Source organism: Salmo salar, chromosome 15 (assembly GCF_965601325.2).
Source record: "Salmo salar chromosome 15, fSalSal1, whole genome shotgun sequence".
NCBI lineage: Eukaryota > Metazoa > Chordata > Actinopteri > Salmoniformes > Salmonidae > Salmo > Salmo salar.
The window spans coordinates 98901663-98973188 of NC_138305.1; the positions used below are offsets into that span (position 1 = coordinate 98901663).

The 71526-nt window shown below is 43.4% G+C and overlaps 3 protein-coding genes, 1 long non-coding RNA gene and 1 pseudogene across 10 annotated transcripts in view; 3 read left to right on the top strand and 2 right to left on the bottom strand.

The window, feature by feature from the left end:
* Positions 1–8711: 8711 nt before the first annotated feature.
* Positions 8712–13100, bottom strand: LOC145860826 (dnaJ homolog subfamily C member 22 pseudogene; annotated as a pseudogene).
* A 5559-nt stretch (positions 13101–18659) lies between these two features.
* LOC106572668 (uncharacterized) lies at positions 18660–22464 on the bottom strand. The gene is made up of 3 exons (XR_001321162.3): positions 20259–22464; positions 19818–19988; positions 18660–19380 (listed from the first exon to the last, which is right to left on the bottom strand). It is a non-coding gene; the product is annotated as an uncharacterized LOC106572668 (long non-coding RNA).
* Positions 22465–22970: 506 nt separating this feature from the next.
* On the top strand, positions 22971–45296 carry LOC106572667 (limb region 1 homolog-like protein). 5 transcript variants are annotated; one of them, XM_014147044.3, is made up of 14 exons: positions 30292–30570; positions 33420–33507; positions 33982–34040; positions 35327–35360; positions 35685–35824; positions 36608–36832; positions 36981–37049; positions 37309–37373; positions 37469–37541; positions 37656–37742; positions 38024–38178; positions 39623–39854; positions 40228–40389; positions 42853–45296. In XM_014147044.3, the coding sequence occupies exons 3-14, from the start codon at positions 34031–34033 to the stop codon at positions 42936–42938; spliced, it is 1338 nt and encodes a 445-aa protein (XP_014002519.1). In that variant the 5' UTR covers positions 30292–30570; positions 33420–33507; positions 33982–34030; the 3' UTR covers positions 42939–45296. The 5 variants fall into 5 exon arrangements, with proteins under 5 accessions (XP_014002517.1, XP_014002519.1, XP_045552274.1 ...); XM_045696318.2 differs by having other exon boundaries at positions 30292–30566; XM_014147042.3 differs by lacking the exons at positions 30292–30570; positions 33982–34040 and adding an exon at positions 22971–23337.
* Positions 45297–53121: 7825 nt separating this feature from the next.
* LOC106572671 (indian hedgehog protein) lies at positions 53122–58960 on the top strand. The gene is made up of 3 exons (XM_014147052.3): positions 53122–53766; positions 57106–57367; positions 57554–58960. The coding sequence occupies exons 1-3, from the start codon at positions 53344–53346 to the stop codon at positions 58396–58398; spliced, it is 1530 nt and encodes a 509-aa protein (XP_014002527.1). The 5' UTR covers positions 53122–53343; the 3' UTR covers positions 58399–58960.
* A 3476-nt stretch (positions 58961–62436) lies between these two features.
* LOC106572669 (histone-lysine N-methyltransferase 2D) overlaps positions 62437–71526 on the top strand; it is a 67143-nt gene continuing 58053 nt past the window's right edge. For 2 of the 3 annotated variants that reach the window (XM_082962194.1, XM_082962195.1), the window contains exons 1-11: positions 64625–65299; positions 65398–65474; positions 65659–65770; positions 66218–66429; positions 68544–68659; positions 68880–69042; positions 69194–69365; positions 69719–69833; positions 70130–70308; positions 70505–71184; positions 71419–71526. The exon at positions 71419–71526 is cut by the window's right edge and continues 884 nt beyond it. In XM_082962194.1, coding sequence (XP_082818320.1) covers positions 65295–65299; positions 65398–65474; positions 65659–65770; positions 66218–66429; positions 68544–68659; positions 68880–69042; positions 69194–69365; positions 69719–69833; positions 70130–70308; positions 70505–71184; positions 71419–71526 — 1939 coding nt within the window. In that variant the 5' untranslated portion in view covers positions 64625–65294. Of the gene's footprint in view, positions 63070–64624; positions 65300–65397; positions 65475–65658; positions 65771–66217; positions 66430–68543; positions 68660–68879; positions 69043–69193; positions 69366–69718; positions 69834–70129; positions 70309–70504; positions 71185–71418 lie in introns of those variants that run through there. The other variant, XM_082962196.1, reaches the window with a different exon arrangement.

The window sequence follows — 71526 nt, forward strand, 5'->3', positions numbered from 1 at the left end:
TGGTATAAGCTTAGCAGTGTGGTTGGGGTTTTGGTTAGGTTTCAAATCAGATTTTGTGTGTAGCTTGTGAGGTGTGTAAATACTGTTTTTTGTTGTGTTGCTTTTTGTGCTATTGCTCTGTCTGTCTGTCTGCATGCTACGGGTTGCTTGTCATATGTTGCTCTGCATGTGCTCACTGCTCATTGTTTGTTTGTATTTTTATTGTAATTATTTAAATAGCTTGCCGAGGGACATGGGGTTGAAAATTAGCCGGCTGGCTAAAACCGGCACTTTTACTGAAACGTTGATTAATGTGCACTGTCCTTGTAAAAATAAACTAAATAAAGTAAAGTATATATATATCGGGATTAAGACTTTGTGGCTGTGATTTAGTGACGAATGGGATACCGGCCGAAAATACAACAGATAACCTGATCATCATCCAGTGATTGCCGAAAAAATAGATGCGTAATAATGTGAGAAAAACCTGATTTATTCAGCCACCAAAAACTAGCCTAAATATTTGTGCATCAACCATGTATGATGTTGTTGCTAATAAAGCACTTTAGGCTACTACTAGTGCATTCATTGTCAATCATTAGGGTGATGCAATTGATTATTTTAAAAAAGGAGGCAGGTAATTGACAACATATTTGAATGAAAAGTAATTAACTGTGTGAATGTACTTAATAATTTATACTGTGAAGAGTGAAGCATTCCCAATCCATAGGTGTTCTACCAGAAGATGGCAGTAAACACCACCAAGACTACCCCCTACACAATGTATGTTCTGTGAGCTGCTCTGATGTTCAAAATGATGTATACTAGTCATGTTACAACTCCCTGTAAAGTATGTAAATTCATATATTTGGTATATTTCATGACTCGAATAACGAGCTGACTGTAGATTATTTTAGTGAAACCAGCTATGTGCCACGTCATTGGCATTTCAGGATTGACAAGAGTCTAGGAGGAAAATCACTTATTTCGATAGAAGCTTCTGTCATCTGAGCAGAATCTGATAGGCTTCCTGGATCTGTATAAACACATTCTGTGACTCTTCCATCTTGCTGCCAGGGTTACGTGTAGTTACGTGTTATCTCCTCCATAAAGCTGCCTCATTCACTGATAACAGCTGAAACACAACAAATTTACATCTTCTGGCCTTGTGGTCTCATACCTCCACGCTTGCCGTGTTCAAAATTTTTCCTGTTTCCGGTCACAACTTGCAGACTTGTTTACGCTGCTGTGCGTTTTGTTGCCGATCTTACTTTGCTACCTGACGGTTTTTTACTTTTTCATTACCGTATATTTTTACTTTTTCCCTCACTCAACTTTTTTCATTCAACTTTTTCACCCCGGAGGTTTTATCTGGACATGGTTCGTCAGGACTTCAAACAGCCGAAGCTAAGTAACATTAACATGATGCCTTCTAATTGCAGTCGTTGTACTTATAATATACAGGAGAACGATCGCCTTACGGCAAGGATAGCTGTGCTGCAAGCCCAGCTTCAGACGCGATCGTTAGGCAAGGGTAATTTCAGTGTAGGAAAGGATGAAACAGCGTCTGTGCCACCAGTAAGTACAGATAGTAACGTTAGTATAAACCCCCTCGCACGGTCCCCGCAGCCGGACATCTTTCTCATGGCTTCTGGAGGGAAACGCTGTAGGAATGCTCAACCGGAGTCGCTTATTCAGCCGACAGAAACTTTCAACCGGTTCTCCCCATTAAGCGAGTCGGAGTCGGAGGCCGAGACTTCTCTGGTCTCTACTCTTCCCGTTGTGGGGTCTGAGACGCCGACGGCTCCCACCATTAGCTCTGACAAATTGAAAACCCTAGTCATTGGCGACTCCATTACTCGCAGTATTAGACTTAAAACGAATCATCCAGCGATCATACAGTGTTTACCAGGGGGCAGGGCTACCGACGTTAAGGCTAATCTAAAGACGGTGCTGGCTAAAGCTAAAACTGGCGAGTGTAGAGAGTATAGAGATATTGTTATCCACGTCGGCACAAACGATGTTAGGATGAAACAGTCAGAGGTCACCAAGCGCAACATAGCTTCAGCGTGTAAATCAGCTAGAAAGATGTGTCGGCATCGATTAATTGTCTCTGGCCCCCTCCCAGTTAGGGGGAGTGATGAGCTCTACAGCAGAGTCTCACAACTCAATCGCTGGTTGAAAACTGTTTTCTGCCCCTCCCAAAATATAGAATTTGTAGATAATTGGCCCTCTTTCTGGGACTCACCCACAAACAGGACCAAGCCTGGCCTGTTGAGGAGTGACGGACTCCATCCTAGCTGGAGGGGTGCTCTCATCTTATCTACGAACATAGACAGGGCTCTAACTCCTCTAGCTCCACAATGAAATAGGGTGCAGGCCAGGCAGCAGCCTGTTAGCCAGCCTGCCAGCTTAGTGGAGTCTGCCACTAGCACAGTCAGCGTAGTCAGCTCAGCTTTCCCCATTGAGACCGTGTCTGTGCCTCGATCTAGGTTGGGCAAAATTAAAAATGGCGGTGTTCGCTTTAGCAATCTCACTAGTATAAAGACCTCCTCCATTCCTGCCATTATTGAAAGAGATTGTGATACCTCACATCTCAAAATTGGGTTACTTAATGTTAGATCCCTCACTTCCAAGGCAGTTATAGTCAATGAACTAATCACTGATAATAATCTTGATGTGATTGGCCTGACTGAAACATGGCTTAAGCCTGATGAATTTACTGTGTTAAATGAGGCCTCACCCCCTGGTTACACTAGTGACCATACCCCCCGTGCATCCGGCAAAGCCGGAGGTGTTGCTAACATCTACGATAGCAAATTTCAATTTACAAAAAAAAAAACAATGACGTTTTTGTCTTTTGAGCTTCTAGTCATGAAATCTATGCAGCCTACTCAATCACTTTTTATAGCTACTGTTTACAGGCCTCCTGGGCCATATTCAGTGTTCCTCACTGAGTTCCCTGAATTCCTATCGGATCTTGTAGTCATAGCAGATAATATTCTAATTTTTGGTGACTTTAACATTCACATGGAAAAGTCCACAGACCCACTCCGAAAGGCTTTCGGAGCCATCATCGACTCAGTGGGTTTTGTCCAACATGTCTCTGGACCTACTCACTGCCACAGTCATACTCTGGACCTAGTTTTGTCCCATGGAATAAATGTTGTGGATCTAAATGTTTTTCCTCATAATCCTGGACTATCGGACCACCATTTTATTACGTTTGCAATTGCAACAAATAATCTGCTCAGACCCCAACCAAGGAGCATTAAAAGTCGTGCTATAAATTCTCAGACAACCCAAAGATTCCTTGATGCCCTTCCAGACTGCCTCTGCCTACCCAAGGACGTCAGAGAACAAAAATCAGTTAACCACCTAACCGAGGAACTCAATTTAACCTTGCGCAATACCCTAGATGCAGTTGCACCCCTAAAAACTAAAAACATCTGTCATAAGAAACTAGCTCCCTGGTATACAGAAAATACACGAGCTCTGAAGCAAGCTTCCAGAAAATTGGAACGGAAATGGCGCCACACCAAACTGGAAGTCTTCCGACTAGCTTGGAAAGACAGTACCGTGCAGTATCGAAGAGCCCTCACTGCTGCTCGATCATCCTATTTTTCCAACTTAATTGAGGAAAATAAGAACAATCCGAAATTTCTTTTTGATACTGTCGCAAAGCTAACTAAAAAGCAGCCTTCGCAAATGGAGGATGGCTTTCACTTCAGCAGTAATAAATTTATGAACTTCTTTGAGGAAAAGATCATGATCATTAGAAAGCAAATTACAGACTCCTCTTTAAATCTGGGTATTCCTCCAAAGCTCCATTGTCCTGAGTCTATACAACTCTGCCAGGACCTAGGATCAAGGGAGATACTAAAGTGTTTTAGTACTATATCTCTTGACGCAATGATGAAAATAATCATGGCCTCCAAACCCTCAAGCTGCATACTGGACCCTATTCCAACTAAACTACTGAAAGAGCTGCTTCCTGTGCTTGGCCCTCCTATGTTGAACATAATAAACGGCTCTCTATCCACCGGATGTGTACCAAGCTCACTAAAAGTGGCAGTAATAAAGCCTCTCTTGAAAAAGCCGAATCTTGATCCAGAAATTATAAAAAACTATCGGCCTATATCGAATCTTCCATTCCTCTCAAAAATTTTAGAAAAAGCTGTTGCACAGCAACTCACTGCCTTCCTGAAGACAAACAATGTATACGAAACGCTTCAGTCTGGTTTTAGACCCCATCATAGCACTGAGACTGCACTTGTGAAGGTGGTAAATGACCTTTTAATGACGTCAGACCGAGGCTCTGCATCTGTCCTCGTGCTCCTAGATCTTAGTGCCGCTTTTGATACCATCGATCACCACATTCTTTTGGAGAGATTGGAAACCCAAATTGGTCTACATGGACAAGTTCTGGCCTGGTTTAGATCTTATCTGTCAGAAAGATATCAGTTTGTCTCTGTGAATGGTTTGTCCTCTGACAAATCAATTGTAAATTTCGGTGTTCCTCAAGGTTCCGTTTTAGGACCACTATTGTTTTCACTATATATTTTACCTCTTGGGGATGTCATTCGAAAACATAATGTTAAATTTCACTGCTATGCGGACGACACACAGCTGTACATTTCAATGAAACATGGTGAAGCCCCAAAATTGCCCTCGCTAGAAGCCTGTGTTTCAGACATAAAGAAGTGGATGGCTGCAAACTTTCTACTTTTAAACTCGGACAAAACAGAGATGCTTGTTCTAGGTCCCAAGAAACAAAGAGATCTTCTGTTGAATCTGACAATTAATCTGGATGGTTGTACAGTCGTCTCAAATAAAACTGTGAAGGACCTCGGCGTTACTCTGGACCCTGATCTCGAATTTGAAGAACATATCAAGACTGTTTCAAGGACAGCTTTTTTCCATCTACGTAACATTGCAAAAATCAGAAATTTTCTGTCCAAAAATGACGCAGAAAAATTAATCCATGCTTTTGTTACTTCTAGGCTGGACTACTGCAATGCTCTACTTTCCGGCTCCCCGGATAAAGCACTAAATAAACTTCAGTTAGTGCTAAATACGGCTGCTAGAATCCTGACTAGAACCAAAAAATGTGATCATATTACTCAAGTGCTAGCCTCCCTACACTGGCTTCCTGTTAAGGCAAGGGCTGATTTCAAGGTTTTACTGCTAACCTACAAAGCATTACATGGGCTTGCTCCTACCTATCTTTCCGATTTGGTCCTGCCGTACATACCTACACGTACGCTACGGTCACAAGATGCAGGCCTCCTAATTGTCCCTAGAATTTCTAAGCAAACGGCTGGAGGTAGGGCTTTCTCCTATAGAGCTCAATTTTTATGGAATGGTCTGCCTACCAATGTGAGAGACGCAGACTCAGTCTCAACCTTTAAGTCTTTACTGAAGACTTATCTCTTCAGTAGGTCCTATGATTAAGTATAGTCTGGCCCAGGAGTGTGAAGGTGAACGGAAAGGCTGGAGCAACGAACCGCCCTTGCTGTCTCTGCCTTGCCGGTTCCCCTCTTTCCACTGGGATTCTCTGCCTCTAACCCTTTTACAGGGGCTGAGTCACTGGCCTACTGGTGTTCTTCCATGCCGTCCATGGGAGGGGTGCATCACTTGAGTGGGTTGAGTCACTGACATGGTCTTCCTGTCTGGGTTGGCGCCCCCCCCCCCTTGGGTTGTGCCATGGCGGAGATCGTTGTGGGCTATACTCGGCCTTGTCTTAGGACGGTAAGTTGGTGGTTGGAGACATCCCTCTAGTGGTGTGGGGGCTGTGCTTTGGCAAAGTGGGTGGAGTTATATCCTGCCTGTTTGGCCCTGTCCGGGGGTATCATCGGATGGGGCCACAGTGTCTTCTGATCCCTCCTGTCTCAGCCTCCAGTATTTATGCTGCAGTAGTTTATGTGTCGGGGGGCTAGGGTCAGTCTGTTACATCTGGAGTATTTCTCTTGTCTTATCCGGTGTCCTGTGTGTATTTAAATATGCTCTCTCTAATTCTCTCTTTCTCTCTTTCTGTCTTTCTCTCGGAGGACCTGAGCCCTAGGACCATGCCTCAGGACTACCTGGTATGATGACTCCTTGCTGTCCCCAGTCCACCTGGCCGTGCTGCTGCTCCAGTTTCAACTGTTCTGCCTGCGGCTATGGAACCCTGACCTGTTCACCGGACGTGCTTGTTGCACCCTCGACAACTACTATGATTATTATTATTTGACCATGCTGGTCATTTATGAACATTTTAACATCTTGACCATGTTCTGTTATAATATCCACCCTGCACAGCCAGAAGAGGACTGGCCACCCCTCATAGCCTGGTTCCTCTCTAGGTTTCTTCCTAGGTTTTTGGCCTTTCTAGGGAGTTTTTCCTAGGGAGTTTTTCCTAGCCACCGTGCTTCTTTCACATGCTTTGCTTGCTGTTTGGGGTTTTAGGCTGGGTTTCTGTACAGCACTTTGAGAATATCAGCTGATGTACGAAGGGCTATATAAAAATAAATTTGACATAGTATGAGGTGGGCACAGAAGGGCATGCTCATTGATATATGAAAAATAGAGCCAACCAGCAGCATCAACAGTATATGACAGGAATGTATATATGCTATTGTAACACTATTGTAACTGCCCCAAAGGCAACCACATCAATAGTATCTTACAGTGGCTTGTGAAAGTATTCACCCCCTTGGCATTTTTCCTATTTTGTTGCCTAACAACCTGGAATTAAAATATATTTTTTTGTGGGTTTGTATCATTTGATTTACACAACATGCCTACCACTTTGAAGATGCATTTAAACAAATTGTGAAACAAGCAAGAAATTAGACAAAAAAACGGAAAACTTCAGCGTGCCTAACTATTCATCTCCCCAAAGTCAATACTTTGTAGATTCACCTTTTGCAGCAATTACAGCTGCAAGTTTCTTGGGGGTATGTCTCTATAAGCTTGGCACATCTAGCTACTGGGATTTTTGCCCAATCTTCAAGGCAAAACTGCTCCATCTCCTTCAAGTTGGATGGGTTCTGCTGGTATACAGCAATCTTTAAGTCATAGCACAAATTCTCAATTGGATTGAGGTCTGGGCTTTGACTAGGCCATTCCAAGACTTTTAAATGTTTCCCCATAAAGATCTTGAGTGTTGCTTTAGCAGTATGCTTAGGATCATTGTCCTGCTGGAAGGTGAACCTCTGTCCCAGTCTCAAATCTCTGGAAGACTGAAACAGGTTTCCCTCGAGAATTTCCCTGTATTTAGCACCATCCATCATTCCTTCAATTCTGACCAGTTTCCCAGTCCCTGCCAATGAAAAACATCTCCACAGCATGATGTTGTCACCACCATGCTTCACTGTGGGGATTGTGTTCTCGGGGTGATGAGAGGTGTTGGGTTTGCGCCAGACATAGCATTTATCTTGATGGCCAAAAAGCTCAATGTTAGTCTCATCTGACCAGAGTACCTTCTTCCATATGCTTGTGGAGTCTCCCACTTGCCTTTTGGTGAACACTTTAAGCAATGTCTTTTTTTATGGCCACTCTTCCGTAAACCCAGCTCTGTGGACTGTACAGCTTAAAGTGGTCCTATGGACAGATACTTCAATCTCCGCTGTGGAGCTTTGTAGCTCCTTCAGGGTTATCTTTGGTTTCTTTGTTGCCTCTCTGATTAATGCCCTCCTTGCCTGGTCCGTGAGTTTTGGTGGGCAGCTCTCTCTTGGTATGTTTGTTGTGGTGCCATATTCTTTCCATTTTTTAATAATGAATTTAATGGTGCTCCGTGGGATGCTCAAAGTTTCTTATATATTTTTTATAACCCAACCCTGATCTGTACTTCTCCACAACTTTGTCCCTGACCTGTTTGAAGTGCTCCTTGGTCTTCATGGTGCCGCTTACTTGGTGGTGCCCCTTGCTTAGTGGTGTTGCAGACTCTGGGGCCTTTCAGAACAGGTGTATATATATACTGAGATCATGTGACAGATCACGTGACACTTAGATTGCACACAGGTGGACTTTATTTACAGTTGAAGTCGGAAGTTTACATACCACTTAGCCAAATACAGTTTTTCACAATTCCTGACATTTAATCCTAGTAAAAAGTCCTCGTCTTAAGCCAGTTAGGATCACCTGTCACGTCCTGACCATAGTGAGTGTTATTTTCTATGGTAGATTAGGTCAGGGCGTGACAGGGGGTGTTTGTCTGGTTTTTGTATGTCTATGTTTTGGTTCTAGGTTTGTATTTCTATGTTGGTGTTATTTGGCATGACCTCCAATTAGAGGCAGCAGGTTGTCGTTGTCTCTAATTGGAAGTCCTATTTAAGTTTAGGTTTGTCCCACAGGTGTTTGTGGGTGATTGTTCATCGTGAGGTTTATGTTCCTCCAGCGGCACGGTTTGTTGTTTTGTATTTACTTAAAGTGTTAATTGTTGCATTCGGTTTCACTGATTTAAATAAAACATGTGGAACTACGAAAATGCTGCATCTTGGTCCGCTCTTTCAAACAGCCGTGACAGAAACACCCACCAAAGAAGGACCAAGCAGCATAAGAAGGAGCAGCAGGAGGAATGGACATGGGAGCAGATATTGGACGGCAAGGGATCCTGGACATGGGAGGTGATCCAGAAGGGATGGATTCGCCATCCATGGGAAGAAGTGGAGGCAGCAAGAGCAGAGCGGCGACGAGAGGAGGCTCTAAATGCACCTAAAGGTAAGACTGAGAGGCAGCCCCAAACATTTTTAGGGGGGGGCACAAGGGGAGTTGGGCAGGGTCAGGATGGAGTCCTGAGACAACTTCCCGGGCTTACTATGAGGAGCATGTGATGGAGCAGACACCATATTTTGCGGTGACGCGCACTGTGTCGTCAGGGCGCATACAAAGGCCGGTGCGAACTGTGCCCGCACCCTGCAGTGATCGAGCGGAGTTGAGTATCCAGCCAGGGCGGGTTGTGCAGGCCGTGCGCTCCAGACCTCCAGTGCGCCTCCAAGACCCAGTGTACCCTGTGCCTGCACCTACAGAGACGCTCTTCAGCGCGGAGCCTCCAGCGACGCTCCTCAGCCCGGAACGTCCAGCGACGCTCCTCAGCCCGGAGCCTCCAGCAACGCTCCTTAGCCCGGAGCCTCCAGCGACGCTCCTCAGCCCGGAGCCTCCAGCGACACTCCTCAGCCCGGAGCCTCCAGCGACGCCTCCCAGTCCGGAGCCTCCAGCGACGCCTCCCAGTCCGGAGCCTCTAGCGACGCCTCCCAGTCCGGAGCCTCCAGCGACGCCCCCCAGTCCGGAGCCTCCAGCGACGCCTCCCAGTCCAGAGCCTCCAGCGACGCCTCCCAGTCCGGAGCCTCTAGCGACGCCCCCCAGTCCTGAGCCTCCAGCGATGCCCCCCAGTCCTGAGCCTCCAGCGACGCCCCCCAGTCCTGAGCCTCCAGCGACGCCCCCCAGTCCGGAGCCTCCAGCGGCGGCCCGCAGCCCCGATCCTTCAGCGGCGGCCTGCAGCCCCGATCCTTCAGCGGCGGTGGGGTTACCACGCCCGGAACCAAAGCCGCCGCCATAGACAGTTGTCACCCACCCTACCCTCCCTTTGTATTGTTTTTTTTAGGGACGGTCGGAGTCCGCACCTTTGGGGGGGGGGGGGTGGTACTGTCACGTCCTGACCATAGTGAGTGTTATTTTCTATGGTAGATTAGGTCAGGGCGTGACAGGGGGTGTTTGTCACGGTTTGTTGTTTTGTATTTACTTAAAGTGTCAGAATAATAGTAGAGAGAGATTTATTTCAGCTTTTATTTCTTTCATCACATTCCCAGTGGGTCAGAAGTTTACATACACTCAATTAGTATTTAGTAGCATTGCCTTTAAATTGTTTAACTTGGATCAAACGTTTTGGGTAGCCTTCCACAAGCTTCCCATAATAAGTTAGGTGAAGTTTGGCCCATTCCTCCTGACAGAGCTGGTATAACTGAGTCAGGTTTGTAGGCCTCCTTGCTCGCACACACTTTTTCAGTTCTTCCCACAAATCTTCTATAGGATATGAGTCAGGGCTTTGTGATGGCCACTCCAATACCTTGACTTTGTTGTCCTTAAGCCATTTTGCCTTTGGAAGTATGCTTGGGGTCATTTTCCATTTGGAAGACCCATTTGCGATCAAGCTTTAACTTCCTGACTGATGTCTTGAGATGTTGTTTCAATATATCCACATAATTTTCCATCCTCATGATGCCATCTATTTTGTGAAGTGCACCAGTCCCTCTTGCAGCAAACCACCCCCACAACATGATGCTGCAACCCCCGTTCTTCATGGTTGGGATGGTGTTCTTCGGCTTGCAAGCCTCCCCCCTTTTCCTCCAAACATAACGATGGTCATTATAGCCAAACAGTTCTATTTTTGTTTCATCAGACAAGAGGACATTTCTCCAAAAAGTATGATCTTTGTCCCCATGTGCAGTTGCAAACCGTAGTCTGGCTTTTTTTATGCCGGTTTTGGAGCATTGGCTTCTTCCTTGCTGAGCGGCCTTTCAGGTTATGTCGATATAGGACTCGTTTTACTGTGGATATAGATACTTTTGTACCTGTTTCTTCCAGCATCTGCACAAGGTCCTTTGCTGTTGTTCTGGGATTGATTTGCACTTTTTGCACCAAAGTACATTAATCTCTAGGAGACAGAACGCGTCTCCTTACTGATCGGTATGACGGCTGAGTGGTCCCATGGTGTTTATACTTGCGTACTATAGTTTGTAGAGATGAACGTGGCACCTTCAGGCGTTTGGAAATTGCTCCCAAGGATGAACCAGACTTGTGGAGTTCTACCAATTTTTTTCTGATGTCTTGGCTAATCTCTTTAGATTTTCCCATGATGTCAAGCAAAGAGGCACTGAGTTTGAAGCTAGGACTTGGAATACATCCACAGGTACACCTCCAATTGACTCAAATGATGTCAATTAGCCTATCAGAAGCTTCTAAAGCCATGACATAATTTTCTGGAATTTTCCAAGCTGTTTAAAGGCACAGCCTACTTAGTGTATGTAAACTTCTGACCCACTGGAATTGTGATTCTAAGTAAAATAATCTGTCTGTAAACAATTGTTGGAAAAATTACTTGTGTTATACCCAAAGTAGATGTCCTAACCAATTTGCCAAAACTATAGTTTTTTAACAAGACGTTGTTGATAAACGAGTTTTAATGACTCCCACCTAAGTGTATGTAAACTTCTGACTTCAACTGTAACTAATAATGTGACTTCTGAAGGTAATTGGTTGCACCAGATCTTCTTTAGGGGTTTCATAGCAAACGGGGTGAATACATATGCACGCAACAATTTTCGGGTAAAAAAAAAAAATTCACTTCACCAATTTGGACTATTTTGTGTATGTCCATTACATGAAATCCAAACAAAAATCATTTTAAATTACAGGTTGTAATGCGACAAAATAGGAAAAACGCCAAGGGGGATGAATACTTTTGCAAGGCACTGTATGCTATAGCAACATCAATGGTATCTACCCCTCGGTTATAGCTCAATGTTCCGATGTACAGTTACTCACTTGCAGCGCCTCTCTCTCCCTCCGACTGTTCTCTGTGAGCAGTATCTCCAACACTTTCCTCCAGCTCTCCTCTGACGGAACCCAGCCTGTGAAGGCACCCATGATCCTGTTATTTTAGTTTAATTCAGTTTCAGTTTAAAATATACCCATGAGTACATCAGAACTAAGCTTCCTGGATTAAAACACATACAGAATAACAAACTCCTAGCAACTTCTTAAACATTGTTTGTATGTATATATGTTTGTTTGTTTCTAATCAGTTGTGCTTATGGTTGTACCAACATGTACATATTACCTCAATTACATCGACTAACCGGTGTTCACCGCACATTGACTCTGTACCGGTACCCCCTGTATATAGCCTCGCTACTGTTGTATTTGTATTTATTTATTAATTTAATTTTACTTCAATTTATTTTGGTAAACACTTTAATACTTTTTTTTTCTCTTAAAACTGCATTGTTGGTTAAGGGCTTGTAAGTAAGCATTTCACTATAAGGTATTCTGTGCATGTGACAAATAACATTTGATTTGATTTGACCTGTAGGGTAGCAGCAGGAAACACTCCACCACTGAGCGCAGTCAGGGGAAAAACCAGAACATGTCCAGCAGGGCTGCCACACATTCAGACAGGTAGCTAGTAGAGAGTGGATGTGGTGTTTTGGAAGATACACTATGGCAGAGGAGCCGAGAAGACCAGTCAGACAAGAGCCAGACGGTACAGGTGAGGACCGAGACAACAGAGAGAGACACATATGGATACAATCATTAGTAACAAGGGTAATAATTGTTGATTCAGCATTAGACAACTTGAAGAAAAGTGTGTTTTTTATTACTGAAAACATAGCAAGGACAATATACTGTACTACTCCATAGATAGTAACATCAATAGTATCTGCACATCTTCTATTAGTAACTGCCCTAGGGGCAGAAACATCAATAGTACTTTATAGATAGTCCTTGCTGTGAAAGGCCATCATAGGCAGATTTGGATGGACTGTAGCCTATATTGTAATATGGAACATAATAGGTTGGAGATGTAAAATCATGGGCCATGGCCTACCTACCCAGTTCTTCTTGACTCCCAGAATGTGGATGGGGTTTGAACCTGCGGTGCTGTGACGCTGGCAGTGATACTGATGGGTAAAGAGGAGATGGTGCTGCCATAGAAGATAGGAGAGGTGATGACAGAGGCTATGAGGGTCTTCTGTAGGTCAGTTGTCTGCTCTCCCACACTGGAGTCCAGGTGGACCCAGGCACCCACACCCAGCGGCCACACAATCAGGTAGAAGAAACTGAGTGACTACAGGCCGATCAGTGCCACCGTTCCGAAATAGATCCCTATGGAAATCTGACCAGCAAATCTGGCAACGTTCAAAGGTAGAGGTCTGGTCATGGGATGTCTTTTTCTGTCTGTTATCCCTCCTTCCGTCTCCCGGTTGGCTTCTCCCATGTATGCAGGGATACAGAAGAACTCTCTGGTTCACCCCCACTCCAAAGCCCCCGAAGGTGAGCATCCACAGCAGGGTATGATGAAGGCCCAACGGTCCACCTACAGCCCATAAGGCATAGTTGACAGTCACTCTTTTGCCCATGATGATAGGACTGATAGGACTTCAGTGGATCAATGTTTGGACTATAGAAGAAAAACAATCATCATTAAAGACGAGAGCCTGCAATTCATAAGCAAAATTAGGATTATTTATATGAAAGAAGGTTAACTCAGTCACAGTCTGAAAGTATTACGCAAAGATGATGACATTCAACAACATATACAGCATTCAGGGAAATACATACACATTTTCATGGCTGCATTTACACAGGCAGCCCAATTCTGATATTTTTTTCCACTAAATGGTCTTTAGACCATTCACATCAGATTTTTTCACATCAGATCTTTTTCAGCGCTGATATGATTGGTCAAAAGACCAATTAGCGGAAAAAAATATCAGAATTGTGCTGCTTGTGTAAATGCAGCCTATGAAACACAATTATCATAGCCCTATTTATGTAACTATTTCTCTGAACATTTGTAAATGTTTTGGAATGGTAAGAAGGCATAGAATAAGAGATAAAAGAGAGATACACACTGTTATCATGTTATGAGCAGCAGGCCCCTGATAATGTCTGTCACAGTGATCAAGTAAAGAACTCATGAACAGTAAGAACTGTACATTCAGGTGCTATTGTCACATAACATGACAACAAAGCTGCACTGATAAGAACAAGAACAAGCCGTTTCGATGGAACACAATTTATCACTGCAGTATATCAAATTCTCTGTTAACTTACTGTAGATCAACAATTGAATATACCATTGATTAGATCTACATAAAAATATGACTGAGTTATTTTGTAAAAGGTAAAAACTTACCCCACAAATCTGGGCAGTACAACTTCTTCTGTGGTTTAGATATTGTTATTGCATCAGTAATGGGCTTTGGATGATGACAATGAAATTGATAGGCTTTCTGGGCCCTGAATATTTACAATAAACTTGTGGTGGAAAGTAAACACATTTTTGTACATTCATGTTCCGGTCAATATTATGCTTCAGAAATCTATTATTTGATTCTAGTAGAAGACTTTGATAAAAGCATTAAAGGTCACACTGTTCAATTTGCATGAAGCATTGCTTGGACCAATCAGCTCACAGCAAAGTTTCAACTGCCAATCACAATATACCCTTGTGAAATGTTCAACCAATCAATACCATATATATATTTATTTTTTATTTTTTTATGTTATATTTTACCCCCTTTTTCTCCCAATTTCAATCTTGTCTCATCACTGCAACTCCCCAATGGGCTCGGGAGAGGCAAAGGTTGAGTCATGCCGCACTCCTTAACCCAGAAGCCAGCTGCATCAATGTGTCGGAGGATACACTGTTCAACTGACGACCGAAATCAGCCTGCAGGCACCCAGCCCACCACAAGGAGTCGCTAGAGCACAATGAGCCAAGTAAAGCCCCCCGTCCAAACCCTCCCCTAACCCAGACGACGTTGGGCAGATTGTACGCCGCCCTATGGGATTCCCAGTCACGGCCGGTTGTGACACAGCCTGGGATCGAACCCGGGTCTGTAGTGATGCCTCAACCACTGCGATGCAGTGCCTTAGACGGCTGCGCCACTCGGGAGGCCCTCAATACCATATTTTTTTATTTAATTGGAGAGGCGCTGTCCCGCCCTCTCCTCCACACCCCTTGCCCCAATTGTGTTTGGAAGTAGCTGTGTTCTAATCTACTTGTCACAAATGTAACTGTAAATTTGAATCCTGAAACAGAGGAGCATTCAGTTCTCTTGAATGTTTGCTACGTAGCGGAACGGTTTGTAATGAACTACACGTTTACTGCAGTGGGCTAAATCAGGGTCACACATTGTTTCTTGGTAGTCTTAAACAAATCTATTTTGAAACAAAAGTATACACCTCACACACATGGTTATGGGTTTAAAGAAAGAAGACCCCTGTACCATGTCAGATATAGAGTTTAAATGTATTACATTTAGAGTTTGCATTCCAATATTACACTTTATATACATCACAGAATACTGAATTATAACAACACTGTTTGACATAGAAACACCGGATTTTCAGTGGGTACATAAAAAAAAAAAAAATGTATTATGAAAAATATGAATAACATTCCACCCATCATTTGACTGCAGGAAAGGGATACAGTGCAGTGGCCATGCTGACAGCGTTCTCTAACCCACAACACAACACACAACCCCTCCCTGTTTTTCAACTGGTCCTTCCATAGACTGTAAAAATAAGGATGAAGCCATCGATTAATTCAGCCCATTGTTTCCTATGAGAATGCTCAGTGGTGCATTTGATGATCTGGAAGTGTCATTTATTTTTCTTTCTTTCCTTTTTTTGTGGGTCTGAGCCAGGGTGATGTCATTGGTGTTTGTGGTGGTGTATGTACAGTTGAAGTCGGAAGTTTACATACACCTTAGCCAAATACATTGAAACTCAGTTTTTCCCAATTCCTGACATTTAATCATAGTAAAAATTCCCTGTCTCAGGTCAGTTAGGATCACCACTTTATTTTACACGCTTTTTCAGTTCTGCCCACAACTTTTCTATAGGATTGAGGTCAGGGCTTTGTGATGGCCACTCCAATACCTTGACTTTGTTGTCCTTAAGACATTTTGCCACAACTTCGGAAGTATGCTTGGGGTCATTGTCCATTTGGAAGACCCATTTGCGATCAAGCTTTAACTTCCTGACGGATGTCTTGAGATGTTGTTTCAGTATATCCACATAATTTTCCATCCTCATGATGCCATCTATTTTGTGAAGTGCACCAGTCCCTCCTACAGCAAAACACCCCACAATATGAAGCTGCAACCCCCGTGCTTCACGGTTGGGATGGTGTTCTTCGGCTTTCAAGCCTCGCCCTTTTCCCTCCAAACATAATGATGGTCATTATGGCCCAAAAGTTTTATTTTTGTTTCATCAGACAAGAGGACATTTCTCCAAAAAGTATGATCTTTGTCCCCATGTGCGGTTGCAAACCGTAGTCTGGCTGTTTTTATGCTGTTTTTGGAGCATTGGCTTCTTCCTTGCTGAGCGGCCTTTCAGGTTATGTCGATATAGGACTCGTTTTACTGTGGATATAGACACTTTTGTACCTGTTTCCTCCAGCATCTTCACAAGGTCCTTTGCTGTTGTTCTGGGATTGATTTGCACTTTTCGTACCAAAGTATGTTCATCTCTAGGAGACAAAACACGTCTCCTTCCTGAGCAGTATGACGGCTGCGTGGTCCCATGGTGTTTATACTTGCGTACTATAGTTTGTACAGATGAACGTGGTACCTTCAGGCGTTTGGAAATTGCTCCCAAGGATGAACCACACTTGTGGAGGTCTACCAATTTTTTTTCTGATGTCTTGGCTGATTTCTTTAGATTTTCCCATTATGTCAAGCAAAGAGGCACCGAGTTTGAAGGTAGGACTTGAAATACATCCACAGGTACACCTCCAATTGACTCAAATTATGTCAATTAGCCTATCAGAAGCTTCTAAAGCCATGACATCATTTTCTGGAATTTTCCAAGCTGTTTAAAGGCACAGTCAATTTAGTGTATGTAAACTTCTGACCCACTGGAATTGTGACAGTGAATTCTAAGTGAAATAATCTGCCTGTAAACAATTGTTGGAAAAATTACTTGTGTCATGCACAAAGTAGATGTCCTAACCGACTTGCCAAAACTATAGTTTTTTAACAAGAAATCTGTGGGGCGGTTGAAAAACGAGTTTTAATGACTCCAACCTAACCTAAGTGTATGTAAACTTCTGACTTCAACTGTATGTAAATGTTAAGTTGTCTGTTGTTTTTGTCTATTTGTGTTTTTGTTTATTGTCAAAGGAAGTGAAAGTGTTATTAGCGTGTCGCCGTTATTATCACATGGAGGAGTCAAAGATGTTCTACTATGTTCTCATCTATCTGTGGAGGAGTTTTTGGAAACATTCCATGCGCAGTTTCAGCTCCTCTAGGAAGGGACATTGCAGGCTAGCTCAGTACTGCCACCTCTCCGACGTACTGCAGGCTGCAATTAGCAACAAAATTATCCTTATAACTTCGTCTGTGTGTGATTTTAAAGTAATCGGTTCAAGGACATACATCTGGGCCCTGTTTCAGAATGAGGGTTTAGTGAAAACTCAAGAGTTAGTCGACTCAGAGTTGAAGGAAACTCTGGGTTTTCGGTTTCACAAAACCAGTTCAGTTTAACTCTGAGTCCGTTACTATGGCAACATACTCCGTGAAAATAACCTGCCAGCGAGCAGGTTTTCTTCAACTAACCCTGAGGTCCTCTTCTTCTTTAGCTGAAGCCTGCAGACTGAAGGAGGTGTCAGACATGGCGTGTCCTTTTCTTGAAGAGACAGTTGATATTGAAGCACAAATACTCCGCAGAAATCTCAGTCGGGAGAGGGTGATCAGACCCCTCTTGGAAGTTTTATCATTCCCTGATGATTATCTGTTTGAGCATTTCCGTTTTTCTGCACAATCGATCATTCATCGGAACAATATTCCCAGCCCTCATATCATTCATATGACACATCGTGGGCATGCTCTTAGTTCGGAACTAATTCTTTGTGTTGCACTTCGTTTTTTTTCGCCAACGGGAGTTTCCTATACAACATCGGTGACGCTGAGCATATTTCCAAGGCAACCGTCTGTCAGGCTGTCAGAAATGTGACTCTTGCACTGAAACGTTTACTCTACACTTGTGGTGTTCCCAAGTCACAGACCCACAAGACTCAAAGAAGAATCCATAGAATTGCAGGTATCAGTCTAAGCAATAATTTATTTAGTATGAAGCTTTGAGACTTGAAGCACTAATCAGTTAATTTTATATATTTGAGGGTTTCCAGGTGTGATTGGCTGCATAGATGGCACTCATATTCCTATCACAGCTCCTTCAGTAAATGAAGGAGATTATGTGAATAGGAAGTCTTTCCACAGCATTAATGTGCAGGTAGGCCTAAATATTATCCTTTAGCATACCAAATGAAAGATACTTCACAATACAGCTAATTACTGTTCTGCACTGAGAAGATCATGTGATGCAGCCCACATCATCAGCAACATGGAAGCAAAGTGGCCTGGGTCTGTGCATGACTAGCACATTTTTTGTGAGTGTACACTGAGCGCTAGATTTGCCCGTGGTGAGTTTATATGTATATATAGCTATGTCCTATTATAATCAATATTTTGTTTCCTCTTACTGCAACTGAATCCTCGTATTATCATAGGAGAGTTCGATGGTTACCTGCTCAGTGACAGAGGGTACCCCATACCAGCCCTATTTGCTTACCCTGAGCCCGGCCTGCAGCAACATTATAACTTGGCTCACTGCAGGACACGAGCCAGGGTAGAGATGACCATCGGGATGCTCAGGGCCTGGTTCCAGTGCCTTCGTAGGGTCAGGGTCACCCCAGAAAGGGCATGTGACATTATTGTGGCTTGTGTGATTCTCCACAACATTGCCACAATTAGAGAACAATGTCCTACTCAACCAGTGAACGATCCAGACCACCCCACTGACACACCAGATGGAAGAGCAGTATGCTACCATCATTTCTGATTGACCCATCACCTCCCCAGTGTCAAATAAAGACAATATGCCTTTCTTTTTATGAAGTCTTCTTTATTTCCTGCAAGTACAAATGCAGTACAGTAGTTTTGATTTTGATTTTGTTCAAACAAGTAAAATCATCCATCTGTGAGCATCTCACACACCTTTAACTGATGTTCCAGCAGTTGTATTTCTATTTTTATTTTTTGCATCTGCAGCCTTATGTGGTCAATTTCTAAATTACATTTTTCAATTTGTTTTTCTAAATACACCCTGTACAGCTGTTTCACGGGGAGATATAGGGACACAAAAAAATGACATTGAATTTCACAGTGCCAGGTCTACTTCGTTTCATTGCAAGTCATGGGCCAATGCTGTAGCCTCATATTTTGGGGTGGCAGGTAGCTTAGTAGTTAGAGTGTTGGGACAGTAACCGAAAGGTTGCTAGATTGAATCCCTGAGCTGCCAAGGCAAAAATCTGTCGTTCTGTCCCTGAATAAGGCAGTTAACCCACTGTTCCTAGACCGTCATTGTAAATAAGAATTTGTTCTTAACTGACTCGCCCGGTTAAATAAAGGGCAAAAAACACTATGCTGAACAATATCTGTGGAGGTGGATGGACCCTCTTCCTCATTGTAATTTCATTGCTCTGTTAGAGAAAAAGAAGGTGGAAGATTTATTATGGTATAACACTATCATCAACTGTTAGATGTTATTTTTAAGGTGTAAACCTCAATAGGCCTCTCTGTATATTCCCTCTGCGGCAGCTGACAAGGTGTCTTTATCCTCCTCCTGCAATGAAAATTAACAATTTTGGTGTTCTACTCTAAATACATTATGAGAAATCTGTGGCGTATTAAGAGGTCTGCATGGAGGTCTGTTATGGCAGAAGGCTCCACCAGACAGATTACACCATCAGTAACTGGTAGAAGATTAGACAGTTAAATTATAACTTTACCCAGAAAAGTGCCCCACCTAATTTTAATTTTACAACAGTGTGCAGGCCACATCACAATTTCTCAAATATATAACTCTGAGTCACCTTAAAATAGATTATGTCTGAAGGACAACTAAGAATCTGAAAAAGTAACAGCAGTTAATTACAAAGAATTGTACCGATACAATAAAATCAGTGTGCAAAGTTGTGCCTAAGATGGATGTGTGGGCGTAACTGAGGTAACACTGGCAAAAGGATGAATGTACATATATCATGAATTTGAATAACTAACTTCTTATGTAGGCCCTTGTGTCCTGGGGGGTGGTTGGGTCAGATGAGCTTCCTCCAGAGATGCCTTCAGCAATACGTCATCCACTGTTTTGACTGAGGGCCATCTCTTCAGCCTCTGAGTGGTGGTGGTGGTCCCCCACCTGTTTTTCGGCCCTCAGCCTTTTTTCTATTGCTATAATGGAGGTCAAATTTGAACATGTCCAGTAAGCACAACATGTAGAGACATGTATGTATAAAGGCATTAGGTTTTACTTTCAAATAGACAATATAAATACTGCCAGTGTTGGGATGGCTGAAAAAGTAACTTTTCTTTTGCTTAGATTTTTCTTTTTCACTAACTACTTAAATATATCACATGTTGAATGTAGCCACTGAATGCTGTTTAATTAGGAAGGGTAGGCTCAACAACATCACAATTGCTTGTAATGAAATTATACCTTACCTGTTTGAAGTATTTTTATATTTCATCTTCAGTTGCTGCCAAGTACGTTTTGTGCCTGTTGGGTTGCACCTGCATAAATATTAACACGCACACACACAGACACACACACACACGCACACACACTATATAAATGTTGAATAAGTGGAACACTCCAGATAAAACTTTTCTTTTTTTTCAATTAATACTCATACATTGACTCGGTCAGCAATTTTCTGCCACGCCAGCTCACGTTGTTTTGCTGCTGCTATTGTATTGATTTTTTTCTTAAATATATACTCATATTCTGCATACGCATTCATTAATATTTCTAACTCCACCGGGTGAAGTAGGAGGTTCGAGCCCGTTTTTCTCCTGTTGCCATGATGAATCATGTTATCTGCGTTCCATTGATGAGGGCTTTTTATCTCCTCATGCACGTGCTTTACTCAGGGTTAACTTAACTCAGAGTTGACTGAACTAAGTTCTACAAAATTTCCATCAACATGTTAAATGTGCAACCAAAGGGAAAAAAATTCTAGATCACCTGTACTCCACACAGACGCGTACAAAGCTCTCCCTCGCCCTCCATTTGGTAAATCTGACCACAACTCTATCCTCCTGATTCCTGCTTACAAGCAAAAATTAAAGCAGGAAGCACCAGTGACTCGGTCTATAAAAAGTGGTCAGATGAAGCAAATGCTAAACTACAGGACTGTTTTGCAATCACAGACTGGAACATGTTCCGGGATTCTTCCGATGGCATTGAGGAGAACACTGGCTTTATCAATAAATGCATCGAGGACGTCGTCCCCACAGTGACTGTACGTACATACCCCAACCAGAAGCCATGGATTACAGGCAACATTCGCACTGAGCTAAAGGGTAGAGCTGCCCCTTTCAAGGTGCAGGACTCTAACCCGGAAGCTTACAAGAAATCCTGCTATGCCCTGCGACGAACAATTAAACAGGCAAAGCGTCAATACAGGGCTAAGATTGAATCATAATACACCGGCTCCGACGCTCGTCTTATGTGGCAGGGCTTGCAAACTATTACAGACTAGAAAGGGAAGCACAGACACGAGCTGCCCAGTGACATGAGCCTACCAGACGAGCTAAATCACTTCTATGCTCGCTTCGAGGCAAGCAACACTGAGGCATGCATGAGAGCATCAGCTGTTCCGGACGACTGTGTGATCACGCTCTAAGGAGCCGATGTGAGAAAGACCTTTAAACAGGTCAACATACACAAGGCTGCGGGGCCAGACGGATTACCAGGACGTGTGCTCCGGGCATGTGCTGACCAACTTGCAGGTGTCTTCACTGACATTTTCAACAAGTCCCTGATTGAGTCTGTAATACCAACATGTTTCAAGCAGACCACCATAGTCCCTGTGCCCAAGAACACTAAGGCAACCTGCCTAAATGACTACAGATGCGTAGCACTCACGTCTGTAGCCATGAAGTGCTTTGAAAGGTTGGTAATGGCTCACATCAACACCATTATCCCAGAAACCCTAGACCCACTCCAATTTGCATACCGACCAAACAGATCCACAGATGATGCAAACTCTATTGCACTCCACACTGCCCTTTCCCACCTGGACAAAAATAACACTTATGTGAGAATGCTATTCATTGACTACAGCTCAGCGTTCAACACCATAGTACCCTCAAAGCTCATCGCTAAGCTATGGATCCTGGGACTAAACACCTCCCTCTGCAACTGGATCCTGGACTTCCTGACGGGCCACCCCCAGGCGGTGAGGGTAGGTAGCAACACATCTGCCACGCTGATCCTCAACACTGGAGCTCCCCAGGGGTGCGTGTTCAGTCCTTTCCTGTACTCCCTGTTCACCCATGACTGCATGGCCAGGCACAATTCCAATACCATCATTAAGTTTGCAGACAACACAACAGTGGTAGGCCTGATCACTGACAACGACGAGACAGCCTATAAGGAGGAAGTCAGAGACCTGGCCATGTGGTGCCAGAATAACAACCTCTCCCTCAATGTGACCAAGACTAAGGAGATGATTGTGGACTACAGGAAAAGGAGGACAGAGCACACCCCCCCATTCTCATCGACAGGGCTGTAGTGGAGCAGGTTGAGAGCTTCAAGTTCCTTGGTGTTCACATCAACAACAAACTAGAATGGTCCAAACACACCAAGACAGTCGTGAAGAGGGCACGACAAAGCCTATTCCTGAACAGGTAATCAAATGGCTACCAGGACTATTTGCATTGTGTGCCCCCCCCCCCCAACCCCTCTTTTACGCTACCGCTACTCTCTATTCATCATATGCATAGTCACTTTAACCATATCTACATGTAGTACTACCTCAATCAGCCTGACTAACTGGTGTCTGTATGTAGCCTAGCTACTGTATATAGCCTGTCTTTTTACTGTTGTTTTATTTCTTTACCTACCTATTGTTCACCTAATACCTTTTTTGCACTATTGGTTAGAGCCTGTAAGTAAGCGTTTCACTGTAAGGTCTACACCTGTTGTATTCGGCGCACGTGACAAACTTTGATTTGATTGATTTAATTGTTATCATCTGTTCTGAAACAGAAAACTCTGAGTTTGACAGCCTAGAGTTTGTCAACCCAGAGTTCAGGTTTAAACTCAGAGTTTGTTAAACCTGCTTTCTGAAACAGGGCCCTGGTAAATTAGAAGCAATTATGATTGTGTTCGAGAGAAAAAAATATATATACATACACGAATAAAAACGTACTGAACGCAGCCCAGGTAGCGATACATCTAACCAGCACCCATTCTCCTGGATCGCCCGCCCAGTCGCCACCCCCATGTGTAACGCGCACGGAGGACGGTTACTTGCTAGTGGAGTTTAAACGAAACAGGCTGCGCGACCGTAGCTTTGTCGTTAGTTTGAGAAGTTTAGGACAAATGTAGTTCGCTTGCCACACTGTTCTAACCAGAGAGAGATGTGTTGTTGTTTTACTATACTACCATCCCGTCCCAGCGCTTTTAGCCACGTTTTACCATATTTTAACCCCTGCGTCATGGTTTCGTAGGATGGAAGTAGACGACGTGTCGGTTAGAGAGCAACTTTTCCACAACAAAGTGCGAGAGACTTTTGTAAGTACGCTAATGCTCTTTGTTTATAAACCTCAAAACCTACATAACACATAATTTCCGCGAGATCTTAATCCGTGGTGCATTTCGGGAAGTGGCTGTATTATGTTTATAAAAGTTTGCATAGTGATGTTAACGTTTCTTCCTCTACTGAAATTCAGTGATTACTGCAGCCTATAACTTATTACAAGGGAATCTCTTTATAGGTGTGTGTGTGTGGTCATTAATGTGGTTGAGACACAGAAGGGTGACCCAAGGAGCCTTTTCTTCCACCTTGGGCCTCCATCCATATACATTTATGAATGTCCCTATATTTCTTCTCGTAAAGCCTTGGCTGTAGACTATCATGGTTGTGTGTAATGAGAGCCATGCATAACTTATAGTTGTATAGATTCCATTCAGTATATAAAACATGTACTTTAATGAATGGCTGGCTATACGTAATGATTTTACCAGAACTGTTGCCACCTGGTTCCACCACATTGACTTCTTTATGGGATGTTAGCCTGGGTTGTGTTCAGTAGGGCACACTGTAGCAAAACGTTTCGCAACATTAAATGTATATCTGCATTCTATTTGGACAAGTTTTGGTGGTACCTCTTTCACTCAGTTTTAAAACGTTTTGTCCTTACTGAATACAACACTGTACTGATGGCACAGAACAGCTCCTGCTGAACTTCAGACCTGATTAGTATTGCTTCAACAGGGCACATTGAGACGACCCTTAACCCCGCAACGCACAGCAGTTCTCATGTAGACCTAGCTACAGCAGAGCACGCCTTGTTCCATGAGCCAAAAAGATAACAGCACTGTACTTTAAAGACCACATCTAATCTTGCATTTTGTAGGCCTATTCTGTGAGTCAGAAATGACGACAACTTTGCAAAACGCCAAGACCCTCATGATGTGAAATTGTATTTCAGTATCTAGACTAGAGGTTGACCAATTATGATTTTTCAACGCCGATACCGATTATTGGAGGACCAAAATTAATCGGATGATTTAAAAAAAATAAAAATATATACACATTTGTAATAATGACAATTACAACAATACTGAATGAACACTTATTTTAACTTAATATAATACATCAATAAAATCAATTTAGTCTCAAATAAATAATGACATGTTACATTTGGTTTAAATAATGCAAAAACAAAGTGTTGGAGAAGAAAGTAAAAGTGCAATATGTGCCATGTAAAAAAAGCTAACGTTTAAGTTCCTTGCTCAGAACATGAGAACATATGAAAGCTGGTGGTTCCTTTTAACATGAGTCTTCAATATTCCCAGGTAAGAAGTTTTAGGTTGTAGTTATTATAGGACTATTTCTCTCTATACCATTTGTATTTCATATACCTTTGACTATTGGATGTTCTAATAGGTACTTTAGTATTGCCAGCCTAATCTCGGGAGTTGATAGGCTTGAAGTCATAAACAGCGCAATGCTTGAAGCACGGCGAAGAGCTGCTGGCAAATGCAGGAAAGTGCTGTTTGAATGAATGCTTACGAGCCTGCTGCTGCCTACCACCGTTCAGTCAGACTGCTCTATCAAGTCATAGACTTAATTATAATATAATAACACACAGAAATATGAGCCTTAGGTCATTAATATGGTCAAATCCGGAAACTATCATTTCGAAAACAAAACGTTTATTCTTTCGGTGAAATACGGAACCGTTCTATATTTTATCTAACCGGTGGCATCCCTAAGTCTAAATATTGCTGTTACATTGCACAACCTTCAATGTTATGTCATAATTATGTACAGTTCTGGCAAATTAATTACGGTCTTTGTTAGGAAGAAATGGTCTTCACACAGTTCGCAACGAACCAGGCAGCCCAAACTGCTGCATATACCCTGACTCTGCTTGCACTGAACACAAGAGAAGTGACACAATTTCCCTAGTTAAAAGAAATTCACGTTAGCAGGCAATATTAACTAAATATGCAGGTTTAAAAATATATACTTGTGTATTGATTTTAAGAAAGGCGTTGATGTTTATGGTTAGGTACACATTGGTGCAACAACAGTGCTTTTTTCGCAAATGGGCTTGTTAAATCACCCGTTTGGCGAAGTAGGCTGTGATTCAATGATCATTTATCAATTTAACAGGCACCGCATCGATTATATGCAATGCAGGACACGTTAGATAACTACACATGGTTGATGATATTACTAGTTTAACTTGTGATTATGTTAAGATTGTTTTTTTTATAAGATAAGTTTAATGCTGGCTAGCACCTTACCTTGGCTCCTTGCTGCACTCGCATAACAGGTAGTCAGCCTGCCACGCAGTCTCCTCGTGGAGTGCAATGTAATCGGCCATGATCGGTGTCCAAAAATGCCGACTACCGATTTGTTATGAAAATTTGAAATCGTCCCTAATTAATCGGCCATTCCGATTAACCGGTCAACCTCTAATCTAGACATACTCCATATGTTACAGCAGACTATAATGGGTAGAATTATACAAAGATGAGGTGTGTATCATGTATGGTTCACGGATCATATGGTCTTATGGGTCCTTAAAATTTCATCATGATAACAAAAATATGTTTGATACAAATATAAAAGCATGTGAAACCCCCAGAACAATCTGAGATGCCAAAAATACTTTCGGGCTACGCTGGTGTGGAATCGCCCAATAGGCTTAATACTAAAAAGATGCTTCAATGCCCAAAGCGTATCCTGACATTTCCCTTTTCACCTAGGCCTAATGTTTCTCAAGTATCCCAGCCCTTGCTTAACCTTTTAGCTAACATACAGTCCTAAGTTTATTTCTTCACTGTTTGTTCTCTCTCACACATGGTATAATCATTTGACCTCTGGTCATTAAAGGGGCTGTAGCCTTGGTTTATCATCATTGACCCTCATCTTGCTACCTTGAAAATGACTTGGTAGTTAACGTTTCAGTAATCTTGTGACGTCATCATTCCAAAGTGTATCAGAGACCAGAAGGTGTTCTGTCCCACATCAGTATTGATCTGTTATTCAACTTCCTCTCGGTAATGTGAAATATTTGGGCTATTATTATAAGGACGTGCAGACTTTTCCTGTTCCAAACCATTTGTTGATTGTTTTTGTCTGTTGCGCATCAATTAGATTCCACTTGTAAACCTAGCATTGCACAAACTCCTCAATGGGTTGGCATGAAAGCTGCTTTGAAAGCGAGGTAGCTGCAGCTTTTCTTTTTACTCTGCCGCTGTCTCCATCTGTACAGAATGGGTTTTTACTCTGCCGCTGTCTCCATCTGTACAGAATGGGTTTTTACTCTGCCGCTGCCTCCATCTGTACAGAATGGGTTTTTACTCTGCCGCTGCCTCCATCTGTACAGAATGGGTTTTTACTCTGCCGCTGCCTCCATCTGTACAGAATGGGTTTTTTCTCTGCCGCTGCCTCCATCTGTACAGAATGGGTTTTTACTCTGCCGCTGCCTCCATCTGTACAGAATGGGTTTTTACTCTGCCGCTGTCTCCATCTGTACAGAATGGGTTTTTACTCTGCCGCTGCCTCCATCTGTACAGAAAGTTTTTTTTTCTTCGGGCCGTTTAAAAAAAACAACAAAAAAAAACGTTGCGCCCACTTTCTGCACCGCCTTCAATACAAAAGCCCATCCTTTGGCCGTTAAACCCAAATGAAACCCTCTTGAAACTCCAGCTCCTTGTTCTCAAATGCCTGGCCAACTGGGCAGTGCCTTCAACACAAGCTCAGGCAGGCAGAGACCCTGGCCATTAGACACACTCTAAACTCTGGCTCCTCGGCCTATTCTTGACAACCAGGTTCATGTTGGGGCAGGAAGTGAGCAGTAGAACACCATGTTTCAGAAAGGGTTTATTCCTTTTGAGTTTGCCCAACTTTCTACCACCACCTTCCACAGAAGCCCAGCCTCTGGCTGTTAAAACCCATTCTAAGCCCAGCTCCTTGTTTAGAACTGCCTGGACAGAAAGTTGCCTTTCTCCAGTTAGAACTCAACATGTGTTTTTCACCTACAACGGCTGACTGGTCTCTCGGTCTGTCCCTCTCTCTCTGCTGGCTAGGTCTTTCACCCCCTTGTGATCCCCTCCTACCTACCGGTACTTTCTCTTTGTGGGATATAGCAGGCTTATTGCGAACCCAGCACATTGAAGGATTTCCTCCAGTTTGTTGGCTAATTTTGATGCTGAGCATTTGTAGCGTCATTGTTTTGTTGCGACATGCATTTGACATTTTGCGGTACCAGGCTAGCTATACGTCACGATTGGTAAGAATTTCTCAACAAACCTACAAAACCATAGGCTACTTGGCGTATTCGTTATGTAAGGAACAATGAAGGGGAATGTTTGTGTTACCAGTCATGTCTGTAGAGAAGGCATTGTTTTGTGTTGCATTCAGTTCATGTTGGGAAAACAAAACATTGTAGACAGTCTCAGATACCTGTCCTGTTAGCTGGACAGGTATCTGGACAGATAATTGTCCAAGTGCTAAATTGTCACTGTTGGGGACATCAGCCCAACCAGGCTATAGTGTGGGATCTATTCTCACTGCCTCAATGAGAAACAATCCTGGAATGGCAGCGATTTTTATATATATATATATTTTTTTTTTTTTTTTTTAGGAACTTCACTGTGGTTAGGGTCCAGTTGTTAATATGGGTGATACAACCACTTGTTTTCCCCAAATCTCATCTCATTGTTGCCATCCTTTAAAGTGGGTCAGGGACACCGCCTGTCCCACCCATGGATTGGAGGAGGAACCCCACTTTGTCACTGTACCATATGTCCTCATCTTCCGTTGTTAAATGTACTTTATGTCAGAGTAATGTAGTGTCTAGGCATTGATATGAAGGTGGGTGCGTGTGCAGATGCGTTTTCCTCTCCTTAAATGTTATTCTACAGTGAAGAATGGAACAGGAAGTTGTTGACCTTCTACTGCAGTGAAATAATGCCCTAGAAACGTGATCATATTTATTGAAGGTGCTCCTGCTCGTCTTTGCCGGTGATGAGTAGATCATCGAGGTAACATTGGACCCCAGTGAGCCCGCTCAGTATCTGGTCCATAGCTCTCTGAAACAAGGCCGGAGCTGAAGTGATTCCAAAAGGAAGCCTCCGGTACCTGTAGAGTCCTTTGTGAGTCACTATGGTCAACAGTTCTTGTGACTCTTGGTCCACATGCATCTGTAGATAGGCCTGACATAAGTCTTACTGAATTTTTGTCCTCCAGCTAAACCAGAAAAGATGTCATCAATGAGGGGTAGTGGATATTTTTCAGCAGTCGAGACTGGGTTAATGGTGACTTTGAAATCACCACAGAGTCTGAGTGATCCATCTTTTTTTATGACTGGAACAACGGGTGTAGCACATTCACTGGATCCAATACTCCACTCTCCACTAGTCTGTTTAGCTCAATTTCAACTTTTGGTTTTATGGCGTATGGGACAGGTCTAGCTTTGAAGCATTTTGGCTTGCTGTCTGGTTTCACGGTCAGTTCAACTGTTATGTCCTTCCTACTGCCAAGGTCTCCTTTGAACACATCTGTGTGTTTCCTCAATATCCCGTGTAGGTTTGTGTCCTCTTTTGCAACCATGGCCTTCCCTGTGGCTCAGTTGGTAGAGCATGGTGTTTGCAACGCCAGCATGGTGTGTGCAAAGCCAGGGTTGTGGGTTCGATTCCCACGGGGGGCCAGTACAAAAAAAAAATGCATGAAATGGATGCATTCACTACTGTAAGTCGCTCTGGATAAGAGCGTCTGCTAAATGACTAAAATGTGAATTTCCTGCCAGTGTAGTTTGATATTTTCCAGCCATGTGTGTCCTAGCAATGCTGGATGGTTGCCTTTCACAATGTAGAGTGGTAGCTTTACCTTCTGTTTGTTGAGCTCCACTGTAACAATCTCACCGGTGTATGTTTTCAGCGTCATCTTTGTGAGCTGTAGTGTGAGGTGATGTAGTTTCTCCTTTATATACAGCCTCAGACAGCAAAGATATGGCTGCTCCAGTGTCCACTTGCATCCGTACTGCGTTTCCATCCAGTAGCGGTGTCACCCAGTAGCCGTATCCATTGTCTGAAATTGACATAACATGCAAAGATTCTTCCCCTTCAGACAGGGTATCACTTTGTTCATCCTCTGTGTGCTCCATTTTATGCACTTTCTATTTGTACTTCCTGAAGTCGCTTTTCCTTTGTTCAGTACTTTTGTTTGGTTGTGTCTTTTTGTTTTTACATGCACGTTCGATGTGACCCTTTTTTCCACAACTTCTGCAGTCTAAGTCTTTGCGCCAACACTCCTCTGCTTGGTGACCTGGTTTCTCACAGCGATAGCATGGCTTGCCACCTCCTGCCTTGTTTTTTAACCACGTAGACACCTTATGCACTTTGGTCGATGCACTTAGCTGTTGTGCGTCTTTATTTGCCATTTCCATTGATGTACTCACTTCTATTGCTCTCTGCAATGTTAAGTTACTCTCAGTCAAAAGGCGTTTCTGAATTGCCTCGCTGCGCATGCCACACACTAACCTATCACGTTAAGTGCCACTCATTGATCGCCCAAATTCTGTGTTCAGATAACTGTTTCAATACAGCCACAAACTGTGAGATTGATTTCTCTTATGAAACCGGAATCTCTCTGCGATTATCAGTGGTTTTGGAGAATAATGTCCTTTAAAGTAGCCACAATTTCGTCATATGATTTATCACCAGGTTTTTCAGGCGTTACTAGGCTGCGCAGTAGATTGAATGTTTTTCCTCCCATAACAGTCAAAAATGTTGGCACAACGACTTCTGCTTTAATTCCATTTGCCAACACAAAGTACTCAACACGTTCTGTGTAAGAACTCCATTGTTCCACAGATTCATCAAATGTTCCTATATTTCCAATAAATGCAGACATTTTCGGTTTATTTTTCTTTCTCACACTTTTCAGACGGTCCCTTACACCCAGACCCCCTTTTTTCTTATTTTAACTCACGATGACTTCACTTTCTACCGCAGCTAAACTCTTCCTATCCCTCGAAGCTCTTGTTGCACTGGCTAGCTCCACGTTTTGTTTGCGTCTTTCTACAGCGAAAAAAAAACAAACCGAATTTAACTCAGACTTTCTGCCGAAGATGAGTGCAAACGTGAGAACGTTTCTTCCTCGTTGCCAGTTTTGTTGTATAGCACACTGTTTTACTTATACAACTAATATAAGGACAGGACATGAGACGCGAGTAGAAATGAACTGCGTTTCACAGGAAGAACATTCCAAGCATTTCAACGTAGGTAAGCAAGGGGGGTTACAGGTGCCCTAAAGGAACAGGACTAGACTATCAATACACAACAGTACCATTTTATTTAGTTCACAAGGACAAGATGTGCTTGGGTAAGCATTATTCAATCTACAGGAAACAGTCCGTTGCCAGGCAGTGGTAGCCATTTTGTCACGTTTCTGCCACTCTCTCAAGATGAGGTAACTTTCTTTCTCAACTATTGTTCTCTGCAGTTGATGTCAGCTCAGGGTGAACTCCTGAATCCTGCCACCATCGCCTCTCTTCCTCTGGGCTGGGGAGAGGATGTTTGTCTCGGCCTAGCCTTACATGTTGTGTTTTATGTGTGTCCTTGGTTGTCTCTCTGAATAGTTCCAGTTAACTCAGCATTTCCTCCCAACACCAATGGTGAAACGTATTAATCTCTCACCACATCCTGTGATTTTAGAGTTGGAGCTCTGTGAATATAGTTGTGAACAGTTGACCACTGATTTAGTTTCAAGAGGCACATTCTCAGATTTTTACCCCAGACGACCAGGCCGGCAGACAGCTATTAGACTGTATCTGATTAAATGGGATTAATCCATGTTCAGTTGGTCAAGGAGTACGTTCTCTTACAGAAGACAATATCCCTAGATTCATTGAGGCTGGCTGTATGTTGACCCAAATAGGGGTTTACGGTCTGTCTAGTTTCACAGTTTTCCTTCCAGTCCCCCACTCTCACCCCGTTTCTCCTGCTCTCATCTGGCTAAACTGGTATATCTAATCTGCAGACTCCATCTGTTTCTCTTGGCCTAATGGCCTTGTCTTGCCTCTGTCACCATCTCACTATACAGGCTGGGTCATTTCAAAACCCACGGCACCGTTGACAGTGGATAGTAATGCATTGTGATGGAACAAACACATCCTAGCTTATTGTGACCTGAAAAGGATTGCTTCAAAACATTGTCTGGGGAAGGCTTCCTGAGTCCAACCCACACATATTGACTAGATAGCTAGTTACACAACTGTGCCAGTCAGAAAGGAGAACAACCAGACTTTCTATCTATCTAGCCCCCTGTTATCATGTCCTACCAGCTGTATCCTGTCTATCCTCTGTTCTCTAGCCCCCTGTTATCTAGCCCCCAGCTTTATCCTGTCTATCCTCTGTTCTCTAGCCCCCTGTTATCCTGTCCTGCCAGCTGTATCCTGTCTAGCCCCCTGTTACCCTGTCCAGCCAGCTGTATCCTGTCTAGCCCCCTGTTATCCTGTCCTGCCCCCTGTATCCTGTCCTGCCCGCTGTATACTGTCCAGCCCCCTGTATCCTGTATCCTGTCCAGCCCCCTGTATCCTGTATCCTGTCCAGCCCCCTGTATCCTGTCCAGCCCCCTGTTATCCTGTCCAGCCAGCTGTATCCTGTCTATCCTCCTCTGTTGTCTAGCCCCCTGTTATCCTGTCTAGCCCCCTGTTATCCTGTCTAGCCCCCTGTTATCCTGTCTAGCCCCCTGTTATCCTGTCTAGCCCCCTGTTATCCTGTCTAGCCAGCTGTATCCTGTCTAGCCCCCTGTTATCCTGTCCAGCCAGCTGTATCCTGTCTATCCTCCTCTGTTCTCTACATTCCACGGTTATTACTGTTGTGATTTTCTTTCGTTTTTCTTATGTTAGTTAAGATTTCTATTTGAAATTCAGTTTCAGTTTTTTAGATCAGATTGACAATTTTTTTTACATTCGTTTTAAGTTTGCTATTTATTTTTAGGGGACGAAGTAGCCTATGCGTGGGAGGCTAGGAGCCATGTATATGTTTTGGGATGTCACTTCTTGCCATTGTGGAACAATATTGCATGAAGTGATGGGTCAGGTTATAGATTAGGTTTGAAGGTGGACTCAGCGAGGTGATGTAGATGCACCAAGTAAACAGTAGTGGGTCGATTTCCGCAACGACCAGGAGCGTTGACACGTGAGGCTAAACTTCTCTGCTGTTTTGGTCCTGTTGCTACGGCTACCACTTGTAGCACAGCTCAGTGACTGTGTGAGAGAGGTATTGCATGGTGCTCATGTCAGTATCTGATGTGCTGCTCGTGGAAATGTCATCTTGCCGAGTCTGACTTGATCATTTAACGGTAATCTCCGTGTGACCTGTCAGAAACATGAAAATCCTATTAGAAAAAAAGCTTGAAAACCACAATTGATTTTTGTCCTTAATTTAGAATGAAGAAACTTAACATAATTCATGATGGATTTCAGTTAGTTTTAGAGTCAAAGATAATAGTTTGTATTTCAATTTACTAAATAGTTTTTTCAGTTTAATATAATAACCTTGGTACATTCCTAAAGTATGTCTGTACACACGCCAAGGACCCCCCCAACCTTGTCAAGCTTCTTCGATAATCACTTACACAGCAATTCATGTCAGCCATAATGACTACAGCTCCTAGTGATGATGACCAACATAACATGGTCCTGTGTGGATCAGTTGGTAGAGCGTGGCGCTTGTAATGCCAGGGTTGTGGGTTCGATTCCCACTGGGGACCAGTACGGAAAAGTATACACTCACTACTGTAAGTCGCTCTGGATAAGAGCATAGACCTGCTAAATGACTCAAATGTAAATAACGATGATAATCAACTGTCAGAGAGAGTGAGTTTAAACCAAACCACCTAGGTGACTTGATCTGTTGTATGTGCTGATCTGAAGATGTTATCTCAACATTTACCTGATATTTATTTACTCTTTTTAGAATGGCTCCTAGACTGAGGTTGGGATTATTGAACTGAACTGCATATTTTCCCAAGAAAACAAAAGATGTCTTTCAAGTCAGATCCTGGTAATATGCAATGATCTGTATTAGCCTAATCTTTTGGTGTTTTGTTTATTTCCTCTGTCAAGATCTGTGTCCTCCTCTTCACCTGCCTCTACATACTGTCCTACCTCATCCTCACTCACTTCAAGAAGAATGCAGATTATATCACCACCGGTGAGTATGGAAGTCTGCTTGCCTGGCTCAAATGTCTTGAGGGATTATGTTAAACACATCCATCCATCAAACTAAACTAACAGTCCATTAGAGGGAAATGGAAGCTGTTGAAAAACTTCTAGATGACTTTTGCTTTTTGGAATGTTCTTGTAGTGTTATGTTTTTGGAGACCACACCTTCACTTGTGTGCACAGCAGAAACTTGACCTATTGTTCAGACCTCTTAGACTGTGTTTACACAAGCAGCCAAATTCTGATTTATAGAATTAGAATTGGTCTTCTTACCAATCTGACTAGCTCTGAAAAATATCTGATGTTTGGTCAAAAGACAAATTAAATGAAAAAAATATCTGAATTGGGCTGCCTGTGTAAACAGCCTTGGATGTAGATGTAGTGAAATCAGTTCATTGGTTTCTTTGAGTTAGTCTATTGTAAGTGTTGGGCTGCTAGTATACTGTACATTGTTTTGCTCTAGGATGTCCACAAGCCTCAAGACTCGCCTGAAGGCAGTACCAGTTTAAAAAATGAATGGAAGTATGTATGGAAGTTGTTTATTTCCTGATCTTTCTTATATCTCTCAGATATAGGACAGACACTTCAGAACAAACTTCCTTTAGTCCCCCCAAAATGTCAGTTATTCAGTGCATTTCTATGGGCTAATGGCAGTAAGGCCAGATCAATGTTCCAGTAAATATTTTTAAGACAAAACAAATTGGCTCCCTATATTAAAAAGATGGAGAACAAGCTATGAACAAAAAATACTGACGTTTTGGTACAGCCAACTAGCGCAAAAATAATATTGTGATATTGTCAAAACAATATGATATATTGTCAAAAATAATATCTCTGGGCCTCCCGATGGGTGGCGGTCTAAGGCACTGCATTGCATGTGGTGATAGAGGTGTTACTCTAGCACTGCACGCTGACACGGTGTTTCCTCCGACACATTGGTGAGGCTGACTTCTGGGTTAAGTGAGCAGTGTGTCGAGAAGCAGTGTGGCTTGGCGGGGACGTGTTTCGGAGGACACATGGCTCTTGACCTTTGCCTCTCCTGAGTTGGCACAGGAGTTGCAGCGATGGGACAAGACTGTAACTACCAATTGGGTATCACAAAATTGGAGTAAAAAAAGTACTAATATCTCAACATTTAACTGTATAGACCCCCCCCCATCACTACTTTAATGTGTGTTTTGCACGTTTCCCTACCAACCTGTACATGTGGAGGTGTAGCAGCTATCTATCTGGGCCTATAGCTGTGGACCTTGGCCAGAACACACAGGGCCCTAAACTGCTGCAGGAGGTTGTTATGGAAACGCCTCAGGCTTGTGGATCAGCTGGGTGAGGGGTGGGAGGAATGTTCCTTTTAAGATAAACACGTACCCTGTCCTTTCCAAGTATGACCATTTTATAATTGAACACAAAGTGTGGATGTGCAAATGCAATTGATTATGTGGCTTTATGTAATCACACCAATAAGGTGTGGTTATAGAAAACAGCTGTAGCACCTCAAACATAACAAGTCTGGCCTGTATCTGTATCCTTCTGGCAGAGGTTTGGTATTGGGCCAGCCCACTTCCTCGCCTCTACCTCCTCTTCCTCTCCTCTACCGCCTCTTCCTCGCCTCTACCTCCAGGCTCCATCAACATTCCTACCATTTCACTTCTCTTATCTGTCTGGTTGGTTGGTTTGGCGCCATCTGTTTTCAAGGTTTCCTTCATTTGCCAAGATGCTCACGTTCCTTTAGTCAATACTAAGTTGCCAAACTAGCATGTTGGTATAAATGTGAATCACTTACTCATATGTTTTTCGCCATTTTTCAGATGACATTGAAGATGCGACCGTCAACAAAATTGCGTAAGTAAAGAGCGTAAGGCTGAACAAACTGACTTGGTAGCAGTCTGCAGCATGTTGACTCAGTCACTCACTGTGTCAATGTGTGAGCAGAGCGTTTCAGCTAGTATCTGAGTCAATGTGACCAAATGAAAGGTAGTGTAGTTTTATCAGTCTGCCCAGTGTAACTGTTAATGTCATTCCTACCCTTTGTCATACCAGTTGGCACTACACTGTCCCCTTGCCTTCTCACAGAGAAGCTACAGGAAACACACACTCCAAAATGCTTTATTGTCCATTTCCATGAGAATGAATTTCTACAGTCACTGAAACTCTCTCCCCCTCCAGGCTGTGGCTGTGTACATTCACCCTCTCTGTGGCGGTGTGTGCTGTGCTGCTCCTCCCCATTTCCATCCTGTCCAATGAGGTGCTGCTCACCTTCCCTCACAGCTACTACATGCAGTGGCTCAATGGATCACTCATCCACGGTACTGTACCTTGTCTATACTACAACCAACACAGCATTTCATGTCTACACCATAACGACGCACTCACTCAGTACTTCTATAGCCTTCTGTTTTAAACCATATTTATATCCTAAGTATCGATAGTCAATGAGCTTGAAATCAATATGAACCGTGTTTGATGTTGGAAATGATTATATACGACAAAACACACATCACGGCAAGAGACAACACACCACTGCATAAAGGGAGACCTAAGGCAGCAACACATGACAACACATCATGGTAGCAACATGGTAGCAGCACAAAACATGGTACAAACATTATTGGGCACAGACAACCGCACAAAGGGCAAGAAGGTGGAGACAACAATACATCACGCAAAGCAGCCACAACTGTTGCCTTTGGTTTTATGGCAAATATAGTGTGGTGTTTGGAAAAGGTGAGTCATGTTATCCTTTCACAGTAATTAAACAACAAGCGGAAGTGGGCCCCATACGTTAGCTCTTGGTGGGAATAACAAGGAGTACTGTCAACAACTCGACCTCACTGAACCCTGTAGCTTATTGCCATAGATCCCTACAGATGTTAGTGGACTGGACTGAATGCCCCCAAAAGTGTTACCCTAGACAGCCAGGCTGCGCCTCATTGTGGCTGACTGTGGTACTGTTAACAGCCGAACGTAGTTCACCTTTGGACCTGTTCCTAATATTTGCTAATAGATTGTTATATCTATTTGATGGTGTTTCATTAAGTTGTAATCTGTAATGTTTTGACCATATCTCTTTTCTTTCTCTCCATCATCAGGCTTATGGAACCTAGTGTTCTTGTTCTCCAACCTGTCCCTGGTCTTCCTCATGCCCTTCGCCTACTTCTTCACTGAGTCGGAGGGCTTCGTGGGCTGTAAGAGGGGGGTGATGGCGCGGGTGTATGAGACGGCGGTGGTGCTGCTGCTGCTCACTCTGCTGGTGCTGGGCATGGTGTGGGTGGGTGTTGCCCTGCTGAACAACACGGCCAGGGAGAGCCTCTACGGTCAGTTGATCTTTGACTTTGCTATTCATATAAGCCATTTTGCTACTGTTCGCAATGGGTATTTTGAAGAATTGAATTGGTGTCCTTTATTTTTGAGAACCATACATGAAAATCCTTTCTCTGGTGACCTTTTGATATCCCATCTCAGACGTGTGGGAGTGCTACCTGCCCTACCTCTACTCTGCCATCTCTCTGTTCGGAGTGCTGCTGCTCCTGTGTAAGTAGCTGACAAACTTGGGATCATTTTCTCATGGTCAGATCATTTTTTAGATTATATTTTAGTCATTTAGCAGACACACTTATCCATAGCGACTTACAGGAGTGATTAGGGTTAAGTGTCTTGCTCAAGGGCACATCGATAGATTTTGTTTTACTTAGTTGGCTCTGGGATACGAACCAGCGACTGTTCAGTTACTGGCCCAACGCTCTTAACCGCTAGACTATCTGCCACCCTACCACTTCCTGTCTCCCTGCAGTGTGCACTCCCTTCGGGCTGTCCCGCATGTTCAGTGTCACTGGGAGCCTACTGGTCAAACCAGGGGTGAGTGACAGTCCACATACTATACCCCCATATACAGACAACAACACTATAGCATTGTTATAACTTGATGACATCCATCCCCTGTGTTTCTTCAGCTGTTGGAGAATGTGGAGGTGGAGATGAACTGTGCTACATTCGAGGAGGCTTCGCTCTCCAGGAAACTCAACAGTGAGTTGACTACCACGGGTTAGAGTACACAGACAGGATGCTCACACTACACCATGCTATTATGACTCATCCTAGAGGAGGTGGTGTGTGTTGACCTTGCTCTGTTCCTTGTAGGTGGTAGCAGGTCATGCAGAACCACTGTAGACGTGGAGCCTTTGAGGATGCAGTTCCTCAGCGTCCAGGCCAAACGCATCGCCCTCCGTAAGACCAAGATGTGTATATAATAGTACTGTGTTTTATTACCTTCTGTAGGTATTGACTGATTTAGGGCTGCAGCATACAGGGATCACTGTGGGGATACTAGGGTTGGATAGTATTCATTGGAAGATTATTATTATTATTATTATTATTATAAAAGTACAACATTGTTTGATTTCATTCAGGCATTAAAAGTCCAGGAATAGCTACACTGCTCACCGGGAGACAGACCGCATTGTTTACAATGGTCCTCAGCTTGCCTCATCTCTCTCTCTCCCTCCCAGAGATGCGGAGGAGAGCATCACCATGGCAGCGGAACCTGTTCTACCCTCTGGCCATGCTCCTGCTCCTAGCTCTAACGGTGGTGTGTGTGTTGATGGTGTGTTTCCACGTTCTGGAGCTCCTCTTCGACGAGACGGCCATGCCCAGAGGAATGGGGGTGAGGACTCTACCAAGGGGAATAAGGGGATGTGTGAGCTGGTAGGGGCTTTGTATGGATTATTGGCTTTTATGGCATCAATTCTAGACCACGTGCTGTTAGTCTTGTAGGGCTGGGCGATATGTCCGAAAACTCCTATCTCGATTTAAATTAATTTTTTCATACGTATGAGTGAGTCCTTAAAATTAGTTGCTGACTGGTGTATAAAATTGAGCACACAGCCATCATAGACAAACAATGGCCTTACTGAAGAGCTCAATGACTTTCAACATGGCACAGTCATAGGATGCCACCTTTCCAACAAGTCAGTTTGTCAGATTTCTGCCCTGCTAGAGCTGCCCCAGTCAACTGTAAGTGCTGTTATTGTGAAGTGGAAACAGCTAGTAGCAACAACGGCTCAGCCACGAAGTGGTAGGCTCAGCCACGAAGTGGTAGGCCACACAAGCGCACAGAATGGGGCCGCCAAGTGCTGAAGTGCGTAAAAATTCTGTCCTTGGTTGCAACACTCACTACCGAGTTCCAAACTGCCTCTGGAAGCAAAGTCGGCACAAGAACTTCATCGAGAGCTTCATGAAATGGGTTTCCAAGGGTGAGCAGCCGCATACAAGCCTAAGATCACCATGCAAAATGCCAAGCATCAGCTGGACTGGTGTAAAGCTCGCCGCCATTGGACTCTGGAGCAGTGGAAGCTCGTTTTCTGGATTGATGAATCACGCTTCAACATCTGGCAGTCCGAGGGGCGAATCTGGGTTATGTGGATGCCAGAAGAACGCTAGTGCCAACTGTAACGTTTTGGTAGAGGAATAATGTTCTGGGGATGTTTTTCATGGTTTAGGCTAGGCCCCTTATTTCCAGTGAAGGGAAATCTTAACGCTACAGCATACAATGACATTCTAGAAGATTCTGTGCTTCCAACTTTGTGGTAACAGAAATGGGTTGTTGAGATCAGTGTGGAAGAACTTGACTGGCCTGCGCAGAGCCCTGACCTCAACCCCATCGAACATATTTGGGATGATTTGGAACGCCGACTGTGAGCCAGGTCTAATCGCCCAACATCAGTGCCCAACCTCACTAATGCTATTGTGGCTGAATGGAAGCAAGTCCCAGCAGCAATGTTCCAACATCTAGTGGAAAGCCTTCCCAGAAGAGTGGAGACTGATATAGGGAGGACCGATTCCATATTAATGCCCATGATTTTGGAAAGAGATGTTCAACAAGCAGTTGTCCACATACTTTTGGTCATGTAGTGTATGTTGAATTCTAACTGTATATTGCCACTAATGTTGCTCCTGAATAGCCTGTTCTATGCCATATGAAGTGACTGAGGATTATTATATGTTATATTGTTTTAAGACTACACAAATACAAGGAACATGCGGAGGAGGGAGGGTGGGAACATTTTACAACCAATTGGCATTAACCGTGTGTTTCCTCTGTGTGATAGGACCCTCGTCTGGGGACAGCTTCCTTCTCCATGTTTGGTTCTCTGGGAGCAGCAGTGCAGGTGGTCCTCATCATGTACCTGATGGTGTCATCTGTGGTGGGCTTCTACAGCTCTCCTCTCTTCACCTCCCTGCTGCCCCACACTCAGGACACCAACCTCACACAGATCATTGGGAACTGTGTCTCTCTTCTGGTCCTCAGCTCAGCACTGCCAGTCTTCTCTCGTACTCTGGGTAAGGGCTCTCCCCTTTTCCCTGGTTGAGTTTCTATATTCTTGTCTCATATGGTTGAACAAAAAGTGCCGCATTTCCTACTGTTATTAGACAGAGCTTCTGGTTGCATGATCATTTCTGACCAGAAGAGGGCGTGTCTTTGCAGTCAATCACTATGAATGCTGTGTGACCTTGGCCATGTTCTAGTACTGTGTACACCCTCACCAGTCAGAGATCTGAACTGTATCCATCCATGATGAGCAGTTAGTGTCAAACCTGGCCATGTTCTAGTACTGTGTACACCCTCACCAGTCAAAGATCTGAACTGTATCCATCCATGATGAGCAGTTACAGAGCGTCAAACCTAACCACATTCTTTCTATCTGTTCTTCAGGCATCACACGGTTTGACCTGCTGGGAGACTTTGGGAGGTATAACTGGCTGGGGAACTTCCACATAGTGTTCCTGTACAACATTCTGTTCGCTGGCCTCACCTCTGCTTGCCTCATCAACACTCTCACCTGGACTGTGCAGAGAGAACTCATACGTGCTTTTGGTACTTACATCAATCAATCCAAATGTATTTCTAAAGCCTCTATATACATTAAACAGTGCTTGACAGGAAGATATGTCTATGGACCTGTTACCTGATTTTTCTATATGTTGGCTCTTTATGTTAAGTTTTTAAAATGCTAACGCTTTCATATAACTTTACATCTTTCAATTTAAAGGGATGTTCCACTCCAAATACAACCTTATATGATTTGTCCACTTATCTTGGCTGCAGCCAAATCACCTCATCAGCTATTGAATATGTACTTGATTAGTCATATTGTGTTACTTTCATTATGCAGTAGAAGGGCTGTGCTAGCTGCCAATGGTCAGTGTGTTTTCAGAGTGACTGAACAGTGAGCAAGCTAGCAAGGTGTTCCCTTCCCAGCTTTGGGCCTGGCCATGTTTCCCAATGGGCTGCTCTCCTTTCCTCAGATACAATTAAATATCAGATAAAGGCCTATACAATTCTCTCAGGAAAGTGAGAGGGGAGTAGGAGTCCCCTAGGTGCCTGTAGGTCTGGTGGCTGGGCCCACTCCCCAGCCCCTCATACACACTCCAGAGCCACACGTGCGTTTTGCCCTTCCGCCCAACAAAAACAACAGTTCGGAGTCCTCTATCTATCTATCTATCCCAAAAAATAAAGGGAACACTTAAACAACACATCCTAGATCTGAATGAAAGAAATAATATTATTAAATACTTTTTTCTTTACATAGTTGAATGCGCTGACAACAAAATCACACAAAAATAATCAATGGAAATCCAATTTATCAACCCATGGAGGTCTGGATTTGGAGTCACACTCAAAATTAAAGTGGAAAACCACACTACAGGCTGATCCAACTTTGATGTAATGTCCTTAAAACAAGTCAAAATGAGGCTCAGTAGTGTGTGTGGCCTCCACGTGCCTGTATGACCTCCCTACAACGCCTGGGCATGCTCCTGATGAGGTGGCGGATGGTCTCCTGAGGGATCTCCTCCCAGACCTGGACTAAAGCATCCGCCAACTCCTGGACAGTCTGTGGTGCAACGTGGCGTAGGTGGATGGAGCGAGACATGATGTCCCAGATGTGCTCAATTGGATTCAGGTCTGGGGAACGGGCGGGCCAGTCCATAGCATCAATGCCTTCCTCTTGCAGGAACTGCTGACACACTCCAGCCACATCAGGTCTAGCATTGTCTTGCATTAGGAGGAACCCAGGGCCAACCGCACCAGCATATGTGTCACAAGGGGTCTGAGGATCTCATCTCGGTACCTAATGACAGTCAGGCTACCTCTGGCGAGCACATGGAGGGCTGTGCGGCCCCCCAAAGAAATGCCACCTCACACCATGACTGACCCACCGCCAAACCGGTCATGCTGGAGGATGTTGCAGGCAGCAGAACGTTCTCCACGGCGTCTCCAGACTCTGTCACGTCTGTCACATGTGCTCAGTGTGAACCTGCTTTCATCTGTGAAGAGCACAGTGCGCCAGTGGCGAATTTGCCAATCTTGATGTTCTCTGGCAAATGCCAAACATTCTGCACGGTGTTGGGCTGTAAGCACAATCCCCACCTGTGGACGTCGGGCCCTCATACCACCCTCATGGAGTCTGTTTCTGACCGTTTGAGCAGACACATGCACATTTGTGGCCTGCTGGAGGTCATTTTGCAGGGCTCTGGCAGTGCTTCTCCTGCTCCTCCTTGCACAAAGGCGGAGGTAGCGGTCCTGCTGCTGGGTTGTTGCCCTCCTACGGCCTCCTCCACGTCTCCTGATGTACTGGCCTGTCTCCTGGTAGCGCCTCCATGCTCTGGACACTACGCTGACAGACACAGCAAACCTTCTTGCCACAGCTCGCATTGATGTGCCATCCTGGATGAGCTGCACTACCTGAGCCACTTGTGTGGGTTGTAGACTCCGTCTCATGCTACCACTAGAGTGAAAGCACCGCCAGCATTCAAAAGTGACCAAAACATCAGCCAGGAAGCATAGGAACTGAGAAGTGGTCTGTGGTCCCCACCTGCAGAACCACTCCTTTATTGGGGGTGTCTTGCTAATTGCCTATAATTTCCACCTGTTGTCTATTCCATTTGCACAACAGCATGTGAAATGTATTGTCAATCAGTGTTGCTTCCTAAGTGGACAGTTTGATTTCACAGAAGTGTGATTGACTTGGAGTTACATTGTGTTGTTTAAGTGTTCCCTTTATTTTTTTGAGCAGTGTGTGTGATATATATATATATATACCCCTTACTCACAACATAGATGGCATCTCTCCTCTCCTTTCCCGCTACCTCCCCAACTGCTTTTGTTCTGTTTTGTGATTGATGGACTTTCTTAGCACCCAAACTTTCTTGGCCATACACTCTGTCCCTCTCTTTCCTTTGCTCACCGTCTTTCTCTCGTGATCTCTGTGTGTGTGGTGGCGGTAAACGTGCCATGTCGTTACACCTTTTTAACCGTATGTGTTTTATGTCTCCGCAGGTCTCCACAAACTGCCTCTGACCGTGTCCCGCACCACCATCCCCCTCAAGCTCCTTCTGGCCAATGGCCTGTCAAAGATCCAGTGACTGACATTCCCTTGACCAATCAACTGTCATCTCTAACACCTTACCGGGACCTAAGCCTCCTGAAGAGCATTCCCATTGGATCAAAAGGCACCTCGTCTTCAGTCCTCCAGCCTATCGGTGTCTGGATCACCAGAATGAAAAGACAGAAGTGGAGGATTAGAAGTGCAGTTTGGCCAATGGTGCCGTAGAGCGCTGCTCACTGACTAGCACCAATCAATGCAAGTTGACCTGGGGAATCAATTTAAATTGTCTCAGACTACAATACTGGGGTTATATTGGAATCATTGTGCACAGTAATCTGAGCCAAAAATGAGATGTTCTGGAACCAATGAAAGATTCTGGAAGTGAAAAAGGGATCTAATCTGTATCAGGGTTCTTGTTGACATTGTGACATCATACAGAACATCCTGGATGTCCTAATGCCCTGTGAGAAACTCTGTGGGTTTGAGAGGTTGAGCTGGGACTGACTTACTTTACTCTTTGGACACACGTGTAAAAGTCAAAGCTATTTTGGAACATTACATTGTGACTGACTGACATTCCCTTTTCCTGCTCTGGGGTTCAGCATTTGAATCGTCTCGCTCGCTGCCGCCTCCCCCTCCCCCCTCTCATGTTAAACCACTATTTTTGGGCCTCACTCATCCTGTGAATCCCATTTCCATGTTTTTTAAGACGTCTGTCTGTAATGATGTTGTGTTTGTTAATGAGAGGAGGATGTTTTTTAAAATGAGGGTTGAGGCATTACTCACTCTATTCTACATACCTTGACCTTCATATCGTGGAGGAAGAGAACGGGACAGGACAGGGTTGTATTCATTAGGTTATGTTTGAAAACTTTTTGCAACAGAAAAAAGGTTTGCGTTTCGGTCAGTTTTCCATTTTTTTTTCCCTCTAATGAACATGACCCATGACTTGTTTTTAAACTCATCACTTGGAATAACTGAACGATATATGAAAAGATACCTTAACACATACAGATGATTTAATTTTTTAAGGAGGTTGTGTTATTGGTCGTATAATGGCATTTCTGTTTACTTTTTCTCATGGGTTTCTAACCCCCTAAAGAGGAGCTTCCTAAATGCAAAGTGACACCCACTAGTTTTGGGTGTCCTGCCTTGGACCAATCTTACTGTGAATGTTTTTAACGTTTGGTAATATCAACCTAAGTGCAATACTGGTTACTGTCCACTGCCAATTCCAGATGTTTTTTTCTGTTCATTTTGATATTGGAATAGTCTAAATGATCTGTGGCTTTGTTTTTATTTGTGTCATGGTTCTCCTTTGCTGTATCAGCATGTTAAGTTGCAGTAGTATTCTTTATTATTAGCTGATAGTCAGAGTTCTGTTCCGTTCATCGCCAGCAGGGGGCAGGGTCTCCAAATTCACCAAACTCACCTGGCAGCCTGCTGAACGTTTACCTGAAGTTCTGTTATCCTTGATCACTGGTCAGTCATTAAAGTTGACTAATTTCACTAGCCTGGTCCCAGATCTGTTTGCCATCTTGCCAACTCCTTTGCCGCTCATTGTCATGCTAAACAACATTAAAATGCCATAAGAATTTGGCAAACGAGCAGAAACGGATCTGGCACCCATCAATTCAATATATTCTTTGCAGAGCACAATGTTTGAGTGGGCTGGTTACTTAGGGGTGATAATGTTAAAGTGGTACTCTTTTAAAAAAAAATGTATTAGTCAATCAAGGGCATTTTTTTACTGTGAGACTGCAGAACCTCTCTTTAACCTGGGAGCTGATGGACATTTTATTTCGTATTGTTTAAAAACGCTAACGTAATGAGAATGTGACCATAGGTGTTGAAACAGAAATAAATATATAATTGCTTTCAGCAAAAAAAATACAAAAATTACTAGGGAGGAAAAGGACAAATGTATTGCATTTTCCTATACAGTCTGTCTGGATTGGTATGAGTAATAAGACTGTTTACAGTGCAGTTAGATCTAGTATACATCTATAAATCATCGGGTCTCATTGTCCAGCTCATCCCGGTTCCGGGCTGTGTGATTGCTTGTGTGCGAGTGTTGGTCCATCCTGTGCCAGTGTGTCTGTCTTCTGAGTGTCGTGTGAGTGTGCGTGTCTGTCCTCTGTCCCTCCACCCTTACTCGCCTTGCTTTAATCAGGCCCAGAACAAAGCTGTTGTATTTTGTCCCGTCTGTCATCAGAGGCTGTCCCTGACGCTGCTAAAACCCAAGCCCACACACAAATCAAGAGGAGAGGAGACTCTCTCGTGCGCGCTCTCCTTCACCGCCACCCACCTAATCCTCTTTTCCTCCACCAGTTTTCCTTGCATATTATTCATTTCCTCTTGGAAGGAAGAAAAATAAATCCCAGTTTCTCCTTGATTTTTGTTTGCGTTTCTTGTTTTCTTTTGTTGGATGCTTGATTTGTCTTTTGTTTTGTGTTGCCTTTTTCCTCCGCTAAAAGGGAGTGTCTAAATGTTCGCGGAATGCTACTTCCTGTGAATCAAATGTTATTTGTCAAATGCGCCGAATACAACAGGTGTAGACCTTACAGTGATATGCTTAATTACAAGCCCTTAACCAACAACGCAGTTTTAGGGAAAAAGTGTTATTTAAAAAATAAAAGTAACAAATAATTAAAGAGCAGCAGTAAAATAACAACAGCGAGGCGATATACAGGGGGTACCGGTACAGAGTCAATGGGCAGGGGCACCGGTTAGTCGAGGTAATATGTGCATGTAGAGTTACTAAAGTGACTATGCATAGATAATAAACAGAGTAGCAGCAGTGTAAAAGTGTGTGGGGGGGGGGGGGGTAGCCCTTTGATTAGCTGTTCAGGAGTCTTATGGCTTGGGGGTAGAAGCTGTTAACAAGCCTCTTGGACCTAGACTTGGCGCTCCGGTACCGCTTGCCGTGCGGTAGCAGAGAGAAGTCTCACTAGGGTGGCTGGAGTCTTTGAAAATGTTTTGTGCCTTCCTCTGACACCACCTGGTATAGAGATCCTGGATGGCAGGAAGCTTGACCCTAGTGATGTCCTGGGCCATAAGCACTACCCTCTGTAGTGCCTTGCGGTTGGAGGCCGGGCAGTTGCCGGTCCAGGCATTGACGCAACCAGTCAGGATGCTCTCGATGGTGCAGCTGTAGAACTTTTTGAGGATCTGAGGACCCATACCAAACATACAAATCAGAGGTTTGGTTCGCCCTGTGGGCTGTAGGCACACACACACACCGCCTAGACATGGCATTTAATGAATACGTGTGTGTGTGTGTGTGTGTCAGAAACAAGTGCATCTACCTGTTTTGAAACTTTCAGAGCGATTGACATTTCATTGACACCCCCCCCCCAACCTAATTATTTTAGTGAATGTGCAAACTGGCCTAGTAAAATTAGTTCTGTGTATCACAAGGCTTTTGAGTTACTGTGTTAATTTCATAGAATGAATCTTCTTATGGGAGGATTTGATAGTTAACAAGCACCTTGAGAATGAGGTGGTATTTGTATTACAACAATGTCATAACTGACAGGGAAGGAAAGTAATAGATCAATGCTCTAAGTAATCCTGCAAATACCCCATCACATTCAATAGTGATGCCTTTCAATTTATCCATTTAACAAATGGACAATTTAGTCTATATTCATTATCAAAGGTCCAATGCAGCTGTTTTTATTTCCATATCAAATCATTTCTGGGAAACAATTAAGAAATCTTAGTTTCATTTGAGGACAAATGTTGACAGCGGTGCCATGCAAGGAGTGAAGGGAGTTGCTGTTTTATTCGGATGAAGGCTACGAGTTAAAGATTGGTGGTTACAACGCGGGTCCTAAAAGTTCACTGCAAGGAGAGACGAGTGTGCGCCATTCAGTTTTTATTCTCTTTTTTGTGGTGTCAGACAAGAAGTCCAGTAGGGTAACTAACACACGCAAGGCCACCATCTGACTGGTAGTTCCGTGTCCATATCAGAAACGAGGCAGGAGTTGGGAGACAGCCAGCGTGTATTGTAACGGGATGAGAGAGGTTATCTTTATTGTCAAAACACAAGAATCAAGGGGGAAAAAGACACAGACTAGCTTTCCTGACAGCTGGCCATTTGAAGTGTGTGCCAAAGTGCATTAGGGTTCTATTCTTCCCGCTGTTAGCTGGCTGGCAACATACAGAGCTGCTCACAGGAAAAGGCGAGACTTTCTTGCTAATCAACTTATAAAGGCGGTCACACTGTCCGTTTGCCCTGGGGACGGCAGGGCAGGCGGACCCCCACCCTGCCTGCACACTCACGGCAGACTTGCTTCACACACTGGGTGGACTAGGCTCAGCAGGCAGACTGGCAGGGCAGTCCTCTGATCTCTCTATACACCCATAAAACAGACATTACACACATGAGAATCCAATAGAAATGGACCCATCAGACAGGGCCTCACACAGAAAACTGATACCCTTTTCACACTACTGAGCCCAGCTGAGCCAAGCTGTACTGTGATGGCCTGGAACCACAGTTGTTGGAACCGTCCTGGAAAGACAATGTGAAAAGAAAAAATCAAAGCCAGCCCAGTACGGTTGAAAGTGTAAAAAACGAGTATAAGAACACTTGAAGTGGGAGGCAACACACACACCGTCTCCGTTAATATGACGGCCCTCTGACATCAGCCATATCTAAATGATGAAGCAGTGTGGGGTGTTGTCATACATCTGTAAATGGGATATGCATGTTGTGGAGGATATATAAATCTAGTACAGTATCAGAGGTACAGTAGTGCTATGGTTGACCTCTGACCTGTTTGTTTCAGACCAGGAAGTTCCACCCTGGTCCGCTATTGTCCATTTGACTGACGCATCACCTCCCAACAGGTTATAGATATTTTTTAAAGATACTGTGCGATCCCCTATTGGTGAGTACATACTATTATAGGGTGAGTGAAGGGACTGTACTGAAATCTGGACTTAACATGTTGACGTACACATGACGTTATGACAGGTAACATGGCTATGTTGCTTTACATATCCAGCTAGGACACATACAGCTTCACCTCACCACACAGGCCTCTTTATCAGGGTGACTCAGAGATCTGGAGCCAGAAACCATTCAGCCTCCCTGTACTGTAGCATCTCTCTCGCTCTCTCCAATACATGCTTTATTGACGTGAATGGGTGGTTGCAGCTGTTGCCAAAGCCTCTATATGAAGTATTAAATAAATGAACAATATGTTTGAGCAACAACAATTATACATTGAAAATAATTATACAAAAAAGAAAAACAATTGAGAAATTAAATCTACGAGGGCTCATGTGTATGACATGTTGGGATCTACTGTCTCTTTCATATTATGACAGACCAGGCCATCATCTGTAGCTAGATCTACTGTCTCTTTCATATTATGACAGACCAGGCCATCATCTGTAGCTAGATCTACTGTCTCTTTCATATTATGACAGACCAGGCCATCATCTGTAGCTAGATCTACTGTCTCTTTCATATTATGACAGACCAGGCCATCATCTGTAGCTAGATCTACTGTCTCTTTCATATTATGACAGAGCAGGCCATCATCTGTAGCTAGATCTACTGTCTCTTTCATATTATGATATACCAGCCATCATCTGTAGCAAGATCTAATGTCTACGTTTTATCCAAACAAAATGCAGATTTTCCCTCAACAGGCAGTTTAAGAAATCCTGCAAATCTTTCTTTAAACTTCACCTGACCCACAGTACTTTCAAAGTCTCTCCTCTCTGACCTTCCATGTTTTTCTATGGCGTCCTGTCTCTATTGCCAGGCTATGGTCACTGAGTCCGTGCATTGTTAATGTCTTCCTATGTTTTCATTTTTGGATTTTGACAAGATGTGTTAATTTGATATCTCTATTTAGAATTTGGTAACATTGAAGTTTGTGATGAAATTGAATTTTGTATGTATTTTGGTAACTGTTGAGTTCTTATATCCTCTTAGATATGAATCTCTCTCTCTTCTCTCTCTCCTAGATGCAGCAGCATGCCTCTTCCTGACACTGATAACAGGCCAGGGTGAGAGACAGACACACCACTCCCAACGGCCTCCGTCTAAGGAAGTGGATCCTGCAGATTGTCTATTCAGCTCTAAAAGACAAACACTTCTTTAAGATGTCAAAACCAAGCATTGTTCGGAAAACATAACTACTGCTGCTTTACACTAACTACATTACAAACCCTGAAAGTTATATTACAGAAAGAACTCTCAAGTTGTTTCCTGAACTAACCTCACAGTACAGTTACGACTCCATTAGTGCCTAAATCTGCCAATTGTGGACATGTGAGAGCAACATTTTCCTGCCAGTGTCACTAACAGCTTTAGACAAACCAGAAAAGTGACAGCGTGACATGATTGTAGTAAAACAGAAAAGTGACATGATTGTAGTTTACTTTGACCGTGAGCCAACCTTTATTTAACTAGGCAAGTCAGTTAAGAACAAATTATTATTTATAATGATGGCCTAGGAACAGTGGGTTAACTACCTTGTTCAGGGGCAGAACGACAGATATTTACCTTGTCAGCTCAGGGATTCGAACTAGCAACTTTTCGGTTACTGGCCCAACGCTCTAACCACTAGGCTACCTGCCACCCCTACAATTGGCACTCTATTCCCTATGTAGTGGACTATTTTTGACCTGGGCCTATAGGGCTCTGGTCAAAATTAGGGCACTAGATAGGGAACAGGGTTCCGTTTTGGGACGCAGGCCCAGCCTTCCCAGGCAGGAAAGATCTCGTTTTCTGTGCTGTGGCTGTGTAGGAAACTCAGCCATTCACCCAGCCATATACTCCCATCCTGGACTGGGTGCTGGCGGAGTGATCGATCCTGTTAAGAGCCAGGAAGAGGGATGGAGGGGTATAGGCTGCACCACCATCCCCCAAATAAAAATAATTACTTTATTTCCATCTTAAAACACATAGACGTTAGCTTCCTTCCTCTCCCTTTAATGTCTGATGAGATTAAATCTCTCTTTTCTTCTTTGTTGCCCGCCACGTCCATTTTCAAAAATAACAATATCAATATCACTGATTGTTTCGGTTCATGTGAAAGGAGTTTCTTCTTTTGATTGAGCTGGACCATGGCGTTCCCTACATTTGTCATTATGTACTATGATATCTCTCATCTGAGTCTCGGCCCTGACACCCTTCCCTCCCTTCAAAATCTTCTCCTACCTTCCCACAAACCCCCCTCGCTTTTCCTCTTTGGCCTGTATCATCTCAGTATTCTCTCATGTCCATTTTGATTATTCCGAGAAATAACAATTTGACTATATTCACTATTATGCTATGACTGTTTGACCTCTGGCTACGAATAGTGTTATTCCTGGTGTTTTTCAGACTGATATAGATATATATGGTTGAAACAACATTGGAATACCGGGAAAGAATGAGGGGCATGTGAGAGTGATGTATCAACATCTATGGGGTCACAATGTATCATAGGCTGAAGGGCTAAAGAGTTCTCCTAAAAGCGTGAATTGTTTTAAGAGGCAGCACAAGACTTTGTAGTACAGTAGTATTGTATCCACTGGCAAGCAGACAGTGTTCAGGAGATTTTTCAGGAAGCTAGAAGAATCAGATGACAAATGTTTACCTGTGACCTCTCTGTTTATTTAAGCCTCTATAAATGATAAGAAACATCAGACTCCTGGAGACACAGATTCTTAATTACCCCTTTCATTGTGACATAATACTTCCCCTTTTTATGACTCTCCAATCTCAGCTATTGTTCTGAGACGAATACACATAAGATGTTGATAGAGCCAGCAGTGGCTGGCGGGGCGTTTCCAGCTAAGAGGTATTGGGTGCGCTGGGTTGAGGAGGATGGGGGGGGGGGGTCAAGGGCCATGGTGTCAACCTGGGTCTCCAGAAAACAAAGGAAAGCAAAGCTGGAAGTCAGAGAGAGACAGTAGTGTGTGTGTGTGTGTGTGTGTGTGTGTGAGAGATAGGGCTGGAGTAGCTCTTTACTCAGCAGGAAGCTCTTACACAGCCTTTCTGTCATGGACCCTCTTCACCTTTTATCTATTCATAAATTAATAACAGTAGTGGGGAATCCCTCCAAGTAGGAATGATCTGTGGACAAGGGCATACAAAGTTCAGAAGGATATCAGGATGTTTGTGTAGGAACTCAATTCAATTCTAACCAACCTGTTAAATGTGTAACAAAGTATATTTTATTAGATTAGACAAACTCTAATCATTTGCCTCTTTTTATACAGTGGCAAGAAAGGTATGTGAACCCTTTGGAATTACCTGGATTTCTGCATACATTGGTAATAAAATGTAATCTGATCTTCATCATATCACAACAATAGACAAACATAGTCTTCTTAAACTAATAACACACAAACAATGATTCGTTTTCATGTCTTTTTTGAACACAGTGTAAACATTCACAGTGCAGGGTGGAAAAAGTATGTGAACCCTTGGATTTAATAACTGCTTGACCCTCCTTTGGCAGAAATAACTTCAACCAAACCTTTTCTGTAGTTGTGGATCAGACCTGCACAACGGTCAGGAGGAATGATCACAAGGTGTCCAGGCCGTGAGGCAAGGCAAGGCCGTGAGGCAGCAAAGCAGCCCCAAACCGTGATGCTCCCTCCACCATACTTTCCAGTTGGGATGAGGTTTTGATGTTGGTGTGACTTTTTTTCTCTACACATAGTGTTGTGTGTTCCTTCCAAACAACTCAACTTTAGTTTCATCTGTCCACAGAATATTTTGCCAGTAGCGCTGTGAAACATCCAGGTGATATTTTGCGAACTTCAGACGTGCAGCAATGTTTCTTTTGGACAGCAGTGGCTTCTTCCGTGGTGTCCTCCCATGAACACCATTCTTGTTTATTGTTTTACGTATCGTAGACTCGTCAGAGATGTTAGCATATTCCAGAGATTTCTGTAAGTCTTTAGCTGACACTCTAGGATTCTTAACCTCATTGAGCATTCTGCGCTATGCTCTTGCAGTTATCTTTGCAGGACAGTCACTCCTAGGGAGAGTAGCAACAGTGCTGAACTTTCTCCATTTATAGACAATTTGTCTTACCGTGGACTGATGAACATCAAGGCTTTTAGAGATACTTTTGTAACCCTTTCCAGCTTTATGCAAGTCAACAATTCTTAATCTTAGGTCTTCTGCGATCTCTTTTGTTCAAGGCATGGTTCACATCAGGCAATGCTTCTTGTGAATAGCAAACTCACATTTTGTGAGTGTTTTTATAGGGCAGGGCAGCTCTAACCATCTTCAATCTCGTCTCATTGATTGGACTCCAGGTTAGCTGACTCCTGACTCCAATTAGCTTTCGGAGAAGTCATTAGCCTAGGGGTTCACATACTTTTTCCTACCTACACTGTGAATGTTTAAATTATGCATTCAATATAGACAAGAAAAATACAATAGCTTGTGTGTTATTAGTTTAAGTACAATGTGTTTGTCTATTGTTGTGACTTAGATGAAGATCAGATCACATTTTATGACCAATTTATGCAGAAATCCTGGTAATTACAAAGGGTTCACATACTTTTTCTGTCCGCTGTAAATCGTTCGTATCCCATGATTCTGTGTTCAATGAGTTGTCGAACAAGTAGGTTAATAGTCCCCCTGGTCGACCTCTCCAAATGTATGTGTGTAATAAGATTTACCAACATCACCATAATGCGTAATCCGGTTATCTTCACCTCTGCCTCTTGGGAGGGAAAAAGACCGGTCACGTCCTACTGTATAACAACATAAAGTGCGGCAATAACGTAAGTGGAGGCGTGCGCTGTCGCGGTGGGAGCGTGTAAAGGAAGGGAGGGCAATCTTGTCCAGACTCTAATAAGAACCCAATGGCTAGCGCACGGCGGGCAGGAGCGATTCAACACGACACGAGACACAAGTGGACCGACAAAACATCTCGAGGCGCATTGCTGGAGGCAGGAATGGGATGAGATTCTGAGAATGCGATCAGGAGAATTCGCAGAGGAGATATTTCACAGAGACGCAACAGTGAGGTAGGTGCGCGTCAGGTTTGCTATTGCTGAACTGCCCGGTGACTGGAGAGAGAGGCGGTAGGTAGGTAGGTAGGCAGGTAGGCAGGCAGGCGACTGGAAGCTCGAGAAACACCTGCATGGCAACAGGTACCTGTACCTCCAAAGACTGATAAGGATGAGAACTATTTATTTTTCATTTATTGTGAACAGCATAAAGGATGATAAATCTTAAACATTCTGAAAAGGAAAATAGTTTTAAGTGTCATAAATTATTAAGGGAGTAATCGACAAAACATGAAACTACATAAGCAAGAGGATATAACAATACAGTAGAGATTAAAGTTCATTTTAAAGGGTCAACATGGATTTTTACAGAACGGCGTCCCTGTACTTCCAATGGGGATTTTGATCCATAATGGCCAACCTTGCTCTATAGAAACATTATAACACCTTTACAACTCATGCTCTGGAATGGACCACCACCAAGATTTGACCCCCATCATTCAAATGCATTTAAGTGCCTGAGACGGGGCTTGCTTAGTGGGCACGGTGGATCATTGAAGGTGTCCCCAATGAAGGTGTCCTCCTGGTGGGAAAGCCTGGCACGGCTTGGCCTGCTCGCTATCTTCACGTGGAGCTCCCTGGTCCAGGGGTGCGGGCCAGGACCTGGGTATGGCAACCGCCCTAGGCCCAGGAAACTCACCCCCATGCCTTACAAGACCTCCTTCCCCAAACTTTCCGAGAACAACCTAGGTGCCAGCGGGAGGGTGGAGGGCAAGATCACACGTAACTCAGAACGCTTTAATGAACTGGTGTGTAACTACAACACCGATATCATCTTCAAAGATGAGGAAAAAACCCTTGCTGACCGCTTCATGACCAAGGTAAGACTGGTTGACAGACTGGGTCAGACAGTGTTTGTAATGGCTAATCAAGTACAATTATCTGCAGGTTTCAGTTTGTTTTTGTAGGACATTTACTGTGTGACAACGTCAAGATCCCATCGACCCACTTGGTGCCCTTTCCATTGACCGGTTTAAGTCACTGGTCACTCATGACTGTGTGTTACAGTAATATAGTTACTATTAGACAGGCCAGTAGGTCCCTAGTATAATACCATTGGAGGATAGTCTTTCAGTGCAGGGAAACGGGTTCTCTGTGCTAGCTCATAAGGGGAATCCCTCTGCTGGATGATTGATGAACTACAGAAGGTAGTGGTATACATCGATTTTTTTTAATCACTATTGTGACATTTTCAGGAATCATTTTCTCCAATTCACAACTCCAACTTGATAAACTGATGTTAATTCATTAATCACTTTCCCTGCATTTCCTTTTTTGTTACTTGATAAAAGGGAATCAAATAAATAGTGGGCTGGATAGTTACTCACAAGGTGCTAAACCATAGATACTTCAGTAATGGACAGTTTACAGTCTCTGGTTGAACTATTTTGGTGTGAACTTCTTGTTTAATCAAATAATTCTGTCCCAGGTGTCTAATTTTCCCCCCTCCTTCTTTATAAGATGGGGGGGAATCAGGATGTAATGTAATATGACTCTGGGAGAATGTGTTCCAACTTGTGGGGATCATGTCCTCTTAATCTTTAACCAAAGTCTTTGTTGCTTGGTAATAAAACGATTCCTCTGATTCTACTGCTCTGTGTGTGCATACTAGGAGGGATTCGTAGGTGAGGCCAGGCAGGTAAACTTGCATTAGAGTCAGGTTTGCCACATGACTAGGATTGCAAAGTTCCAGGGACTTTCAATAAATTCCCTGGTCATTCAGAATTCCTAGTTGGAGGATTCCAGATTTCCTGCTTATTCTCTCCTGATTCCAGGAATCCTCCAACCTGATTTAGGGAAAATCAGGGAATTGATTGAATGTTCCCAGGATTTTTAAACCCTACATATGACCATTGAAATATGATCAGGAATTGAGGAGTTACGACACAGGCACATCAGCACAAGAACACAGACCTCTCTCATATGTCATATCTGACCTCTTTAGAATATCAAGGAAGCCACAGTGTGATGTTAGCATTTTGAGTTGAGGCCGTGGAACAATGAGCGCATTGTTATTTCTCTCAAATGGCTGGTATTCTCAACTTCTGATGTCAAGGGAGAATCGATCCAAATACAAGAGGCATGTAATCTTGGACATGGGATATTTAAGACATACAGTAGGCCTACTGTAATCTTCAAACTAACTGTCAGATTCTTAAAATTCACCATCATTATCAAGACTATCCTTCACAATTGAGCATAACATTTGTTCTGTAAATGCAGGCTACCTACTCATGTGGTGATGCTTGGAGTTCAGTCTGTGTACAGTATGTGATGGAAATCTGTGGTTGAGTGTGTGTATGCCCTTTTGATTCCCAGTCTGAGGACCAGTGTGTATATGCGTGCATGTACCAGTGTGTGTGTGTGTGTGTGTGTGTGTGTGTGTACAGTATGTGTGCATGTGCCCCTCTCTCTGGCCAGATGTGAAAGACGTTCTTTGTGTAGGGTTTGGACACTCCAAGGGGTCGCCTATACAAAATTCTCGCCTGCTGAAGTAATGGCACCGTCGGAAAAACCGACTATTGTAGTTCAATGACAATGAAACGCCTCTCTTCAATGGCATGGCGAGAAAAATGTAGGCAGTTTGTTTTGTATCCCTAGTTCTTTTCTCACTCTGGCTGAGTGCATGCCCATGCATTCCTCCCATCTGTATCTCTGCCCTCTCACTTAGCCTGGACCTCGCCTCTTAGCTGCTCTGCGTCTCTCTTGCCAAGTCTCTCTCTCTGAAAAATGGTTAACAAACTGTTCCAACCATAGAGATGTGTAGCGATTGCAACGTTGTATCTGTGCCATTGTGGCATCTGTGACATCACCCATTTTAACGTACTACAATTTTCTTTTTCTTTTGATGTTTAAAAAAAAGTGTCAAGCTAATATTGGTGACTTACCGCCCAGTGCAGTGCTGGAGTCGTTCAATGATCTCTATACATCTCTATGGTTCCAATTCCTTGGGAATTGGGACTTTCAGGAGGCAATGCTTAAGAGCCTCTTAAAAGTTAGCCTCAGTTTGATGGTCTGTACAGTCAACCTATTACCTGTGAGCGTTACGTTGTATTAACCAGAGTACAGAGATTTAGCCTCTGACATGACATATTGTAAACTGCTATTGTGTGATATTACATTTTACATTTTAGTCATTTAGAAGTCATTTAGCAGTCATTTAGCAGTCTTATCCATAGCGACTGACAGGAAAAATGATGGTTTTAAGTGCCTTGCTCAAGGGCACAAACAGATTTTTCACCTAGTCGGCACAGTGACCTTTCGGCAACCTTTCGGTTACTGGCCCAATGCTCTTATCTGCTAGGCTACCTGCCGCTACCTACCTACCTACCTACCTGTGACATTCAAACATAATACAGTATGTATCATTGCAGCCCAGTAGTGGGTGTATAGCTGGTGTTCACATTTCTGATCAAATGTCTCAAAGAGGTGCCACTGACTCACTGAATGGCCTTAATTATTCCCTCACCCAGCAGAAAAGGCCAAGGAATGTTCTAGAATGGCTACAGTAGCTTTGTGTTCTTATGTTCTGATTGTTTGAGAAAGGTTGGAGAGGGTGGCAATGGCCTTTAGTAGCTCTGAATACAGACAATTTAAATCTGATGATGTCAATGGAGAGACAAATTAGCCTGGTTCCAGATCAGTTTTTGTTGCAAGGTGGCAAGACAGCAAAAAATGTTGGGGGACCAGGCTAGAGACAAATAACCTAGCGAGGATAATAGGAGGAATACAGTTAGTTGCAGTAGTGTTGTGGTTTTAGGTATTGAGTTACAAGGGGTTGAATGAGACTGTGAGTGAATGAATATATGGTCATTGTGGGCGAGGTAGACAACAAGCTCATATCTACTCTCTGTCTCAAGCGGTTCCTTTCCCCTCATTAATGAATGATTACAACAGTCTCTGGTAACTCCCCTCTAAGGGGGTTCATACATGTCAATAGTTGCTATCGACTGACCCGCCTATAATGCTGAAAATACTTGCCAATTGCCTAATAATTCTCACGAGAATATGAGGGCTAATTTAATTGAGAGCAATCATTGAGAGCAAATGAATGACTCTATTGGCATACAGTAGATACATTATGACAGCATAGTTCAATTGAATGGTATCATATCATATTGTATTCACGAAATCTCTCCACCCCTCTCCCTGTCCCTCAGCGCTGTAAAGACTGCCTCAACAAACTAGCCATAGCGGTGATGAACCACTGGCCTGGGACGAAGCTGAGGGTGACAGAGGCCTGGGATGAGGATGGCCATCACCCTCCTGACTCTCTTCATTATGAGGGACGGGCTGTGGACATCACCACGTCAGACCGCATCCCAGACAAGTACGGCATGCTAGCCCAGCTGGCTGTGGAGGCTGGCTTTGACTTTGTGTACTATGAGTCCAAGTACCATGTGCACTGCTCTGTCAAAGCTGGTAAGTCAAGTGGATATTAACTGGTATATTTAATACATGACAAATACATTATTTCCAGTGATTTGCCTTTGGATGTATTTTACATTTATTCCTGTCATTATTTTCATACATTCATGCATATCTTATATCAATGTAATTAACAAAATATAGTGTTTTAGTCACCTTCTCTATTGATTCCCCCCTCAGATCACTCTGTGGCGGTGGAGAAGGGGGGCTGTTTCCCAGGCTGGGCCCGGGTGACCTTGGCCGGAGGGGGACAGAAGACACTGGCCTCCCTGGGGCCTGGAGACAGAGTGTTGGCCCTGACTGGGTCAGGACACATCGTCCTCAGCCGCGTCCTTCTATTCCTACACCAAGACCATGAGAGCAGGTCCACTTTCCTGGTCCTGGCCACAAAAGATGGCCGCCGCCTAGCCCTCTCTCCCCACCACCTGGTCTTCCTCGCACCCCATCACAAACTCCACCACAGTGAGTACAAGGCTCAGTTTGCCAGTAGAGCCAAACCGGGGGACTATGTACTCGTCCATGGAGCGGACGGCCGAGTACAACCATCCAGGATCACATCTGTATCGCAGGAGGAAGGGATGGGTGTATACGCACCCCTTACAGAACACGGCACTCTGTTTGTGGATGGGGTGCTGGCATCCAGCTATGCACTTATAGAGGACCATAGACTGGCACACTGGGCGTTTGGGCCTCTGAGACTGCTGCTGTCATTCACCCAGCTGGTTCGGGGGGAGGGCACACTGGGAGCGCAGGTCACAGAGGCAGAGAGAGAGCACACGAAGAAGCCCACTCACTGCAACACTCAACACATTTGTGTGAATCAGACACTCAGCAGCCCAGGCATGTATGTGAATACAAACACTTCAGACAGACAAAGCAGTTGGGCTGCTGTACCCATAAACAGAGACATTGAGAGGGGACACTGTGACTCTGTGCGAGAAAAGGTTTTGAGTGTGCACTGGTATGCTAGGCTGCTACACAGGCTTGGACAGTTCTTTCTAGACCCAAAGACATTTCATCATTAGGTTAAAGGCACTATAGGTTCAACTCTGGTGCCTGTATACTACTGCTAATTGCTACTTTACTGTTACATTTCCAGTGTCCTACTGATAATTGCTACTGGACTGTTACATTTCCAGTGTCCTACTGATAATTGCTACTGGACTGTTACATTTCCACAGTGTCCTACAGATAATTGCTACTGTACTGTTACATTTCCAGTGTCCTACTGATAATTGCTACTGGACTGTTACATTTCCACAGTGTCCTACAGATAATTGATACTGTACTGTTACATTTCCACAGTGTCCTACTGATAATTGCTACTGTACTGTTACATTTCCACAGTGTCCTACTGATAATTGCTACTGTTCTGTTACATTTCCACAGTGTCCTACAGATAATTGCTACTGTACTGTTACATTTCCACAGTGTCCTACAGATAATTGCTACTGTTCTGTTACATTTCCACAGTGTCCTACAGATAATTGCTACTGTACTGTTACATTTCCACAGAGTCCTACTGATAATTGCTACTGTACTGTTACATTTCCACAGAGTCCTACTGATAATTGCTACTGTACTGTTACATTTCCACTTATGTTCCTATTTTTTCTACTGCCCTGTCTTTTACTAAAATGTTAAACCTTATGCACCCCGAAAGAGTATATTTGCATCTTACTGGTAATTGCATTGTAATGTATTAATATTGTATTTCCTCTTTTACTTTCAGTAAATGTGTTGATGGTTGGTTTGGGTGCAGGTAGAATCGGACAATGTCTTCAAAGATAATGTGTTCTAGAAGGCTTTTATACAAGTTCATTCCTGAGAGAAATGGACGCCATAATAACGGAATCAGCATGTGTATTGTCAAGAATCCATTGTATATGTGTATTGTCAAGAATCCATTGTATATGTATCTTATTTAGATAACATCTACAGTATAAGCCAACATAAAATGTGGGTTTCCTATATGCTTTATTATTCTAAAACAATGAGGAAATATGAGTATGTGCCAGAACAAGTCAAAGCTTTATTTTTGTACCTTCTGAATCATAATATATAAATGTAGCAATTTATTGTAATTATTATAACTATGGCCTCATTTGTTATGTTGACTTTTAAAAGTGTAATTAAACAAATAATAATGCATCACTGTGTACCGTAAACCCTGCTTGTGTTCCTGTTTTACATGTAGATTCTCGGCGTTAAATCGTTTTCTCTCCTAGGGTTTGGGTTTGCAAATTACATTTACAGAACATGTTAGAAGATGTTTAATTGATGTAGTTCTGTCCTTGAACTGTTCTTGTCTATTAATGTCCTGTATTATGTCATGTTTCATGTGGACCCCAAGAAGAGTAGCAGCTGCTTTCACAACAGCTAATGGGGATCCTAATAAAATACCCAAAAGACTACATGAAAAACTTGAGAAATCTGACCATGGCCTATAGTCATATTTGGAGCCTCCGAATTACAGTGGGAGCTGTCTTCTTGGTGCATATGTACTGTAGCAAAACATGTGTACTGTAGCAGAAAGGGTTAAAACTCAGACATCCAGCAGAACTGGTGGCCCAGTAGTTAATAAGAAACCCAGACTTAATATTGTCCCTTGCTGCCCTTTCTCTCTGTTTATCTTAATTATGTTCTCCATCCCGGCTCCTGAGTAATGGAATCTCTATGCTCTGATTCTCCAAGTATTTCACAAGTGTATTTGTAACATAGCTTGTTAATGGTGACCTGTACTGTTATTGACACTTCCTTTCTGTTATTAACCTAAACGAACAATCCCTTGTTGTCTCTGTTTTGTCACATTTATTTATCTTGAAACGTTCTCCTCTCAGCTCCTTTAACCTCAGATTTACCCAGTGTGTACATCCTGTGACGTGTAATACAAGGTTATACACCCCCTTGTGGTGTACCTGACGTCATACTTGTGGATTATATCTACTTTTGGGTCTTTGCAGCTATTGCTTATACCTGCCTGTGTAATAATGCAGTAATTACAATAGTAACTAACAACACTTTATTGATGCTATTATTAACATAGAAATGATATACAAATGTAGTAATTGAAAGCATAGTAATGAGTTATCCAGTCCAGGTAAGTGTTCCATCTTCCCATAGTACCTTCATTCTGGATACTCAATAGGTGCACTCTAATTAATATGGTCTAGAAGGAATAGCCTGATTGTTGAGAGAGTGAGACGATACTATATTTTATCAGTGCCATATTTTGGAAATCATTCAAAGATTACATTGAACCTGACCAGTGTTGGGTGCAGAAGAGGATCATCAGGCACATTGGAGAAGAGCAGAGTAATAGCAGTAGGTGGGGGACTTGAAATGCGTACACAATCAAATACATAAAAAATAAAAAGGAAACAAACTGAATGTCATTGTTCCAGTTAGCATTGTGTAGTAGACAGCTCACAGCTGTGGAGGTATTCCATCCAGGAGATTATCCTTGAGATAGAAGGGGCAGATGGGAATGCACACGCTCATCAAATCAGACCAATGGGAGAAGCCCAACAACATAATACCACCCAACTTTTACCATCTTTGACCAATCACAGCACAGTGTCAGATTGTCAAAGAATCCCGACCAGTCCCTGCCCTCAAAAATCCAATCCAATCCTGCTAAAACTGAGTGGGAGTTGGGTAATCCTGTCAGGGCAACCAGTATCTTAATCGCCTATTTCGTTATGAAAACCAAACCAGCACAACCAACCATTTATGGTTAGTTAGCTCATAGCCAGAAAAACTCTTCTTCTGATCTGAGAGAGATCTCTGAGAGCAGATCTTTGAATAGAAAGTTGAACAGTCTGTTCTGGTGTAGGCCTCATAAATCTTGATTCAATGGACAGACAGATGGACAGACATGTTTTCATCAATAAAAAATTGGGGTCAAATTCGGGATGGTGAACGGTTGTGAGACACGTACATGTTTTGGTCCTGGATGTGGCAATGTCAGGACTCAGGAGTGAATGTTGAGACATGTTTATTGTGTACAATGTTGCAAAACATTGTGCAACATTGCATTGTTGAATATACATCATTTTTGCTCAACCAATGGATACTCTTACCCACAGAAATCCAGCATACAGAAGTATGAAGTGTCACATGTGTCTCGATCAAGATATAGCATCAGGGCTTTGAATTTGATCCAAGCACTAATGCGTACATCCAGAAAAGAGGAATCAGAGATGCCTAATATCCTACCTAGAATTAGGCCTAAGTACAACAATAACTAAATTGCCAGAAGAAGCATTCTGGATAGGGAAAAGACATTATTGGTCCAAGCATGTAAATGATAGTCAAAAGGGAGTTGCAGTGGTGTAGACCAAAGTGAGAGAGCACCTGATCCTACTAGGAACTCTACTGTACTAGGAACTAGGTGGATGTGGGCAGAATGAAGTTGATTGATTCCTCAGAAAAACATGCAAGGTCAGCGAAACATGCTGCCATGTTCTCAGATAAGGGCATGGTAGTGCATAGCCAGGAGACAGGAGTCACCATGGAGCTGCAGGCCATTAAGGGCCAGTGCTATAGAATGGGAAAGTAGCATACTAGGACTCTGGGAAGGGAGAAGGGGTCATTCAAGGCAAATTCAAGGCAAGAAGCCTACCGGTTCAACAGGAGAAGTAGGACTGAATCTGGGCATGTGTGAGAGAAAGAGGCAATTATAGTAATGAATACCATAACCTCACGAATGTCACATGATAGCCAATGTATCCTCCTAAAATCTAACATACGATAGAGGCATCCAAATCCAATCATATTCCATTATTGTTTCATGCGCTCTTCTATACACAACGTGCATGGACATTGACGAGTCACAGTTTTGCCTCGTTTATGAATTTGCATTGGGCTCAGTCTGATGATCTGACATATGGTGTAAAAAATGATTTTTAAAATGTCGTCCTACAAGTTCAAAATCAGAATATGCTATCCACTAAAATATTATAACCCTGAAAAAGTTAAGATAGCTTATTGGTTTTGAGCTGAACTAGTTAGCTAACAACTTGGAGAAGCGCGTTCAAAATGCGCCCTTGCAGACTTGAGAAATGTTGTTGTTTTATCGACTTGACGGAACATACACACCGACACACTCGTGGTGGTGATCCGGACAGGAATAGCTCGCTAAAGTTAAGACGTTAGGTGTCGAAAACATTGTTTCAGATAATGCCTGAAAGTTTAATGTTAATAAATTGAGATATTACCCAATTTTGGGTCGAATATCCGATGCCAACTTAGTGCAACTCCGAACCAGTAAAATGCAGAGAAGCTAACGTTAGTTAACTTGTGCCGTTAGTTAGCTAACGTTATCTGTCTATCTAATTTAGTTACCATCAACTACTAAACATTCCCCTATGTTTCGGAACATTGGGCTATCGATCGTGCATTTTTATGGAAGATTGGCTATAATTGTATACTCGTTGACCATTACTTTTTGTTTAACAATTTTCACGGCGTGTTAGCAACTGGCCATAAACTCTTGTCTTTCGAGCTCCGTGGCTGGCTAGCTAGCTACGCTAGTTATCCAGCCTGCCACACTCGGTGCACTTCCCCCACTCACCTCATTCTCCAGCCGGCAAGCCCGCTAAGTAAAATGAGGCAAGCATCAACCATTTAACTGTGTAGACTGCTACAAATATGGATTGTTTGGATGTATGAGGACACAACCATCTCATTGTAAGGTGAGTCGTTTGGTTGAATAACATCACTAACGAACTTATTTGACGAATCCATTTCTCTGACCTTTAAGGCTAGCTAGGTTGTAGCTAGCTAACGTTAAGTTAGTTGATCAGGATGGCTAACGACACTAAGTTAACTAGCTACTCCGACTGGCTATGGCATTAGCTAACGAATTCATATAATAATTCACTCAAATTACATTAGCTAACGTAAATGTAAGCTACATGTTTAGCTAAACTGAATACCCTTATTATTTCAACTGCGTAGCTAGCCAACTGTGTGAGTGCCATAGTTGGCAGACGACCTAACTAGCTAACTATCTTGTTTCCTAGTTAGCTAGCTAACTAGCATGTAACTTCGCTAGCGAGTTTACCTAACGGTTAATGCCAACAAGCTTTTGAGGTTTTGGAGTTGCCGTTTTGGACGCATTGATTTGAGCTAGCTAGCAATCAAGTGGAGTTCTCTGATTATCAGTGTGTTGTCAGTGGCTTTCAGTTATGTGGTCTGAGTTTCCAGTAATCATCATAGTGATCGCTGATAGATCATAGCTAGTTATTGGGTTTGGTTACATAACGGATAACTACTAGCTAGTTACATGGCTGTGTAGTAACGTTAGGTAGCAGTGGAACATTGTACTGTAATAGTCTCCCTTCCCCCAAACACATACATTATATTCAGTTATTTCAATCGCACAGTTTGAATCATATAGCTAACGTTACTAGCTATGTGCCTACTTTTCATGTTGATGTGTAAATCGCATTCTGCTCATTTTCATGGCAAGATGTGCAAATTGTGATCTGAACACAGCCAACTGCAATGGAACATATTGTTACGCAAGTAACTAACCATGGCTTGCTGTAAACACAGGTAGCCTATAACACTGGGATTTGTGAGTTTCTGCTACAAGGCCCAATTTAGTGAAACATTTGTTGAATGGGATACTCCAAAGTAACCCTCCATGTGGCTATCCATTGTGTACTACACTACACGCATACAAGTGTATATATTACATCATTAGGTGGAGGCGAGGTACATTTGATTTGTTGTTAGCTAGTGTTTCACACTTCACAATAGAGAGGGTTAGGACAGATATTGTCTTCTCAACTCTCATCCAATCCCCTGTTTTTCATTCATTTTGCGGTTAAGGCATAACTGTACACAACAAATAGTGTGGACCATTTGACATAAGACCACTTTGAAAACTGAAAACGTCAGGCAGACTTTGATTTGGAATAAACTGTTGTTGGGCTCATTCGGGCTGCAGCCATTACTGGAGGAGGTGGTATGGGCGCAATGCTTTCCTGAGTTTTTACAGAAAGTTGTGTGGCTAGAACTGGTTTAAACTCTCACTAAATCTGTCATATTGCTACATAGTTGGACATGCAGTTTTTTGTTCATCGTTAACATATCACAAATCGATTACTCATACAATTGTATATATATTTTTTTATTAATGTACCTTTAATCCTTATAATTTAGTCGGAACTATGCTGCACAGTGGTAGGGTTTTAGCACGATTTTGCAGTTGCAACAGGAAGTAATGTACAAGGAAGTTGTATTTTCTTTGTGTATCTCGGTTTAGGGTTGTTTTATTTAAAGAAAACAACATTTCAGTTCCTATATTTTGTTATTTTTCCATACATGACTTGTGTGGGTTTGGATTATGCATTTCTGGCAAAACAAAGATGGAAATGTCTTCAAACATGTATTATTTATTTAGTTAGCTAGTCACTGACACGCTATTTTCATGCAGAGTTTGCGAATCCCGAGTAACGTTAGCGAGCTACTTTGTTAGCAAGAATGCTACCAGTTAACGACGTAGCTAACGTTAGCTAGCTTGCGGTTTCAACTAAATTGAGGAGATACACAGCCATATTCATTCATCTAGATTGGATCGCGGTTAATCGATTACGTGTTTCAAAATGATGCATTTAGTATCCCATGCATATAGCTAAAGGAGTGTATTAAATACGCTTCCTGCAAGCTATATTTATTATTTATACAGTTCTTGTGAATTTGTCACGTCTGAGGTTATACGCTAACGTTAGCCAAATCAGCTAACTGACGTCGGCTATCTATTTTAATCTAGCTGTTATACTGCAGCAATGTGAAATATCGGGCTTTTGCCGGGCACAAAGGGAAATTGAGCCTCGCTGGATTTTGCGATTGGACGTCAGATAGCACAAATGTGACTACCGGTAGTTGTTGTTTTTTCCCGCGTAAGACTATGTGGTAAATAATGTGTATATTTAATGTTTTTGTTGTTAATTTTGGTAAATTATGATGTGCCTTACCTCTAATGTTATTCGGCAACTTTGTTTACGTTTCAGGCCTCTGTCAAGGAGATCAGGAGAGGGGATGGACGAGCAGAAATCAAACTGCGAAGAAAATGACTCTGAACCGACAGGTACAATAACATACCTGCCGTGGTTTCAGAAAAAAGTAGTTGTTGCTAATTATAATAATTCTTTGTTTTTCTTTTTGTTGCATGGATTTTCATACAGTAGCTTATTGGAATGTTCTTTAAAATTGAAGACAAATATAGGTTAAATTGGTAAGTCCTAAAGCATGTGGACTAATGCCTTTCCCAGCTGATGACAGCGCCCCTATGGAGCAGCCAATCCCCTCAGAGGGGGAGTCAGAGGCCCCTCTGGCTGCAGAGGACTCCTCTGAAACTGTTGCTGCTGCTTCCAGCACAGATCTGTAAGTCCCTTCTCAGATACCCTAACAAAGGCATAGCGCTAGAAAAAAATAGATTTCTTAGTCAACATTTCAAATGATATTTTTTGGCAATACCTATATGTTAACAAGTCATACCCATATAACATTCACCACAAAATATTGATTTTTCAAACAAACTCCCACTGTGCTGCCAAGAGTTGCTGAATAGCCTCAGATCATGAGGGCTGTAGTGCACTGCCCAGTATTACATGGGAGACATGCAGTCAAAGGTGTACAACAAATAGTCTTAGCTGGGCTTATATTTTCTGTGTTTGTTCATGTTGGAGTAGTATAATGTATGGAGTATAATATGGAATAGAATTGAAGTGAGTGCTTTAGTAATTTTACTTCTTGATCCACAACCTAGACCTTTTTTGGATCCATTTACCTGCATGCTGTCTGGCTAATACTGAGTCTCTGCCTGCACAGGGAGAGCAGTGTAAGGGTCTGTGCTCTATGTAACTGTGTGGAGCGCAGCCTGCACGGACAACGGGAACTCAGACATTTTGGGCCATTTTCCTCCCGGCCCACCCTGGAGCCCTCTGCTTCCTCACTGCCAGGGCCCGGGAACGATGACCTGTCTTCCATCGGATTCTCAGACTCCGACGCATCCTGTCTGGCAGCACTCTTTGATGACACAGGTGGGATGCTGCTGCTACTCTCTGTTATTATTGATGCATAGTTACTTTAATAACTCTACCTACATGTACATAAACGTCCCTTTTTCAGGACCCTGTCTTTCAAAGATACTTCGTAAAAATCCAAATAACTTCACAGATCTTCATTCTAAAGGGTTTAAACACTGTTTCCCATGCTTGTTCAATGAACCATAAACAATTAATGAACATGCACCTGTGGAACGGTCGTTAAGACACTAACAGCTTACAGACGGTAGGCAATTAAGGTCACAGTTATGAAAACTTAGGACACTAAAGAGGCCTTTCTACTGACTGAAAAGCACAAAAAGAAAGATTCCCAGGGTCCCTGCTCATCTGTGTGAACGTGCCTTAGGCATGCTACAAGGAGGCATGCAGATGTGGCCAGGGCAATAAATTGCAATGTCCGTATTGTGAGATGCCTAAGACAATGCTACAGGGAGACAGGACGGACAGCTGATCGTCCTCGCCGTGGCAGACCACGTGTAACAACACCTGCACAGGATCGGTACATCCGAACATCACACCTGCGGGACAGGTACAGGATGGCAACAGCAACTGCCCGAGTTACACCAGGAACGCACAATCCCTTCATCAGTGCTCAGACTGTCTGCAATAGGCTGAGAGAGGCTGGACTGAGGGCTTGTAGGCCTGTTGTAAGGCAGGTCCTCACCAGACGTCACCGGCAACAACGTCACCAATGGGCACAAACCCACCGTCGCTGGACCAGACAGGACTGGCAAAAAGTGCTCTTCACTGACGAGTCATGGTTTTGTCTCACCAGGGGTGATAGTCAAATTTGCGTTTATCGTCGAAGGAATGAGTGTTACACCGAGGCCTGTACTCTGGAGCGGGATCGATTTGGAGGTGGAGGGTCCGTCATGGTCTGGGGCGGTATGTCGCAGCATCATCGGACTGAGCTTGTTGTCATTGCAGGCAATCTCATTGCTGTGCGTTACAGGGAAGACCTCCTCCTCCCTCATGTGGTACCCTTCCTGCAGGCTCATCCTGACATGACCCTCCAGCATGAAAATGCCACCAGCCACACTGCTCATTCTGTGCGTGATTTACTGCAAGACAGGACTGTCAGTGTTCTGCCATGGCCAGCAAAGAGCCCGGATCTCAATCCCATTGAGCACGTCTGGGACCTGTTGGATCAGAGGGTGAGGGCTAGAGCCATTCCCCCCAGAAATGTCCGGGAACTTGCAGGTGCCTTTGTGCAAGAACTGACAAATCTGGAGCAGTCCATGAGGAGGAGATGCACTGCAGTACTTAATGCAGCTGGTGGCCACACCAGATACCGACTGTTTACTTTTGACCCCCCCCCCCCCCTTTGTTCAGGGACACATTATTCAATTTTTGTTAGTCACATGTCTGTGGAACTTGTTCAGTTTGTCTGTTGTTGAATCTTGTTATGTTTATACAAATACTGTATTTACACGTGTTCAGTTTGCTGAAAATAAACGCAGTTGACAGTGAGAGGACGTTTCTTTTTATTACCTCATTTACCTCGACTTACCGGTGCTCCCGCACATTGATTCTGTACCCCCTGTATATCGCCTCGCTATTGTTATTTTACTGCTACTCTTTAATTATTTGTTACTTTCATTTCTTTTTTTAGGTATTTTTCTTAACTGCGTTGTTGGTTAAGGGCTTGTAATTAAGCATTTCACTGTAAGGTCTACTACACCTGTTGTATTCGGTGCATGTGACAAATACAATTTGATTTCAAACATCTCATCACATTTTGATTTAGTTTTTTACTCGAGTTGCCTTCTTGGTCAGGTCTCCTTTGAGAAAGAGGTATTTTGACCTCAATGGGACTAGCTGGTTAAATAAAGGTTCAATTATAATACCTTATACCCACCGTTGATATTATACACAGTGTGCACCCTGCACAGTAAACCTATCCCAAAACCATATTAGAAAGGGTTTCATGGAAATTCTCTAGGCATTTGTTTTAGATCAAATCCCATTTCACCTCCCATTTTTTGTTGTTGTTTTAAAGCAAACTGATTGATCCAGAAGAGAGATAATCCTGATCAGAAGCGAGGAACCATACAGATGAGAAGTGTCTAATTGTGGGTTGTCGTGAACAGGGGGCTGCTGGGTGCATCACTGGTGTGCGGTGTGGTCAGAGGGAGTGAAGCAGGCGGAGGAGGCTGAGGAGGAGCTGGAGAATGTGGACAAGGCCGTCATCTCAGGGACACAGCGGGTAGGTTAAACAAATGACACCTCTGATAGAAATCTGTGCAAGCTCTGAAGTCACAATTTGGCGATTGTTCTTGGAGTGGTACAGTTGAAGAACAAAATATATATACACCATCTGGAAATAATAGTTAAGAATTTAAATTAATTTAAATTGTGGTGTTCTGAAATTCGTCCTACTGGCACTGTCTCTCACCCGTAACCTTGTCTTTGAACCTTCCTTTTAGCTGTGTGAATATTGCAAGCGTCTGGGTGCTACCATCCGCTGCCATGCTGAGGGCTGCTCACGGTTCTACCACTTCCCCTGCTCTGCTGCCAGCGGCTCCTTCCAGTCCATGAAGCAGCTGGCTCTCCTCTGTCCAGAGCACGTGGACAAGGCTGAGGAGATGGGTAAGGACACCTCCCAATCGAGTTGAGGTCAAAGCCCAAACTCGATTATTAGGTTATGCTTTAACAGTGAGGTGTGTGTCCTCAGTGCTTTGTGTAACGATTTGGTCACTTGGTCGTTTGGTTTGCTAACTATGGTTTGTCTGCCTTCCAGCGGGTGAGGAGGCGTGGTGCGCTGTCTGTGATTCTGCGGGGGAGCTGCTGAACCTGCTGTTCTGTACAGGCTGTGGGCAGCACTACCACGCCTCCTGTCTGGAGATCAGCGCCACGCCCATACAGAGATCAGGGTGGCAGTGCCCAGAGTGTAAAGTGTGCCAGACATGCAGGTGAGTGTCTCTTTGCTGCCCAATCTCACAGGTTACACATTTTCTGGTAAAGTTTTTTTTTAAATGGCAAAAGCTCTCAATTTTTTACTTCTAAAATAAAAATGTTGTTCACTGAATTGATGTGGGATTTGGGAGACTGTGAAGCGCTGTTCCTGAACACTATCTACCATGACCATCTACTACCACATGCTCCCAATCAGTAGGGGTAGCGGTTTCCCTGATCATGTGACATTACCAGGGGGGAAAAAGTCTTGGCAGTTGTCAAAGTCTATTGGGTCTTAGAAACGAGGCATGCAGCTGTCATTGAATAGGTAGACTCTGGAGGGTAAAATCTATGTTCTCTCATTTTCCAGGCAACCAGGGGAAGACTCCATGATGTTAGTATGTGATGCCTGTGATAAGGGCTACCACACCTTCTGTCTCCAGCCAGCCATGACCTCTCTTCCCTCCGACACATGGAAGTGCAGAGTAAGAGCATGTCTCACCTGCACTGACGATAGTCTCCTCTGTTAGGAAAGAAGGATAATGGTGCACTATAATTGAAGTCCTTGGCCATATGTTCACCATGTCTTACTGTAAATGGTTCATGTTATTCCTTTGTTTTTTTAGAGGGTTTCAATGGAAACATTTTAATGACAATTACTTAAAATAAGGGTATGCAGAAATATAACCTTTTTCCAATTCGTGATAAATTCTGAAAATGTAGCAGTCTGTGTTTCCTGTGTGAATAACTCATTTAATTTCCCCCATGTATCCCTCATCAGAGGTGTCGGGTGTGTGTGGACTGTGGTGCTCATGGTCTGACGCTGCCCGGTTCAACCCAGTGGTTTGACAACTATGCCGTGTGTGAGGGCTGCCAACATACCCGCAGCTCTATGTGTGGTGTCTGCAGCAAAGCCTCGGAACCACCCGTCATGCTGCCGCGCTGCATCAGCTGCCTCAGGTATGTCTACTGCCTCAGAATGATTCAATTGGCAAGTTAATAAACCTTTTTCATCAAGTTGTCACACTTTTACAGTGACCCGGCCTAGACACCAGCCTATAGAGCAACAGCAGACATTGATAACTACCACTATTTATGTAGCATTTGGCCCACTCTCATGCATCCATTCTTGACCAATCCTGTGTCATCTCCCTAGGTGGGTTCACAGTGAATGCTCCTCTATGTCAGAGCCACCTGAGGAAAAGTGTATCTGTTCGCTCTGCCGAGACAGCGAGCCTCTGGCAGAACCTGTCCCACAGACAGACATGGTGGAAATGCAGATTACAGAGAAAGATGGGTCTGAGGTGACGATAGAAGGACAGACGGACATGGTGGAAATGCAGACTACAGAGAAAGATGGGTCTGAGGTGACGATAGAAGGACAGACGGACATGGTGGAAATGCAGACTACAGAGAAAGATGGGTCTGAGGTGACGATAGAAGGACAGACGGACATGGTGGAAATGCAGACTACAGAGAAAGATGGGTCTGAGGTGACGATAGAAGGACAGACGGACATGGTGGAAATGCAGATTACAGAGAAAGATGGGTCTGAGGTGACGATAGAAGGACAGACGGACATGGTGGAAATGCAGACTACAGAGAAAGATGGGTCTGAGGTGACGATAGAAGGACAGACGGACATGGTGGAAATGCAGACTACAGAGAAAGATGGGTCTGAGGTGACGATAGAAGGACAGACGGAGACATTGGCCGAGATGACAATCCAGACAGAAGCAGTGGGTGAAGTTACGATAGAAGGACAGACGGACGTGTCCAAGATGACCGTGGTACAGACGAAGACCAAGTCGGACGAGGAGGTGCCCATGGAGCTGGGTAGGTTGACTGGACTGCTTTGTGTTGTCCTTGATAAAAGGGTCTACAGATATTGATAGAAGGGTAGAGTTGACTGCTCCATCTCTGACAGAGCAAAATGATTAACTCTACCCACGTTTATCTTACCTAAGCCACCCTGACTCAATGTCATTTCTGGGATGCACTAAAGAATGCTATAGCATCTGAGTGTGTGGTGTTAGTGGTGTGATGAACCTGATTTTGTCTTTTCAACAGGGACGGGGGCTGAAGTGGTAGAAACGACAGGGGTAGAGGAGGGGCCTCAGCTGGGGACAGAGGAAGTCCCTGCAGAACAGCCCATGGTCCAGGCTGATGTTACAGAAC

Coding starts and splice junctions, on each gene's coding strand:
- LOC106572671 (XM_014147052.3), top strand. CDS start 53,344: ATGCTCTGGAATGGACCACCACCAAGATTTGACCCCCATCATTCAAAT. Junction 53,767..57,105: donor CTGACCGCTTCATGACCAAG/GTAAGACTGGTT, acceptor CCTGTCCCTCAG/CGCTGTAAAGACTGCCTCAA. Junction 57,368..57,553: donor GCACTGCTCTGTCAAAGCTG/GTAAGTCAAGTG, acceptor TTCCCCCCTCAG/ATCACTCTGTGGCGGTGGAG.
- LOC106572667 (XM_014147043.3), top strand. CDS start 30,417: ATGAGTGCAAACGTGAGAACGTTTCTTCCTCGTTGCCAGTTTTGTTGT. Junction 30,567..33,419: donor AACATTCCAAGCATTTCAAC/GTAGGTAAGCAA, acceptor TCCTCTGTCAAG/ATCTGTGTCCTCCTCTTCAC. Junction 33,508..35,326: donor TGCAGATTATATCACCACCG/GTGAGTATGGAA, acceptor GCCATTTTTCAG/ATGACATTGAAGATGCGACC.